Below are 68,237 nucleotides of genomic sequence, written 5' to 3' on the forward strand. Positions count from 1 at the left end.
CCTTCACTCTGCATTCATATGGGGAGAGGGGATGTTTGTGCTCTTGTTAACTGGCCGGCAGTACATCCCAACCTACTAGCAGTCTTAAATGGTGCCTGGGTATTGACCATTTTCGAGCACCGTGGCTCTGATCCTTGCTAGCGATGCCATGAAAAGGGTTGGGGGGGGGAGTACCTGGTTGTGCCCTGGAGGTGGATGGCAGGGGAAAGAGTTCAGAACAGCTACCTTTGTCCCCCTGAGAAGGTTCAACCTCCTGGCCATGGTGTCCTGCCTCCCCAAATGGGAGAACCATCCTCTGCTCACCCTAGTTTTAATACCCATGGTTTAAACTGCGGAACTCCCTCCCACAGGAAGCAGCGACGGCCACCAACCTGGGTGTCTTTAGAAGTTTTATTAGACCATTCCCTGGAGGAGAGGATGATCGGTGGCTCCAGCCAGGATCGCTTTACTCTGCCTCCACAAATGGAGCCAGGGGTGCTTCCGAATCCCAGTTGCTGAAAGCCACAGGAGGGGAGAGTTGCTCTTGTGGGCATCTGTGTAGCCGCTGGGGGAAGAGGAGGCTGAGCTAGATGGGCCACTGGCCTGATCCAGCCGATTCTTACTGTGTTCTCTGTGTGAGCTGACAGGTTCACCCTTTGCCTACGGCAGGAGCCGTATCTTGTTACAGCTGTTTGACAGTGGAACAGTCACCCTAGAGAGGTGGTGGAATCCCCTTCCTGGGAGGTTTTTAAGCTGAGGTTGGACGGTCATCTGCAATGGATGCTTTAGTTGAGATTCCTGCATTGCAGGGGGTTGGACTAGATGACCCTGGGGTTCCCTTCCAACTCTACAATACTACATTGGCTCCCAGTACGTTTCCAAGCACAATTCAAAGTGTTGGTGCTGACCTTTAGAGCCCTAAGCAGCCTCGGTCCAGTATGCCTGAAGGAGCGTCTCCACCCCCATCGTTCTACCTGGCGGTTCCTTCACTGCGAGAAGCCAAGTTACAGGGAACCAGGCAGAGGGCCTTCTCGGTGGTGGCACCCGCCCTGTGGAACGCCCTCCCACCAGATATCAAAGAAATAAACAACCACCAGACTTTTAGAAGACATCTGAAGGCAGCCCTGTTTAGCGAAGCTTTTGATGTTTGATGCATTACGGTATTTTAATATTTTGTTGGAAGCTACCCAGAGTGGCTGGGGAGGCCCAGCCAGATGGGCGGGGTATAAATAATAAATTATTATTATTATTATTATTATTATTATTATTATTATTATTGACATGTAATAGGGAGCCTCTGGACTGCAGTGGAGCTCAACTGGAAGTATTTGCCTCCCTGCTCAGAGTGGCTCTTCAGAGGTGGTTGAGAAACCCAGCAAGGTGGGAGAGTGAAGACCAGATAAGCAGGGTGGTGGGAAAAGATGGGGAAAGGCTCAGGCCCATCAGGAAGGGTCCTGGCTTGGTGGTGGGGCCAGACCCTGGGGGGTAATCCCTGCCCGAAAGCCTGGAAGGCTTTAGCCAGTCAGGGATGATGGGAGTTGAAGTCCAACAACATCTGGGGACCCACAGGTTGAGAACCGCTGGTTTAGACAATGCTGGGGTGAATGGACCCAATGATCTGACTCCATGTATGGCAGTTTATTGGATTCCCAATCAAATCACCCCTTTATTCAGACCATGAGGACTGGGAACTTCATTTTAGGTGGGGAGTGCCACAGGTGTGTAGCAGAGTATCTGCTTTGCATGCAGAAGGTCCCAGGCTCTGCCCTGATGGCATCTGCAGTTAAGGCTGGGACAGAGCCCTGCCTGAAACCCTGGAGATTCATTGCTGCCAGTTGATGCAGACAACACTGTGCTGCCAAGGAGGCTTTGGGTGCGAATCCTGCCAACTCTAGGGTTCTGAAATTCTAGATGGAACAAATCTGACTTGGTCCCTAGGGAAAGAAGGAAGGCCTGGAAGCGCAGAAACTGTAAATCAAAGGTGTAAAAATGCTGGAAATTTGAGAGCATGGGCTTTAAAGGCTGCTCCTGTTGGCAGAATCTCTTTCCTCTCTCATCTGGGAGCAGCAACCTTGATTTCCCCTTCGTGTCCGGAACACCAGTGGCCTTTAATGAAGAAGCCAGAGAATGCGAGGAGTGCTCAGCAGGCAGACCATTCCTACCCAGAGCCTCTCAAGGAAGGGATACCAGTTGGCCTCCGCCTGTGAGCAGTCAACATCTGGGGAGGCAGACCCCCTCCAAAAGTGCATATCCTTTGGTGGGCCCTTCCAACTCTTCGATTCTAAGGGTCCCACCACATCCTGAATGCACTTGGTGCTTTGTGCAGGATTCAGCAGCCCGAGAACCATCCCTGGGTTACAACACCAAAAAAACCATGTTCTGGTCCTTTAGATTTAGCTAATGAGTTCACAAAGGATGAGATTCACAAGCTGCTTTATTTTTCATCTTAACATCATGGAATAGGAAGGGACTGTCTGCATTGCAATCCCTTGCAATGCAGACATTGATGCTAAAGAACTCCCAAGTCGAAACAAAATTTTTAAAAATACATAATTTCTTCCAGAAGCACCTTAGAGACCAACTAAGTTTGTTATTGGTATGAGCTTTCGTGTGCAGGCACACTTCTTCAGATACACGAAGGCTCATGCCAATAACAAACTTAGTTGGTCTCTTAAGGTGCTACTGGAAGGATTTTATTTTTTTAATTGTGTTTCGACTATGGCAGACCAACACGGCTACCTACCTGTAACTAGAACTCCCAAGTGTTAAGGATCAAGCTGTTTCTCTCTACCTGAGGACTGTCTGTCTGTCCTGGAAGAAACAAGCATTTCTGATCACTTACTCTCTCTATTTTTCAGCAAACTGCAGCAGCGTCAGGGTTAGGGAGCCTTGGTCCAAAACACCTGGGGAGTGACATCAGGTTGGCACCAACTGGGCTTGGGGCTTGAGCCCTGAGGCCTTCTGCCTGCAGAGCAACTGCTCTGTGCCCCCTTGGGAGAACTATTGGGGTTTTGGGAGGTGGTCTTGTGTCCTGTTTTGCTTCTGCCACCTGGCAGACGAAATCCTGCAAAATGCAAGCAAACGGGCTCCAGTTTGCACGACTTGGCAGGATTTCATTCTCGAGTGCATGTATAGACTTCCTGGGGTGGGACACTTGGTGCCAGCGGACTTTGGCAGGCAAGCACCTTTTGACTGGGCAGGGTGGGTGCCAGGCACCCTCAACTCTTCCAGACCCCCCTCCACTGATGTTTCCCTGCCCTCCCCTGGAGGGGAGCACACAAGTAAAGTCAGGGTCTTTGGGCTCAGTCTGATTCTGCCTGTTTATTACACAGCCTGGACTGCAGAGACCTTGCCCCCCGAGTCTGGGTGGGGCAAATGCTGGGACCGTCCATCTCTCTCCCTTAGATGCCTCCTCCTCCCTTTCCTCTTCCTCGGAGGAGGCTGGACAGTGGGGGGCCTGGGGGTGGCCTTGGGCAGAGCAGTTGGTTCTCTGCCCCCTGGTTCGGCCAATCCCGCAGGGTCATCGCCAAGGATGGCATTGAACAGATCTTCCTCCCCCAAGTCCGGACGCCCCACGGGGTCTTGGAAGTCCACCTTGGCCGGCTCTTGCTCCACCAGCTGCTTTGGGAAGGTGGCGGGGTCCTCTCTCGCCGGATGAGGAACGGTCGCAGCCTTTGCCACCGCCGCCTTCTTCTTCAAGCCTTTTCCCCTTCTGCCTTTTCTTCCTTTGCCCTTGCCCTTCCGCTGCTTCCTGGGGGTGTCGCTGGGCCTCGCCTGGGGGGCAGGGGTGGCCCCAGCCGCAGCCACAACAGCCGGGTCCGGCTTGCGGGGAAGAGGAGATGAACCCGCCGACAGACGGAAGGAGGTGGTGGTGGTGGAAGACTTTGCCGGGGGCGGCTGACGGGTTGCCAGCCCATCTATGAGCCCCCCGCCGTATTCGTACAGCACTGGATCTTGCGCCACGGCAACTGCCACGGTTGTGTAGTTCTTGCACCTGGCAAAAATTGAGCAGACACATAACCAGGAGTTGCAGGGGTTCCCTGAGCGCACATGAGAAACTTCACAGACTGGGGGCATCACTTTGGTTCGATTCAAAGTTGGGATGCTGAGGACTAGAAACCTGACCGCTTTTTAAAGCAGGGGTGGGGAATCCTGTGGTCTTCCAGGTGTTGCTGGACTTCAGGTCCTGCTAACCCCAGGGAGGGTGATGGGAGGTGAAGCCCAACAAATTTCCCCACCTCCTCTTTAAAATGAAAGAGATCAAGTTTCTAGTCCTTGTGCTACCATTGCGTCAGAAGTCAGATGATTAGCTGGGGAGACGAGGTGTGTGTTTTAAGGCCTGGCAGTGCTTCTGGCACTCGTAGCCACACACCTGTGACTACCACCAGCAGAATAAATTACATGCATGGAAAGAAAATGTGCATTTTTTTCCATATTTGCATACAGCACATGTTTGCAGAATCTGGATTATTCTGGAGCAGGTTCCTTTTGTTTCATTTTAAGGCCAAGTCCAGCCAGCCCTAGTTGCAGGCTCCCTTCTTGATAATTGATTTGCATACATTCTGATGCTCCCAGGTGAGTTTTGCAAAAGTGCTTTTGTAACTGTAGAGCATAGAAAAGATAAAGCCCACTAAAACCAAACTGCAGCTTTTCAAGCAATGATATAAAAATCACCTTAAAGAATTTAAAACGTGCAACCTCATTGAAAACCGCGATTCCACCAGCAGAAAAGAAAACCAGGCAGCCTCTGTCTTGAATAAAAGCTAGGAATGGGGAGGGAGGCAACCAGGCCGGAATCCCCAGAGGGAGAAGAGTTGGACAGTATGGCATAGTGGTTAGAGTGTCAGACTAGAATCTGGGTTCAGATCCCCCTGCACTCAGCCATGAAGCTCCCTGGTTGTGACTTTGGGCCAGTCACTGTCTCTCAGCCTAATCTACCTTGCAGGGTTTTAAGTGCAATAAGAAAATAGCACAAAAATCATCATCAACAACATCCCCTCTGCTCATTCCTTCCCTTGTTTCCCTCTGCATTCAAAGCAGCCTCTCCCAACTCCCAGCCCCTCTGTTTGTGCTTTGATGGAAAAGCCCGCTCTGTTCTGCTGCGCCAATAATAGCAGAGCCATTCCTTGAGCACTCATCCTGCTTCTGTTGCTCAAGTTTGAAGAGGAGGTTGCTGGGGGCAGAGAAGGAACTAAAAGCCGCTTACCAGACATAGAGATAAGGCTCCACACATTGCTCTTTGTAGGCAAACTCAAAGCAAGGCACTTGGATGACGTTGAAGAAGGCCTGGCCCACCACGCGGGAGGCTGTGTCGTTCACGGCTCGCAGGCATGCCTTTAACCTATAAAAGGAAGGCGGAGGGGTTTCCATTTCACTTATTCTGCATAGAATAAACACCTAGTTTTTCCATTTGAAAAATCTCAAGGGGGCTCTGAAAACACATCCTTTTAATTTTTGTATTTAATTTTTTTAAAAGCCCACACTAACCTTGTATTGTGCATTGCAGAGGGTTGGACTGGATGACCCCTGGGTTCCCTTCCAACTCTACAGTTCTGTGCCATTGGGGATTGAACCTGGGCCCTTCTGCATGCAAAGCCAGAGCTCAAACCCTGGCAACCCCCTGACGTCTGGTCTTTTCTGTTATAACACACAATAGCTGCACAGATTTCTGTTGCCTTATCTGGGCTGGCCTTGAAGATCTGGGTGTTTGGAAGAAATATATGGAGGGGGAGGCAGGACTGAAGAGGGTCTGCTCCTCCTCACTTTTGGAAACTGCAGGGCCGGAGTTTTATGCAAGAGGCAATAGCTCAGTTGGTTAGAGCGTGGTGCTGGTAACCAGCTAAGGTTTGATCCCCGTATGAGACAGTTGCCTATTCTTGCATGGCACTACCATCACTACCGGGACGCGGGTGGCGCTGTGGGTTAAACCACTGAGCCTAGGACTTGCCAATCAGAAGGTTGGTGGTTTGAATCCCCGTGACAGGATGAGCTCCCATTGCTTGGTCCCTGCTCCTGCCAAACTAGCAGTTCGAAAGCGCGACAAAGTGCAAGTAGATAAATAGGTACCGCTCTGGCGGGAAGGTAAACAGCGTTTCCGTGCGCTGCTCTGGTTTGCCAGAAGTGGCTTAGTCATGCTGGCCACATGACCCGGAAGCTGTACGCCGGCTCCCTCAGCCAGTAAAGTGAGATGAGCACGCAACCCCAGAGTCGGCCACGACTGGACCTAATGGTCAGGGGTCACTTTACCTTTGCCATCACTGCCATTCTGTGGTTCTGTGTTTTGGGGGCCCTGCAGAAACTTCCTCCCAAACCCTGCCCCTCCCTTCCGCTCACCTGTTATCGCAGTCGCAGTGGCTGATGGTGTGCCATCGGAAATTGCGGTACCCGTACTTGTAGGTGAAAGGGTGGATGACGTGCTGGCAGTGGTCGTGTTCCCGGCAGCACCTGTCCGTCTCCTGGTGAGCTCCTGAAAGAGGGCGGGAGGGATTGGAGGGTGGCAGGTAAAATTAAGAAGACCAGCCTAGGTATGGCTTTAGAAACAATGGCTCCACAAGCTCATCCCCTGTGTCCCCTTCCCTACCCCGAAAAAGCATCCTTCAGAATAACAGTATGCATGACCCACTAAGGTAGAGGGCAACACAGTAAAATTTGCAACAGGAACAATAATAGAATTGGAAGGGACCACCAGGGTCATCTAGTGCCCAGTGTGGAGATCAAACCCACAACCCTGAGCTTAGGAGTCCCATGCTCTGCTGACTGAGCTATTCCTGCTATCGACTGAATGTGTATTCAAAACCCACTTTACTTAGTTTGGGTAATTCAACAAAACTGATAAACTTGATGAGCATTGCCAGCTTTCAAAGTCTGAGAGTTGCTTGCACCTCTAGTGCTTCTTGCTGCCCCCTGGCATCTTAGCACCCCCAGGTAATCCCACAGTCCCCCTAGGGGGCACTGCCACCCTCCCTGGTCCAAGCCAAGCAGCTGCCCTTTGGGCTCCTCCTCCGGTCAGCCCCCATCATCATCATCATCACATAGCTGTGGTCACAGGAGGACACAGGATGGCCCTCTCTCCTGGATGCTTTAGCTGAGATTTCTGCACTGCAGGGGGTTGGAGTAGATGACCCTCAGGTCCCCTTCCAACTCTACAATTCTATGACACATTTCTAAGAGGAGAAGAAAAAGATCTTAATTGATGACTCTGAGCTCTTCTTAAAAAAAATTTTCATTTTTCATTTTCATTCATTTCATAATCTCAAATTCTTAGCGTTTACTATATATTCCTCCCTCCCTCCCCTCCAAGACTTCCCCCAACTTGCGTTTCTGGTTTGTTTCTATTTTCACCCACTTTGCTATCTCTCAACAGAAAAGGTTATTAATAACATAACTTCAAACCTAAAAACATAAAAAGAAAATTAAATACACCATCTTATTTCACTATCTTCTGAACATTTTCTGATGCCAATAATGTGGATGTTTAAATAAATAAATAAATAAATAAATAAATAAATAGATGACTCCTAGCCAGAGCTGTCAACATTTCCCTTTTTTAAAGGGAAATTCCCTTATTCCGAATAGGATTCCTCACAAGAAAAAGGAAAAGTTGACAGCTATGCTCCTAGCTCTGACTTTCCCTAGAGACCTTAGATTCTAAGATCAATCATCATCATCATCATCAATAATAATAATAATTACTATTATTAACATTATTGCAATTTACTACCCGCCCTGCATCCTAAGGTCCCAGGATAGGGTGCAACTATTGATTGATTGATTGATTGATTGATTGATTGCATTTCACAGAATTGTAGAGTTGGGACCCTAAGGGCCATCTAGTCCAGCCCCCTGAAATACAGGAATTCTGACAGATGGCCACCCAACCTTTTCTTAAAAACCTTCAGGGAAGGAGAGTCCACTCTTCCTGTCGGAAAGTTCCCCCTGACGTTTAGTCGGAATTTCCTTTCTTTCTTGCAACTTGAAGCCATGGGTGCCAGTTCAAGGTGGAATAACATGGTTCTCCACCCCGCTCATTGACTCCCGACAACAACCCTGTGAGGTAGGTCAGGCTGACGGAGGCAGTGTCTGCTCCAAGGACACCCGATGAGCTCCATGGCGGAGTGGGGGATTCGAACCCTGGTCTCCCAGGTCCTAGCCCGACCCTCTAAGCACTACGGCACACTGCCTCTCTCAAACATTGCGCTGTTCCATCCTTCCAGTCTTCAGGATGGAAGAAACCCCAACTAAAAAATCATGGCAAGAAAAATTGATGGACTATGCAGAACTGGCAAAACTGACATATAAGCTACGGGACAAGGATAACTGTGACTTTAAAGATGAATGGGAACCCTTTACAAAGTATCTGAAGATGCAACAAAGTGAACTGGACTCCTTGGCTGGCTTTGAATAAACATTCACAAACCTTTCATTGATAATAATCAGCTAAATAGTTTGAGCATCTATACAACTGTGTAACATGCAGAAAACAGCATTTTTAGAGAAATCAAAAGACTGGAACTGAGGGAAGTCGGGTGTGGGTGGGTGGGTTCTGTGGGGGGAGGGAGGAAAAATGGGGGGGGGGAATAAGGATGATATGTTTCTGGATAATATGTTTTGTTTTGAATTAAAAAGTTATTTAAAAAACAAACATTGCGCCGTTCCAAGTATCCGGAGGGCGCCAAGTTGGCGAAGCAAGAGGCTCTTGGCTGAAGAAATCCCCCTCCTCCGTCCCCTCCCGCCCCGCGCCTTCTCCATCTCCCGTTAGTTACCCAGTTCTTCGTAGCTCTCCGCGATGTTGCCGGCTCCGCACCAGAGTGTCCCCGGGTAGGTGAAGCCGCGCTTGGTCCGGCGCCGGGAGGAAGCCTCTCTGCCGTCCGCGCCGTCGAGGCAGGCTGCCTTGGCTTCTTCCATCCCGGGGAAGTCGGGCTCCTCCTCCTCCTGCGCCCCTGCGGAACAGTGGCTAAGGAACGCGGCCACCTCCCGGGGCTCTGCGGAGACGCTGCAGCCGCTCAGGCCGGCGCGTCGTCGGGGCGCCCAAGTGGCGCTCAGGAGCTCCTTCCCGTCGGACGCCTCCAAGCGGAGCACGCCGGCCGCTAGCGGGCTGCGGAGGACGCAGAGGGCCGCCGGGGGCCGGACCGGGCCGGATCCAGCCCCCGCCAGCAGCAGCAGCAGCAACAGCGGCAGCGACGTGCCAGGCATCGCGGCGGGAGCCACCGACGGAGCGGGCGGCGGCGGCTCGCTTTCAGCACCAGGGCGCAGAGACAGCGCCCGGCGCGCCCAGCGCCTTTTAAGCCCCGCCGTGCGGTGGCCTGATCCGCGGGGAGGGGAGGGGCCGGAGCCCTCCCTCCCTCCCTCCCTCCCCCGCTCCAAATCTCGACGGGCTCCCAGCTCTGGGAAGCAGAAAGCTCAGGCTTTCCTTAGTCAGGGTGGCGGACGGCACCAGCGAGGAATCGTGGGGTGTTGGAGGCGGAAGAGACCGCAAAGGTCCAGTCCAATCGCCTGCAATTCAAGGAAGCACAGCCAAATGATCCTTGAATCATAGCTCATGGTTTTGGGCATACTTATAGTTTAGATTCCAATAAAACACCCCAGTCGTGTAAGAGGTAGGAGTCTTCCTTGCCAACTGTCAGCTATAGGATGGACTAGTTTGGAGCACACATTGCATGTCAGGCATCAAACGCTGTCAAAGCACCATTGCAGGTCAACGGTCAGATGCTGAGAGGTCACATTTGTCCAATGTGGAAATTGAGAACCGTCAGATGTTAAAACACTCGGTGAATTAGCATTTCAGAGGCTGTTCAGAGGATGTTTGAACTTGGGCCTTCTCAGTGGTGGCGCTTGCCCTGTGGAACACCCTCCCACCAGATGTCAAAGAGAAAAACAACTACCAGATTCTTAGAAGACATCTGAAGGCAGCCCTGTTTAGGGAAGCTTTTAATGTTTAATAGGTTATTGTATTTGAATAGTCTGTTGGAAGCAAACCAGAGTGGCTGGAGAAACCCAGCAAGATGGGCAGGGTATAAATAAATTATTATTATTATTATTATTATTATTATTATTATTATTATTATTATTATTATTATTATTATTAAATGTTGTCAAAGCACCATTGCAGGTTAGCGATCAGATGCAGAGACGTCACATTTGTCCAATGTGGAAATCGAGAACTGTCAGATGATAAAACACTGGGTGAATTAGCATTTCAGAGGCTGTTGGGAAGATGTTTGGACTTGGCACCATGGAAGTCTCCACCCCACCTTCCACAGAGTTCCTCTCTTCACACTCTGAAAGAGCCATAATAATAATAATAATAATAATATTTTATTTATATCCCACCCTCCCCAACCGAAGCCGGGCTCAGAGAGGCTAACAACAATAAAGTAACACAGCATTCGAAAACCAATACATTCGAAAATCAATTCAGAATCAAATTAATGGCAACCATTGGGCTAGAGTTCTGTGAGGATTACCAAAGGAGGGGGTTAGACTGTGCCCTAGCCAAAGGCCTGGCGGAACAGCTCTGTCTTGCAGGCCCTGCGGAAAGATGTCAAGTCCCGCAGGGCCCTAGTCTCTTGGGACAGAGCGTTCCACCAAGTCAGGGCCAGTACTGAAAAGGCCCTGGCTCTGGTTGAGGCCAACCTAACCTCCCTATGGCCCCGGACCTCCAAGATGTTTTTATCTGAAGACCGTAAGGTCCTACATGGAACATACTGGGAGAGGCAGTCCCGTAGGTATGAGGGTCCTAGGCCGTATAGGTCTTTAAAGGTCAAAACCAGCGCCTTGAACCTGATCCTGTACTCCACCGGGAGCCAGTGCAGCTGGTATAGCACCGGGTGAATGTGATCCTGTGGCAAGGACCTTGTAAGGAGTCTCACCACGGCATTCTGCACCCGCTGGAGTTTCTGGGTCAGCTTCAAGGGCATCCATGATGCATCCAGGGTAGCCTTTTGTGTTCCCTATGGGTGCACCTATGGGTGCAAGAAGATCAAACCTCTCCATTCTAAAGGAAATCAGCCTTGAGTGCTCACTGGAAGGACAGATCCTGAAGCTGAGGTTCCAATACTTTGGCCACCTCATGAGAAGAGAAGACTCCCTGGAAAAGACCCTGATGTTGGGAAAGATGGAGGGCACAAGGAGAAGGGGACGACAGAGGACGAGATGGTGGGACAGTGTTCTCGAAGCTATTAGCATGAGTTTGACCAAACTGTGGGAGGCAGCGGAAGACAGGAGGGCCTGGCGTGCTCTGGTCCAGGGGGTCAGGAAGAGTCGGACACGACTAAACGACTAAACAACAACATGGGTGCAGGTCCAGGCCGGCAGCCTTTCTCCCCCTGGAGCAGCCTGAGGACGAAAGGGTTAGCTCTTCAGCAGCTTCCTTCCCTCCTGCTGCTCCTGGGACTGACCGAGAGTTACCTCGGCAGCCCCCCCTTCTCGAATTCATGACTGGCTTCCAAGAGGGTGGGCTGAGGCCGGTCGCTGTGGCAACTGAGATGGGGTGATCTCGGAGGGCCCGTAGGACGCGGCCTCCTTTGGGATTCCTTCCTTTCAGGCCCCTTCGGGACAGAGCTCTTTGTCCAGAAAGCTGCGCCCGCCATCCCGGGTCAACGAGGTGACCCCCGCCTGCCCTGGTGGACTGGAGGGACCCCTGCAAGCCGGCTCTGGGGCTGAGCTGGTTTCTCCAGAAGTGTTCTAAGAAAGCCCTCTGTGTGTGCGGGTCTGTGTGCGGATCCTGGGGGAAGTTATGCAACCCACCTGCATCTTGGGCTGGACAAAAATCTAAGGCTGCTTTGAATCCTAGAGCTGTAGAGCTGGAAGGGACCCGTGGGTCATCCATCCCAACCTGCTGCAATGCAGGGACCACAGCTGCTCACAGCGCACATCAGGCCCCAGAAGGTGCAGTTCCCCTGCAGAGGGGAGGAGGAAGAAAGTTGCAGCATTGGGGAAGGAAAATAATAATAATAATAATAGTAAAATAAATAAATAAATTTTATTTATACCCTGCCCTCCCCAGCCAGAGGGACATGGGTGGCGCTGTGGGTTAAACCACAGAGCCTAGGGCTTGCCGATCAGAAGGTCAGCAGTTAGGATCCCTGTGACGGGGTGAGCTCCCGTTGCTCGGTCCCTGCTCCTGTCAACCTAGCAATTCAAAAGCACGTCAAAGTGCAAGTAGATAAATAGGTACCACTCTGGCGGGTAGGTAAACGGTGTTTCCACGTGCTGCTCTGGTTCGCCAGAAGCGTCTTGGTTCTGCTGCCCACATGACCCGGAAGCTGCACACCGGCTCCCTTGGCCAGTAAAGCGAGATGAGCGCAGCAACCCCAGAGTCGGCCACGACTGGACCTAATGGTCAGGGGTCCCTTTACCTTTACCCCGGCCAGAGCCGGGCTTAGGGCGACTAATACCAGTAAAATTACAATAAAGAAAATAAGGGGGGGGACCCAATTTAAAATGCAATTTAAAATGCAGTCTCATTTTAAAAGTAGCCCATAAATCAAAACCGTAAAGGGAGGGAAACAGAAGGGTCAGACTGAGTGCTAACCGAAGGCCAGGCGGAACAGCTCTGTCTTGCAGGCCCTGCAGAAAGATGTCAAGTCTTTGCTGTTCTCCCTTCTCTCATCTCACTAGAACTTGTGACCCCCCCAATGAAGCCGAATTTGGAAGGTTCAGGACAGATAAAGTCCTTCTTCACACAGCACAGAGTTAAACTACGGAACTCCCTGCCACCAACTAGGATGGCTTTTAAAAAGGATCAGACAGATTCATGGAAGAGAAGAGGGATATCGATGGTTTCTAGTCAATGAGATAAATAACTATGCAACTTTCGGAAGACATCTGAAGGCAGACTTGTATAGGGAAGTTTTTGATGTTTTATTATGCTTTTATATTTGTTGGAAGCCACCCAGAGTGGCTGGGGAACCCAGTCAGATGGGCGGAGTACAAATAATAAAATAATAAAATTATTATTATTATTATTATTATTATTATTATTATTAGCCACAATGGCTCTGCTCTGCCTCTACAGTTGGAGCCAGCAATATTTCTCAATACCAGTTGCTAGAAACCGCAGGAGAAGAGAGTTGCTCTTGTGCTTGAATCCTGCTTGGTGGCTTCTGGCAGGCATAAGGGATATGCCACCTTGAGGAACCTGGAGAAAAAGTAGGGATAAAAACGCAATGAATAATGATAAATTTGCTGCAACCCAGAATCTCTGGATCTCTACTGGAGACCCTGGTAAGATCCTGGAGGAGCTGTGGGGTGGGGTGACCCACAGCTGTGTGCAAGATGGAGAGGATCCCTTTCCCCCCAGCGGCCTTGGCTGAGCCCTGAGCTGCAAGGCTGGGCTGGCTGTGCCCCTCTGCCAGGGGAGAGGCAGCGTGATTCACCCATTCAAGAGGTGCCCATTCACTCTGCCCAGGGAACAGACCCTGCATTGAGTCTCGGTGCCTTCTCATCCTGCCTTTTTTGTCTTCCCTGGGAAGGCGCAGGCTCAGGCCTGACCCTGGCAGCACAGGGAGGCAGGCGCAGGAGTCCATGCCAGGAACCACCGGAGGGAGAGAGGTCCTAGAACTGTCGAGTTGGAAGGGACCCCAGGGGTCATCTAGTCCAACCCGCTGTAATGCAGGAATCACAGGTGAGGGAGTGGGAGGTGGGCAGTGTGTTGGGTCCTGCTTCTGGGTTTCCCATGGGGGCATCTGATCGGCCACTGGGAGGGCAGGAAGTTGAATTAGATGGACCCCCTTCGACTGGCTGTGCCCAGGCTTGTCTATTGTGATAGCAGAACCTTCACACGTGAGAGCAGTCTACCTCTGAACACCAGACAATGGGAACAACAATTGGAGAATACTTTTGCCCTCGGAACCTGCTTGTGGGCTTCCCTTTTGGGACTCTGGTTGCCCACTGTGAGAACAGGATGCTAGCCCTTTGGCCTGATCCAGCAGCCTCTTCTGATTTCCTTATATTATTCCAGCTGCTGGTGGTTCAGGAGTTCACTGACTGCATGTGTTTTTAATGAACTTCATGGCAGCTTTTGATTAGGTAAAGGGAAAGGTACCCCTGCCCGTACGGGCCAGTCTTGACAGACTCTGGGGTTGTGCGCCCATCTCACTTAAGAGGCCAGGGGCCAGCGCTGTCCGAAGACACTTCCGGGTCACGTGGCCAGCGTGACATCGCTGCACTGGCGAGCCAGAGCCGCACACGGAAACGCCGTTTACCTTCCCGCTAGTAAGCGGTCCCTATTTATCTACTTGCACCCGAGGGTGCTTTCGAACTGCTAGGTTGGCAGGCGCTGGGACCAAGCAGCGGGAGCGCACCCCGCCGCGGGGATTCGAACTGCCGACCTTTCGATCGGCAAGCCCTAGGCGCTGAGGCTTTAACCCACAGCGCCACCCGCGTCCCCAAAAATACGGTACATGTATATATTCTCTAGCAATTCTACCAGCCTCCTGTTGTCACAGTGGGATGCGGGTGGCGCTGTGGGTTAAACCACAGGGCCTAGAACTTGCCGATCAGAAGGTCGGTGGTTCGAATCCCTGCAAGGGGGTGAGCTCCCGTTGTTCGGTTCCTGCTCGTACCAACCTAGCAGTTCAAAAGCACCTCAAAGTGCAAGTAGATAAATAGGTACCGCTCTGGCGGGAAGGTAAATGGTATTTCCGTGCTCTGCTCTGGTCCGCCAGAAGCGGCTTAGTGATGCTGGCCACATGACCTGGAAGCTGTCTGTGGACAAATGCTGGCTCCCTCGGCCTATAGAGCGAGATGAGCGCCGCAACCCCAGACTCGGTCACGACTGGACCTAATGGTCAGGGCTCCCTTTCCCTTTACCTGTTCTCACAGTGGCCTTTCAGGTGCCCCAAAGGGAAGACCTCCCCACAAGCAGGACCTCAGCACATGAGCAACACTCTCCCCCTTGCAATTCCCCCAAACTAGCATTCAGAGGCATTTGCTGCCTCCAACGGGAGGGCGGGAGAAGAGGGGCATTGTGGCTGGCAGGGCCATGGTAGCCCCCTATTCGTTTAACAAAACGGTTTGTTTTAATATTTCTGCAAAGCTCAGTGAGCTCAGCCTCCTGCTCTGTTGACAAAGCCGTTTCTTGACGATCGCTCTAGCAAGGAAGTGCAAGAGGAATAAATCTGCAGTTCTGCTGCGGGAGAGGAGAGACGGTCCGCGTCCTCCTCTCTCGATCTCCCCTACAGCTTAGGAGCTTCCCTGCTTGGCTCTGACACTTCCAGACAGGACCCCCCTCTGCGCTGGCCTACTGATCTGAATTGTAAATGTGTTCCTTGAAACGCATTGTGTGCTGCAGGAGAAAAGCGAGGGGGTGTCCCTGGCAAGGCCTGCCTGGATTTCATCCCAGTAGTTCAGCGGAGCAAAGGATTGGCTGGTTCAGGGGGTGGGGGCTCCCCACCAAGTGCAAGCTCAAAAAAAAAGAGGGTGCAGGATTCAGAGACATACTAGAACTTGGTCCTGAGGGAACAGAAATCTGGTTTCCCCACCACCGCCACCCCAAGAAAAACTGGGATCTTGTGGGACCTTGAAGCTTGCTCACTTTTCAGCAAAGAGTCCTGTGTAGGTTTGAAGCTTGCTCGCTTATCGGCAAGGTGCGCTACCACAGAGCTATGACCCTTTCCCTAAAAACAAAGTCAGGTTCCAGTCCACATGGTTATGAATAAAGGGTTAATTTAAAGAGGAAGCTGTCCTAATTTTTCACAGTCAGGTCCATCTAGCTCAGTAGTGCCTACACTGACAGGCAGAAGCAGCTTGTTGATATTTCAGAGAAGGGTCTTTTCCCAGTCCTGACTAGAGAGGCTGCCAGTTAGCTTGGGTGGTTAGAGCATGGTGCTGATAACACCAAAATTGTGGGTTCAGTCTCCCTATGGGCCACTTGCATATTCCTGCATAACGGGGCTGGACTAGATGTGTTATGTACTGAAGTTCTCACCCTGGGCCAGCAGGAGGATACTATAGATAGTTCAGGTCCACATATGCAAATAAGGGATCAAAAGTGACGTTCAGTGATTGGATCGTTACAGAAAATGGTTACTGTTGCGTTCTAGTGGAGCTCTATATAAGCAGGCTGACTGAACCCTTCAGTTCAGTTCTGTTCTGGCCTGTGAATAAACAAGAGCTGTTTGAAGAATCGCTGTGTCGTCTGATATGTTCACCCAGAACTTAACAAGATGGCTCTGGGGTCCCCTCCAACTCTACAATTCTATGTTTGAACCCGGGATCTTTTGCATTCAAACCCAATGCTCTGAGCTACAGCCCTCCCTGTAGTTCCACACCATTCCTCCCAGTCTGATCTGTTTCCTGGGCAGCCCCAGCCAGTCCAGACCCCATCAAACAATCTCAGGAGTTGTCTGGGTTGCCCCACTTTAGGATTAATCCAACAGGGCCTCATCAGCTATTGCTCTATGACCCACTGGCAGGGCCGGATTTAGGTTTGATGAGGCCCTAAGCTACTGAAGGTAATGGGGCCCTTTATATGTCCAGCTGTCCTTTGTCAACAACAAATTGTCACTGTTTTTTGTGTTGAATATATGCTATATGGTAATTTATGGACCTAATTGGTATCTATTAGGGACGTGGGTGGCGCTGCGGGTTAAACCACAGAGCCTAGGACTTGCCGAACAGAAGGTCAGCAGTTCGAATCCCTGCGATGGAGTGAGCTCCTGTTGCTCAGTCCCTGCTCCTGCCCACCTAGCAGTTTGAAAGCATGTCAAAGTGCAAGTAGATAAATAGGTACCGCTCCGGCGGGAAGGTAAACGGCCTTTCCGTGCGCTGCTCTGGTTCGCCAGAAGCGGCTTCGTCATGCTGGCCACATGATCCGGAAGCTGTACGCCGGCTCCCTCTGCCAGTAAAGCGAGATGAGCTCCACAACCCCAGAGTTGGCCATGACTGGACCTAATGGTCAGGGGTCCCTTTACCTTTACCTTTACCTAGGTATCTAAAGCCATTTGCACATGTTGTTGCCATGCAACCAGTCCATGCAGAATGTCGGCACCCTATAGATAGAAATGAGCAAATCAGTGAAATTTTAGGGAGCAGGCAGGGCCCATTACTTACATCACAGGAGCCTACACAACGCAAAACAAAACAAAACACTGTTGCTGTATGTAGGTTTTATTTTAATTGTTTTTTATCTTATATTTTGGAAATGTACATCCAGGTTGTTGTTTTCTTTTATTTTTTTGGCCCCCCACCCAAAAGAGTGGGGCCCTAAGCTATAGCTTGTTTAGCTTATACGTAAATCCAGCACTGTGGTCACTGTGGGATAATTTTCAGGCACCGTTCTCGACCTTGATGTCATTTGACTGCGTATAGAGTTTGGGATTTTTGCTCAAAAGACTTGTGCATGAAGTTAGATGTAGCTGTGGTTCTGTGCTGCAGTGGGGTTGGACTAGATGAGCCCACGAGGTCCCTTCCAACTCTATCACTCAAATCTTGCCACCAGTGCTAGTCTGAGCAAGAACGAAGGTTCTTAGCTCCCTTGATTCCTTCCTTCCTGTAGCAGATCTGGACATGATGGTCACTGGTTATTCATGAAGTTCAGCCAAAGGACAAGCCAATGGCGCCCTCAGGCGTTGATCTGAGAGTCCTGCTCAGCATTTGAGACGGACGTTCCTTCCACTTCTCTGTCCACCCCAGACATTTATATCACTTCCCCCCCCAAAAAACCCCAAATAATCCTGGGAACTCATGGATCCCAGGACCACATAACTACCCAGCCACTGTTAAGAAAAGTTCGCCGAAAAGTTTCACTGTTATGAAAAGCTGGCAACCTTACCCTGAGCCTCATAGAATCATAGAATCTTAAGAGCTGGAAGGGACCCAAAGGTACTCTAGCCCAACCCGCTGAAATGCAGGAATCTCAGCGAAAGCATCCAGGACAGAGGGCCATCCAACCTCTGCTTAAAAACCTCCAAGGAAGGAGAAGTCCCCTGCCTCTCGAGGGAGTCTCTTCCATTGTTGAACAACTCTTGTCATCAGAAAGTTCTTCCTGATGCTGAGTCGGAATCTCCTTTCTTGTAACTTGGAGCCATGGGTTCGAATCCTACCCTCCAGAGCAGGAGAAAACAATCTTGTTCCCTCTTTCTTGTGACAGCCCTGGAGATAGTTGAAGATGGCTCTCCTATCTCCTCTCAGTCTCCTCTTTTCCAGTCCAAACATACCCAGCTCCATCAACTGTTCCTCATCAGGCTTGCCTTCCTCTGCCCACCTTCCAGCTTATCAACATCCTTCTTAAATTGTGGTGCCCAGAACTCGACATGGTCTTCCAGGGATGGTCTGACCAAGGCAGATTAGGGTCGGACTATCACTTCCCTTGGATGTGGGTGGCTCTGTGGGTTAAACCACAGAGCCTAGGGCTTGCCGATCAGAAGGTCAGCAGTTCGAATCCCTGTGACGGGGTGAGCTCCTGTTGCTTGGTCCCTGCTCCTGCTAACCTAGCAGTTCGAAAGCAAGTAGATAAATAGGTACTGCTCCAGCGGGAAGGTAAATGGCGTTTCCATGTGCTGCTCTGGTTCGCCAGAAGCGGCTTAGTCATGCTGGCCACAAGACCCGGAAGCTGTACGTTGGCTCCCTCGACCCGGAAGCTGTATTCTGGCTCCCTCGGCCAATAAAGCAAGATGAGCGCCGCAACCCCAGAGTCGGTCACGACTGGACCTAACGGTCAGGGGTCCCTTTCCCTTTATCACTTCCCTTAATCTAGACACAAGACTTCGGATGACTTCAGCCTTGCTGAAGCAGGATTTGCCCCACATCCTAAATGAGGAAACCAGCTGGTGGGTTTCCTCTGGGGCACGGGGCACTGCCTTCTCCTGAGCCAAAGCATTGCTCCATCTAACTCCATGCTGCCAACACTGGCTGGCAGCATTTCTCCGCTGCTTTTCCTTATCACAAAGAAGTCTGATCTTTTGAGGAAAGCGTGTTTGTTGCAAGCCTCCCAACAAACTGGATTGAGCCCTACTCCTGTTCCTCTGCTTCTCTGGACCTCCCTTGTTGTTTTCTCGCCCTCCTGGGCTCCTCGTGGTGAATGAATTGTGAATAGCTTTAACTGTCAGGCCAGAGCTGGCCCTGGAGTCTGGACCCTGGCCAGGCAAGGGCTGGGCTTCCCCAGCTGTCACTGTCCGTGGCCCAAGGCCCTCCCTCCGTCCCTCCGCTTGGATCCAGTAGCACCTTTGGCCTCCCAGGAAAAGGCACCTCCTGAGTGTTCGACTGTCTGGAAGAGGCCTGGGAAGAAGCAAAGATCAGTTCTCCTCTCCCAGGTACTGGGCACGCCACATGGGGGAATGGGAAGTAGTGTGCTGTGGGGTGTTTTCTCCCCCCAGGGAAATTCTGGGGCTGCCTCTGACGTTTGGGAAATGTCGGGTTTATTGGGGTGGGCATTTATGTATTTATTTCGGAGAGCAGAGACCCACAGGCAAGGACGGAAGAGGATCCAGCCCACATTTGATTCCTCCTTTAAGAAATCCACGCCAAACTTCCAGAATGTTGCTGTTTCCACGCAGAATTCCAGCTCATCCCAGCAAATTCAGCTGGAGGGATTCTAGGGCGGTTTGGGGGTTGGGTGGGGTTCTTGCACAACCATTTCGCTTCCCTGGAAAGATTGGACTGTTTTTGCAAGGAGGAAGGAAAGGGATCGGGCCTGACAGGCTGGGAAGGGTGTGATAACTCTGCTGGGATAGCGCTGTCGTCGGCAGAGCGGGGGACACTTCACCTCGGGTCACGGGTTTGAGCCCTATGCTGGGCCAAAAGTTCCTGCATTTTAGGGGGTTGGGCTAGAGGACCCCCCTTCCAACTCCACAATTCTATGGCAGCACCTAAACTTTGGAACTCCCTGCCTCTTGATACCTTTTCACCGTCCTCTTTTTGGCTAAGCCTGATAAACCTACTTTTCTTCAGACAAGACTACCCAGCTATTTAGGAAGTTGAGGGAAGTCTTAATCTCTTTTCAGTCTACTGTTATTTTAACTTTACGAAAGCTTTAAATTATTGTTGTTGCTGTTAATTTTTCTGATTTATAATGCTATTGGTTTTTTTCCAGTATTTTTTTTAATAATCTTTGCATTTGATTTTCAAATATATATGAATAAATGTACATACATACATGCATACATCCATCCATCAAAAAGCAGTACAAAATCCAAATATTGAGATTACTCTAAATCTCCTGACTCCCCCCTCCATCCCTTCCATCGGTCCTTTTGATTCTATTTTCAACTGCTTATCAATACTTCTCCAGTTTTTCATCTTCCTAAGTTATCTATACTTTCTGTTACATTACAAGTGTATTTAAAATCCTGCTAATGTTTTGAGCTGTTTTCAATTATTTTGTATATACATTATAAACATTTCCCATTCTTAAAAAAAAAATCTTGTCTTCTTGATTCCCGAGTTTCCCAGTTAATTTTTCCATTTCGGCACAGTCCATCAACTTAATGTTATCGATTTAGCTCTTTTGTAAACTGCTCTGAGGGCTCCCCCCCCCCATAAACTGATAGGTAACTGTTAAGAAATAAATAAGTAACTCTTGTTTTGCTGCAACGTCCCCACAAGCGAATCAGGATGAATTGCTCAATAAGCTGGTCATTAGAGCCCTGAGCCAGAATGTGGGCCTCTTGTTCTGCCATTGAGCCCCCAAAAGAAATATTCTAGTCATCATGATTCTGCATAATGGTCACTTTCCCCAAAAAAAGAAATAGGAAGCTGCCCCAGAGTGAGTCAGAGTGTTGGGTCTGTCTAGCCCCATATTGTTCGCACTGACTGGCAGAAGCTCTCCAGGGTTTCAGGCAGCTCTGCAGACTTGGAGATGTGGAGCAAAGCAGATACTCCTAGCAAGAAATATTCTAGTCCTCGTGAAGGTCAGTTCCATCCCTTTATTGTTAGACTTCCCTGTGCGGGGATCGTTTTATTCTGTTGTATTTTGTATTAATCTTGTTTTTAAAGTTGTATTTCAATCAATTGTTTTATATCTGGTGTTAGCCGCCCTGAGCCTGGTCTTGGCTGGGGAGGGCGGGGTATAAATAAATTATTATTATTATTATTATTATTATTATTATTATTATTATTATTATTATTATTGACTTACTGAGATGCTCTCAGAGATGCTTAAATGTGCATTTGCAGCTGTTAGAGGGAACTGCGAAGCCTTTTCGACACGTGGTTTAACTCTGGAAAGGCAGCTCACAAAGAAATGTGGAAGAGTCTGCTCCAATTGGTGCAAGATTTCTGATGACTCTTGAGGAACCTTGCGGTAGAAAGCATCTCTTTGCATGTATTCTTCTCCAGCCCCCGACCCACCCACCTTCCCTTACAGCTTCTCCTCCATCTGCTGACCCTAACCACGTCTCCATGGATCTGAAACACGTCCCCGACCCACGAGAGCAGGGCTGGTATTTGGGGCTGATGGCCCCCAACGTCAAAGGCCCCAGCTTCGCCTGGCTGGACCCCTCCCGCCTCTACTGCCATCCCCAGGTACCTGATGGACCGCAGGATAGCTCAGTCAGCAGAGCAGGAGACTCTTAATCTCAGTGTTGCAGGTTTGAGCCCCGCATTGTGCTGTGGGGTTGGACTAGATGACCCACAGGTCCCTTTCCAACTTTACAGATTCTGTGATAAGGAGTTGAGGTGGTGCATTACAGTGGGGGGTGGGAGTGAATGGACAGAAGTAGCTTTTTGGAACATGAGAGGCTGGTGTGGAACCGGGCTTTTCTCAGGTGGGAGATGGGAGAAGATAAGAGGCAGTGCGGTGTAGTGGTTAGAACGTTATCCTGGGATGGACCAGGGCTCAAATCCCCACTCAGCCATGAAACTCTCCCTGGGTGTGACCCTCAGCCTAACCTACCTCACCGGGCTGTAGTCAGGGCCGGATTAACCATTAAACAAAATAAGCCTGTGCTTAGGGCAGGGGTAGGCAACCTAAGGCCCTGGGGCCGGATCTGGCCCAATTGCCTTCTCAATCCGGCCTGCGGACGGTCTGGGAATCAGCGTGTTTTTACATGAGTAGAAAGTGTCCCTTTATTTAAAATGCATCTCTGGGTTATTTGTGGGGCATAGGAATCCGTTCATTTCCCCTCCCCAAAATATAATCTGGCCCCCCACAAGGTCTGAGGGACGGTGGACCGGCCCACTGCTGAAAAAGGTTGCTGTCCCTGGCTTAGGGCATCAAGGGAAAGCAGGCAGCGGAGAAATTTCCCATTGCTAGATTTACCATGGTGCTGTTGGGGGAAAAAGGCTCCCAGAATAAATGAAAAAATTACATACGCACACTAACAACAACAAAATAGTAATAATAGAGATTTCCCGCCCAATTTATTTATTTATTAAATTCATATTACATGTTAGTTACCGTACAATTTCAGCACTGAACATAACATATATTATATTAAATATACGGATTCCCCACATCTAACCCTATACCCCATTCACCTTTTATCCAAATATCCATGTGATTCCCCTCACTGACTTGCACGATGTCCTTCTCGCTACATTAAAACTGTCGTTGTGTTCATATTTGTTCATCACATTAATCAATCCTCTGTTCTAGAATCATTGCATCTTTGCTTAATGAACTCAGTCAGTACTTATCCAAAGATTTACACTACCATTCCTTTCTTAATTCTTGTTTTGATCACATTCTAACTGACGCTGTCATCTTGGCTCGTTCAATATATTCGCAGAATTTAATTTGCCACTCTGACATTGAGGGAGTCTCCTTGCTCTTCCAGTACTCTTGCGGCTGCTGTTGCATATAAAAAGACTCTGACCTTATCTTTAGGGATATAGTAATAATAGAGATTAATGATACGCATTGATATTGGGAATACACAGAATTAGAATGGCAACTGGAAGCTCCCATTAGAAGGGAAGATTTGTGAGCCCCTTGATGCTGCCCCAGTCACTCTCCCTCCCTCTCTGATCTCGCCAGGCCTTGCAGGACTGCGTGGAAGATCTCCTGCAAACCTTTCGGGGCGACCCCATCGACCTGGTTGCCGGCATTGACGCAATGGGCTTCATCCTAGGTGAGTCGGGGCTCAGCTTGGCCGGAGAGCAAAGAGCAACGCAGAAGCGATCCAAGGGATAAGAGATGCAGTGGAGAGTTCAACTGTGGAACTCCTTGCCGCAGGGATGGCCACTGATTGCTTTAAAAGTGCATTGGGCAAAGCCACGGAGGAGGAGAGGGCTATCGATGGCTCGTAGCCGCAATGGCTGCGCTCTGCCTCCAGAGTCAAAGGCAGTAATGCTTCTGAAAATCAGTTGCTGGGAACTACAGGAGGAGAGAGGACTCCTTGCAGGTTTCCCTTTGGGGCGTCTGGTTCTGAGAACAGCCTGCCAGACTAGGTGGGTCCTCTTTGGCCCGATCCAGCAGGACTCCTCTATTGTTCTTATGTTCCTAAAAATGCCTCTGAGCACATGCAGAGGGCATTCCCTCTCCAGCAAACCTTTCCTGCATTCCCAATTACAGGTAGGTAGCCGTGTTGGTCTGCCGTAGTTGAGACAAAACAAAACAAAATTAAATTATTTAGTTGGTCTCTAAGGTGCTACTGGAAGGAATTTTTAAATTTTATTTTGCATTCTCAATATGATGGCAAAGGACGCTGGAGTATTTTCCAAGCAGGGTTGAACCCTGGGGATAAGTTTGGTGAAAACAACATGAATCAGTTTGGGGCTGGGGTTAGGGAGGGCATGGCGTGGCAACTCACGATTCAGGGGGGCACCCCTTTGCCCTTCTCAACTCGCCCTCAGGCGCTGCCATCGCCCACACCCTCCAGAAGGGCTTTTTGGCCATACGCAAAGCCGGGCACCTGTGCGTGAAAACTCTCTCAAAGCCTTACAAGGACTACCAGGCTCGTGAGAAGGTGATGGAGATGCGGGCTGACGCCATCTCGCCAGGTGAGCCGAGATAATAATAATAATATTATTATTTATATCCCCACCCATCTGGCTGGGTTTCCCCAGTCACTCTGGGTGGCTTCCAGTACATATAAAAACATAATTCAATGTCAAACATTAAAAACTTCCTGAAATAATAAGAATAAGAATTTCCCCTTGTTCAGTTCTCCCTCCCCAATGGAACTGATGTCTACACACACAGAGACAGGGTCAGGGCCATTAACCATTGAGCTTGCTGACCACTGGAATTGACAGGAGCTGGGGTCCATCTACGCCCTCCTCCATCAGAGGCAGTAAATGCCTTTGCGGGCGCAGGAGGGAAATGTTTTGCTGTTGCCCTGAATTCCTGCCAGTGGGCAGGATCTTCTGCTGCACTTATAAATACAAATTAATGGAGGTGAATGCTAAAAATGGCTAATAAATAGGTTTTATCTCCCCTGTCAGAGGCGGAAACCCCTCTGGATACCAGTTGCTAGAAACTGCAGGTTGGCCCCTGTGAGAACAGGAGGCCGGACTGATCCATCCAGGTTCTTCTTATGGAGGTCTATTGTGATTGCAGAACCTCCATGTTTAGCAGCAATCTACCTGTGAATACAGGCACTGGAGAATTGTGCTCAGGACCAGCTTGTGGGCTTCCCATTGGGCAGGGTTGCCGTATTTCTAGAAGTAAAAACTCAGGATGCAAAAGATGTTTTTTCAGCAAACGCAAAGTATCAAAGCTTTTTCTGGGAAATGAAACTCAAAAGTTGTTGGCAATCAACCTCAAAATCCCGGATGTTTTGCCGGTTTCCCGAAATTTCCCCAAGATGCTCTATTTGCCATGTGGCAACCCTACGCTTGGGCCCCCTTGGGCCTGATCCAGCACTGCAGGGCTCTTCTGAGGTTTCCTAGCTATTGCTCCAGATCCACATTTTTTAAAAAAAATCTCTCAGGTGAGGAACGGGGTGGAGCGGAACTTGGCACACTAACCCCACCTTGCCCTCTGCTCCCTTTCTGACCAGGCCTTCGCGTCTTGTTGGTGGACCAGTGGGTCGAGACCGGGGGGACGATGCGGAGCGCCATCCGCCTGGTGGAGGAACAAGGCGGCCTAGTGGCAGGTGGGTCGGTAAGCTGGCGGCCGGGCTCGGCCCCCTTGGCATTCCTAGCAGTGATAGAGGTTGGTGGAGCCTCCAGCTGCAGGAGCAGTCTACCCTGGCTCTGAAGCTGTCGGTGATTGCTGCCTTTCCCCCAACCTTGCCTGCAGGTATTGCCGCCATCTGCGTGGAGGACAGCGAGGGCGGGCTCTGGCTGAAAGACCACTACAAGTGGGCGCACTGTGTGCCCCCCAAACTGATGCCCCAGTTCAACGCTCACCAGCTGGACTCCTTCCAGGCCTTCAACCCCAACCAAGGACCGCAGTAGGGAGGAAGGCGCACAGGTATATGCGCGGCCCCCAAGGCGTCCCGCAGAGGCCCGTGGCGTCCCAATAGGGGCAAACTCCGCCTGCTTCCCGGGCCATTAACCTCCGGGATCTTGCAAGCTCATAACTCCAGACCAGTTTGGGAATCTTGCCTGTGTGCCTTCCAGCTTATCTGGCACTCCATCAGAAAAAATGTTCCTTCTCCATGTTCTTCTGCCGCGTGTAGTTAATAAACCACCCGCTGAATTGGTGAAACTTAGAATCCAAGTTCGGAGGGACCCCAAGGGTCATCCATCCCAACCCACTGTAATCGCGGCTAAACTTTGATAGCGTTGATGTACAAAGTGCTCCACGTTGCATTAAAAAAACAAGAAGACTGAGGTCTTGGGTGGAGGACCTGAGGTGCAGAGAGGAGAGGGGAATGTTGTGGGGAGAGGAGGGTGTTATGGAATTGTAGCGCTGGAAGGGACACCAAGGGTCATCTAGTCCAACCCCCTGCATGGTCCTGGGGCCACACAGAGATGCCTGGAGGGCCACAGTTCCCCCTCCTAGCAGCGAAACATGAAATTAAGTATTGGACAATATGGTGGGGTTCTGCCCAACCAAGTTCTACCCAAAGACACACTAGACCTAAGTTAGTCACACCTGTTCTCATTGGAAGATTCAGGAGTGGTTCAGCCCTTTCACACAGAACAGGGTTAGACTGTGGAACTCCCTGCCACAGGAGGCAGGCATGGCCACCAAACTAGATGGCTTCAAAAGAAGATTGGACAAATTCCTGGAGGAGGAGAGGGCTTTTGATGGCCGCTGGAGGCAGCAATTCTTCTGAAACCAGGGGAGGGGCGAGTGCTGCTCTTGGGTTCGAATCTTGCTTGTTGGTTTCCCTTTGAGGCATCTGGTTGGCCACTGTGGGAACCGGATGTTGGGCTAGATGGGCCCCTGGCCTGATCCAGCAGACTCTGCTGACATCCCTAAGGAACCTCCAGGTTCAGAGGTAGTCTATCTTGATTGGTAGGTTCCTAGGGGGCATTTGTCCGCTGTGAGAAGAGGATTTTGGGCTCCATCACATTCCTTGGGGCCCAAACACTCTTTGCCTCAGGGCCTGCCCTTGGCCCCAAGAAAGTCCCCCACAAGGCAATGTGCTCCCCCAGGCTGAAATGACACCCCGCTGCTGGCCAACCCCATCAACGCACATTCAAGGCAACAGTTACAAAAAGTACATTTCAACTTTTATTATGACTGAATGTGATTTGTACCAGGAGACCAGAGGTGCTTTGGTTAATGATTGCTGTCTGCAACAGGGGTTTTTTTGGGGGGGGGGATAAGGGGGTCTTTGTGCCCAATGGGGTGGGACATGTCCCATGACACCAAAACCAGGGCACTATCTTACATGTCCTGGCACAGGAATTGATGTCACTAACAGGAAACGGTTGTGGCGAAGGAACCCATGGAATGTAGAAATGAATGTAGAAACCTCCGATTATTCTCTTCCAGGGCTGCCCCACAAGAAGCCAAGAGGGCAGAAATATTTGGGGGTGGGAGAGCTCTGGGGGCAGAAAAACAGACCAGCTTCACCCAGGGAAGAGGATCACTTGTAGAGTTGGAAGGGAGCTCCATGAGACATCTAGTCTAACCCTTTCCAATGCAGGAATGACATACTGCTCAGTGGTTAGAGCACCTGCTTTCTGCATGGAAAACGATCCCAGGCTCAGTCCGCGGCAGCAAGCCCAGGTGGGGCTGGGGGGGGGTCTTCTGCCTCAAATCCCGGAGAGCCACTGCTGCCGGTCAGTGCAGACAATACTGAGCTAGATGGAGCGATGGCTCGACTTAGTACAAAGCAGCTTGTGATGGTCCTATATATGAGGCAATCTGTTCTTTTCTTTTAAAAAAATCATTAAAAAACAGCAACACTTTTCTTTGGTATAGAAATAAGTTCAGTGCAAATGTTCAGGCCGGTGAAATTCCTTCCCCCAACTTGCGTCACTGGCAACATTTCGCTCTCCGACGCTTCTCGGTCAGGTAAAGGTCCCGCTCGTCGCTGTGGATCCCTGAAAGAGGCAGAGTGAAAAATCCTGGAAAACCTCAGCCTCTATGAGCAAAACAAGTTTCTAGTCCTTGTGAAGGTACAGGCAAAATGTGCAGGATAAAAACAAAACAAATGCACAAGCTCTAAGTTTGCAACAAACCCTGAAAACTAACCCATCTTTACCAATTATTTAATAATAATAAAAAAATACCTGTGGTGCAAATAAACTTTGCGGCAAATCACACAATTTTGCTTGGCTTGCAGAACTGTGGATCGCTGGGAAGAGGCAGCCGTAACCTTGGCGACACGGAGCCCGCCCCCATCCCATTCTCATTGGCTAAACTCTGCCTGTCACCATCCATCAGCAGAGCTGTGTGTTTATTGAAATACCACAAAACAGGGAAGCTTCCCAAGAATCCTCAGTCTCCATGAAGCAAACAGGTTTCTAGTCCTCATGAAGATGCAGTGAGAAACATGGTGGGCCGTGCCAGAGAGGGGACTTGAGAGGTATTGCTATTGTTATCTTAATGATTAGCTTATAGATCTTTTCAGTTTTTTATATCCTGTCTGTGTTGTTTTGCTTTGTGTAAGCTGCCTTGAGTTCCTGCTTGGGAAAAAGCAGGATATAAAGAAATACACTAATAGCTTTATAGCACGGAGCCCTCAAAGATTAAAAAACAGCAGCAGCAGCAGCACATAACAGCAGCTCTAAAAACAGAATAACTTCAATGAACCAAAAAAAGCACAGCAGAAGCACCTCTACAAAATATATTTGAGCACAGTAAATTTTGCAATAATAAATTATCATTAGATTTATTTGTATCCTATCTTTTCCCCTGGACTGCGGCTCAAGGCAGCTCAGACAAATTAAAGCAAGGCAGACAAAATGCAAAAACAGAACCAAAACAGAACAAACCAATCTATTAAAACGCAGGGAACGAAAACAAGATGGGCAGTGCAGGGACTTTTGCAACAGTCGGTGGAGATCTGCTCTGCTTGCAGAACTTTTGCTGGCGGAAGGATGTGGCTTTTTCCCAGGGCAGAATTTATACCGAAATTCTGCACCATGCTTTGGGGTTTTTTAAGTGTTGAATATGCACAGTTCCATTTACAAAGCTCCAGACAGCACCAAGCTGGTTCTGGGGCAGAAGTGGGGCTGCCTCTGTGGAAACTGGGGGGTGGGGGGCTGTTAGAAGTTCCCGCCCGCTATGGGGCCAGCTGGACGCATGTGACGAGGGGCACACTTACGCACAACGTCGCCAATCCTTCTTGCGCTGCTCCTCTCCAGCTCCGCCATCACGCTCCCCTCGAAGGTCAGCGCTGCAACCCGGAAAAAGAATTCCCGCACATTCTCACCTGTGGGGAGGGGGGTGCAGGGGGTGATACCATTTCCTTAAATACCATAGGCCGCCCTCTCCTCCTCCATAAATTTGCCTAATCCTCTTTTAAAGCCTGTTAAGTTGGTGGCCATCGTGGTCTCCTGTGGAAGTGAGTTCCGCAGGTTAACCAGACACTACATTCAGAAATATACTCTTTTAGCTGTCCCGAATTTGCCAGTCGGAAGACCCTCCTGCTGGATCAGGCCTGTGGCCCATCTAGTCCAGCCTCCTGTTCTCACATGGGCCAGCCAGGTGTTTTGTTTTGTTTTTAATTATTATTATTATTTATTGAATTTATATACCACCCTAAACCTGGAGGTCTCAGGGTGGTTCACAGAAAAAATCACAATATATAAAATCCAAACAAAAACACCGCCCTCAAAAGAGCCACATTTTAAAAGGGTATAGGATGTCAATCAGATCAACCAAAGGCCTGGTTAAAAAGGAACTATTTTCCTGGCAACTAAAGGTGTATAGTGGATGCTCGGGTCGCAAACGTGATCCGTGCGGGATGCATGTTCGCAACCTACAGCAGCGCGTCTGGACATGCGCCAGTTGCAAATTAGCGCTTCTGTGCATGCACAAAGCACGGTTTAGCACTTCTGCGCATGCGCGACCGCTGAAACCTGGAAGTAACCCGTTCCGGAACAGGTACTTCCAGGTTTCAGTGGTCTGCACACACAAAAAATGTAACCTGAAGCGTCTGTAATCTGAGGTATGACTATATAATGAAGGTGCCATGCGAACTTCCCTGGGGAGAGCATTCCACAGTTGGGGAGCCACTGCAGAGAAGGCCGTGTTCTCGTGTTGCCACCCTCCGGACCGCTTGAGGAGGAAGCACACGAAGGAGGAGGTTTATTATGGTTTATTCGAGCACAAGGGCAACTCTCCCCTCCTGCAGCCTCCAGCCACAGGTACTCAGAAGCATTTCGACCGAGAACAGAGTCGCTGTGCAAAAGAGAAACTTACCTGTGAGTGAGGAGACAGCCCAATATTCGGCCTCCATTTCCTTGGCCACCTTGAGAGCTTCCCTCTCGATGAGGCTGTACTGCGCCGGAGACTGTGAGAGGGAAGTGAAGGGCTCAGGAAGAAGGAAGGACAGCGGCAGGAGCTCCAGGAACCCAGCTAGAAGTGCTGCTTCCCTGCCTCCCCTTCCCTCCAGGGTGAGTTTCAGATTGGAAGCTGCTTGGGGCAGAGAGCTACCCCCTTGCGAAGCACCAATCACAAAGACGGCACTGTGGCTGAAGGAATATAAGGTTTGTGGAACTGTCCTCTTTCCTTGCCCCCTTAATGATAAATAACCGGGCTGGATTTGGCTGGATCCTGAAGTGGGCTGATCCAACGGGATCCAGCTTTCGATCAAGTTGCCAGGATCACCTTGGAAGCAAAGCGGGGGAGTGGCAAGTCGGGGGGGCTGTGCCTGTTCCCTGTAAGCCCTCGTGAAGAACCTCCATGAATCAGTAGCCTCATCCCCCAGGGCATCATGGAATTGTGGAAGGGGCCTCCAGGGGTCATCCAGCCCAACCCCGTGCCATGCAAATGATCCTGGGCTGGAGGGCCAGTCAGTGGTTGGAGGAGGGAGGGCTCTGCGCAGCTTCAATGAATGAGCCCTGAACGGAGTTCGCAGGAGATGCCTTCTGAACAAGGAGGAGGGTCCTGCAGGGAGGTGGGGCAGGCAGGATACAGCCCACCCTCTGTCTCCCTCTCTCCTTTTCTCCCCAACTTACGCTGAGATCCTTCTTGGTGCCGACGAGGAAGAGAATGGCGCTAGAAGGGTCATTCTCCTTCAGGGCATCAGCCAGCCACTGCCTGGAACAGATTGGGCAGAGAGAGAAATCCAGGAGTGGAATTTATTACTGCTACTATTATTTATTTCCTTATCTATCTATCTATCTATCTATCTATCATCATCATCATCATCAAACCTTTTATTGGCATCACATACAACATCCAAAACAAATCAATAGAGAATTACCACTTCCCCAGTGGCACAAAACATTTGCTAAAAGAAAGGAGGCAGAGCAGTCTACTGTCACATCTCTTGGTCTCCAGGGAGATCAGATGTCTGCAGTGTATTTCGACAACAAAAAAACAAATAGAGATATTTATCCACTAACTTGGTGAGCTCCTGATCATTCCCAGTAAAAGAAAATGTATGACCTCTGACTCTCGCTTCTCGGCCTTTTGGCTAAGATCAACTGTAGCATCTTTCTATCGTGTTGATATCCAAGGAGCTCCAGGGGGCGTGCAGAGTTCTGCTCCTCCCTGTTTTATCCTCACAACAACCTTGCGAGGTAGGATAGAGGCCGAGAGGGGCCCTGACCTCTCCACAAAGCGTCAAAGGTACCAAAATGAAGGGGGTTGTTTTAATCTCTTGACGGTGCACACAGAGATGTGAGGGAGCCCCAAAACGTCATCGAGTCCAGCCCCCCGCAATGCAGGAATCGCAGTAGGGTCACACAGGTGCAATTTGGTTCTGGAATCAATGTTGAGTCAGGGGCTCGATCCAGCACAACTCACAGCCACGCACACCCCCCCTGTTGACAGCACAGCTTTGACATCAGCTGGTGACGGCGAACTCGACAGGTAACTCACCTGGTGTGGCCCAGGGATGCCACGTCGTTCAGGTCAAAGACGATGATGATGGCTGCGGAGAGGCAGGGAGAGTTGCAGAGTTGAGGTCACGGAGGAGAAAAGGGGATCACTTTCTAAGTCCCCTTCCCCCCCCAAAAAAAATTAGACAGTTCAAGGTCTGGAGAAAAGGGAGGGCTTAGATGTTCTTGAGATGGTAAATTTTGGGAAATGCTGGATGGGGGACTTTCAGCCACATGCCCCAAAGTTAAGCCCCCAAGCACAGTGGCGTCACAATGGGGGGAGGGCGGTGCGCCCCAGGTGCCATGTTGGGGGGGTGATAAGAAGGCACCCCGTGGGGGTTTGCGGCGGCGTGAGCAGCCATCGCTCTGCCACAGCCGCATATGGAGGATACAATACGATAATCTACGATAATCTTTATTGTCATTGTCCCATAGGGAACAATGAAATTGAAAAAATCTACACCAGAGATTCAAAAACCAACAAGCCTGCTATCCCAGCTATCCCAGCCTGGTTAGCCCCCTTAAAACTCTGACACCCCATAATTAAATACAATATACTCCCATAGAGAGTACCTTATACTGCGCTTAAAACCAAAATCGCATTTGGATAGAAACTGTTTCTCTGCAGCTGCGAGCAGAGGATCCTGCTGCCGCCTCCAAACTCCTATGTACAGTGCATGTGCGATGTCGCTATGTACGGTGCATGCGTCGTATGTAGTGACATCGCAGGTGCGCCCTACATAGCGATGCCCCGCCCCAGGTGTCACAACGTCTTCGTTCGCCCCTGCCCAAGCACAACCAAGTAACAAGAGATATTCATTGGCACACACTGACTTCCCACATGGATGGGACCCCAGTGGTTACAAAAGAGGGTTCCTTTCTGCAGGTTTTCACCACCCACGGAGAACGCCAAGAGGAACCCAGTTTTTCCCTTTCAAATGTTGCCCACATGTCCTTGCAGGGAAGCCCCTGTTGGGATGCTGCCGGGGAGACGGGGGCATTTGGCAGGCCCCCGACTGGCTCCAGCCCCCGGCCGGCAACTCCGGTTCCCGGAACAGCATCAATCAGCGACATGAGCCTCCGAAACGTTCAGAAGCTGTGCATGCTCTTATCAGCAGAGTGAATAAATCCTCACAATGGAAGTGGTGGACAGAGACGTGTGTAAGCGTTATTTACAGGCGTTTATTCAGCATAGTTCAGGAACAAAGGAAAAACATGTCTGCTTCCCTTCGTGTCCAACAAAACAGCAATAGCAAAAGCAATATACAAACGAAGTTCCCAGCAGACTGTGCTGGAAATGTAAACAGGCGTGTGACACACAACCGTCATGCCTGTTCCTTTTAAGGTGGAACAGAACTATATCCTAACAGCCCCCATAAGGAGCTAGTCCTCAAGGTTGCTTGCCCACCTGTTAGCTGTGTTCCAGGGAGCTATCTGCTGCAAAGAGAGACACAGACAGACAGACCCTTCAATCCTGATAATCGCATTGTCTCACCTTGAGCTCCACGGTAGTAGGTGGAGGCGATGCATTTGAAGCGTTCCTGGCCGGCCGTGTCCCACCTGGCAGGGAGGCAAGGAAGGCATTAGGCTGCAGGTGCCGCAGAGCTCCAGAGCAGGGCTTCTCCGCGTAGTGGGGATGACTGAGGAAGGGGGCCGAGGGAGGGGTCCCGCCGCAGGACGGACAGGTTGGGTGGGTGGGCTGCAGGTACTCACAGCTGCAGGCTGAAGGGGACTCCCAGCACCTCAAACCGCTCCATCTCAAAGTCCACCCCAATGGTGGCTTTGTAGTTCTTGTCGAAAGTGTCTTTGCAAAAGCTGACGATAAGGAAAGAGAGAGAGAGAGAGAGAGAGGAAGAGAGGGTTGGCTTCTGCATCAGCCTCTTCCTGCTCAAGATCAATAATAATATTTTTTTATTTATACCCCGCCCTTCCCAGTTCAAAAACCAGGTTCAGGGCGGCTAACAACAAATTTAAAACAATGATAAAAGCAGCATAAAATACAGTATAAAAGCATGAATAACAATAAAATTCAAAAATCAATTTAGGGGAAATAAACCTTAGATAATCCCCAGGTCTAGCTTAGATAATCCCCAGGTTGAGCTGGCTGAATTGGTCCTACTTGGGCCAGCGAGGAGGCCAGGGGAGAATTAGCTGTGGGGTCTCAGAGCGGGTGATCGTCATAAAAGGGGAGGTGGAGGGAAGGGAAGGGAAATAAAAGATCAGGCTGAATTCAAATTAAAAGCCAGGCGGAATAGCTCTGTTTTACAGGCCCTGTGGAAGAAGGTTAAATCCTGCAGGGCCCTGGTCTCATGGGACAGAGCATTCCACCAGGTCGGAGCCATCACTGAGAAGGCCCTGGCCCTGGTGGAGGATAGTCTGACTTCCTTAGGTCCTGGGACCTCTAAACTATGGTTGTTCATGGACCTTAAGGTCCTCTGTGGGGCAGACCAGGAGAGGCGGTCCTGTAGATACAAGGGCCCTAAGCCACAAAGGGCTTTAAAGGTCCATTGGCAAATGGAGGGGGTGCTCCTCTGCTCCCCACCCCCCACGAGAAACAGCAACCCTCTAGCAGTCGTCCCTTTGCACAGTTCAGAGAGACATTTGCAGCCAGGCAAAAACACCCAAGGACGGTCGGGGTGTGGGGAGTACTGACAGCCAAAATTCACAGGTTTGTCATCCTGGCATAAAAGGACTTGGGGGTCAAATCCACTCTTTGCATTTAAAGTGCTCTAAACAGCTGTGGGGCCCCCTGGGGATTGCCGTGTGTTCAGGGTGCTGAACTCCATGAGCTACAGTTCCCTGCATCCTGAGCAAACTACAATTCCCAGGATTCTCCAAGACCTGGGCCCCGATCCGCCCGGGTATTCCCCCATAGTTACCGGTTGATCAGGCAGGTCTTCCCCACAGAGAGGTCACCGACTACGATGATCTTGGAAATTTTAAACCTGTTGAGAAGAAGGGAAAGGCTGAGTTAATGTCTAGGGAAAAGGTAGCCTGGAGAGACTCCCCTAATAGGAACTGTTCATAATGCCAGGGGGCATTTATCTCAGCTAAGATAAAGGGTGACTGAGGGGAGATAAAAGGGGTGGAGTGTGATAGAGATGGGTAAAATTACCCCTGGGGTGGCGAAAATCGGATAGAGAAGTCTTTCTCCTTCTCTCGTCATGCTATAGCAAAAGAGACTTGCACATTTAAAGACAAACTCACTTGCAGTTTCTGAAACAATACATGAAGCAAAACACAGCTGTCCTTGGAAATTCACATTTTCCATGGATTTTGCAGTTCAGTTCTCCAGACAAGTAAAGTGTGCAAGGATGCAAAGGGTGCATATGAATGCAGGCATCAGTGAAAAATAACATACAAGGCTGCATTCTATTCGGGGAAACCGCTGTGCAAAAATATTCATGTTAGACATGAATACAGAATACAGAATACATGTGTACAGAAGGAGGAATTTGCAGGAAAATGCTGGCAAATCAGCTGTGATGTTTGCATTCTAAGGGTTGGACTAGATGGGCCTTTAAGTCCCTCCTTCCAGCTCTACAATTCCAGGATTCTGTGCAGGAGATTCAGGAGAGAGAAAAGGAATAGACTTCTGTGCCCCTAACTGATCTGTGGATTGGCCTCTAGAAGGTCATGGCGATGGTCTTTAAAGGTGGAGACAAGGGTCTCCATAATAAGAGCCTGGCTGCTGGATCAGGCCCAGTGGTCCATCTAGTTCAGCCTCCTGCTCTCACAGCGGCCAACCAGATGCCCCAAAGGGAAACCCACCATCAGCATTCGAACACAAGACCCCTCTCTTTTCCAGCAGCTAGTATTCAGAAGCATTGTCTGCCTCCGACTGTGGAGGCAGAGCAAGCTCATCCTGGCAAGGAGCCCTCGATAGCCCTTGTCTCCTCTGTTGAAGCCATCCAAGTGGCAGGGAGTTCCACAGTTTAACTCCGCACGGTGTGAAAGAGGACTTCCTTTTATCCACCCCAAATCTTCCGACCTTCAGCTTTGTTCAGTGTTCTCATGTTCTGGTGTTAAATACTCACCCCACAGTCCCCGTCCTCTGCGACTGGCACATCCCAACCACTTTGGGGTGAAAGGAGGTCCTGGAATGGAGCGCGGCCCCTTTGGTGAAGCACTGGGAAGGAAAACGAGGAATGGGGGGATTTACGATACTGCCACACACACCCATTCTGTATGCTCCTTCCAATGCAAAGACTCCCCCCAGCACCACATGCACAAACCCACAAGAAACAAATATGTTTGTGTGCATTTTAAAGAAAAGCTTCCCTAACCGCTGAGTTCACAGGCCACCTGTGCAGCGCCACACACACACACACACACACACACACACACACACACCCTCTAAGTTTTTGATGCTCTTGAGTAGGCATAGGCAACCTTCGGCCCTCCAGCAGTTTTGGACTACAATTCCCATCATCCCTGACCACTGGTCCTGTTAGGGATCATGGGAGTTGTAGTCCCAAAACAGCTGGAGGGCTGAAGGTTGCCTATGCCTGCTCAAGAGCATGGGTAGGCAACCTAAGACCCGGGGGCCTGATCCGGCCCAATTGACTTCTCAATCTGGCCCCTGGACGGTCCAGGAATCAGCGTGTTTTTACATGAGTAGAATGTGTGCTTTTATTTAAAATGCATCTCTGGGTTATTTGTGGGGCATAGGAATTTGTTCGTTTTCTTTTTCAAAATATAATCCGGCCCCCCACATAGTCTGAGGGACAGTGGACTGGCCCCCTGCTTAAAAAGTTTGCTGACCCCTGCTCTTGAGGAATTAAAAGGGTTTTCCCTCCACCGTTTTCTCCCTACCAGAGCTGAAAGGGAACCCTACGGTCATCTAGTCCACCCCAAGCCAGGAGACTGATTTTTTCCCCGTTATTGTCCTCCCCCTGATTTGAGCCGGTTGGCCAGTTGAAAAAGGCTCCAGATCGTTTTCCCCAGGACATCCGGGGAATATTGCATGGGGAAGGGGCCTGGGGTTGGGCTAGATGACCCTGTGGGCTCCCTTCCGACCCTACAGCTCTATGATTCTTTAAAAGGCCTGCTCTCCAAATATAGGTCACACACCCCACTCTCTGTCCAAGCACACACACACAGCCTCCCACCAAAAATCTCCAATCTGGTGCAAGCACCCCCAAATTCCAGCACCCCCAGTTTGGCTCCATAGCTGAGCCATTCATGGCCTCAGTTCTCTTTTCCTAGCAGAAAGGGGGGCGAGAAATTTGTATGCCAGCAGGACTTGGGAACCCTTCTCAGATCAAGGGCCACACCCTCTCCTTGGCAACCTTCCGAGGACCGAAGATCAGTGGTGGGCGGGGCCAAAGGGTAAAGGGGCGGAGCCACAGGTGCAAAACTATCCTGATGCTAAAAAGTGAGATTCTGACACCATAAGTGTTGCTGCTGAGCTCTGCCCGCCACCCCCTGCCTCCAAGGACTCCTGGCCCCCTTACCGACGGCAGTTCGGCAATGACGCGGTCCCGCCTGACGGGGGCAAGGATATTCATCGTCGGGACTCGAGGTTTGACTGCAGAGCTGTCCAATATTCCCACCTGGAAGCACAGATTTTAATTTCTGAAAAGTGGGCAGGGCAGGTGTCCATGCCACACACACACCCCCTTGCCTTTCTCCTTGGGGCAGTTTCGAACTTTGGACTGTAAGCTCCTTGCCGCTGGGACCTTTCACTGCAGTCATTTCCCTGCTTTTTAAAAATCATAAATCTAGAAGTGATGACATAAGAAGAGAGCCTGCTGGACCAGGCCAATGGCCCCTCCAGGCCAGTATCCTGCTCTCACAGTGGCCGACCGGGCCCCCAAAGGGAGGTATTCAGAGGTAGACTGTCCCTGGGCATGGAGGTTCTGCTATCACAAGAGACCTCCATAAGAAGTTGCTGTCTTTGTCCATGGAGTTTTCTTGGCTGGGATACCGGTGGGCTTCCGGTGGGAGCAATAGAATCCTAGATTTGTAGGGGGGAACCCTGGAGCCCTCCAGGTTTTTGGGAAGGGCTGTGGGTCAGTGCTGCAGAGCATCTAATTTGAATGCCAACCCCCCCATCTTACGGGGTACCTCTGGCTCAGACACCATCCCTTCACCCAGCTTACCTTGCAGGGTTATCGTGAGGGTTAAAATGGAGAGGGCTATGCCAACCACCTTGAGCTCCCTGGGGGAATATAAATCGATAAAGATTAATAAATGATGGTGCTGCACCCACTTGCCTCATTCATACAGGGCACCCATAAAACAATCCAGGGTGCGCCCCCAAAACAGTGCCTTGGGTGAAGGCGTCCTGGGTGGCAGCAGGCGGGTGCAATGGAATTGCTGCAGGCCGCTAAGTTTTCCAGTCTGCATGTACAAATTTTACAAAATAAGAAAGAGGAAAAAAACTCATGTGAGAGTTTGGATCCAGGCAGGGAGATTAGGAGAGAGAGCGGGGGGAAATCATAGGATGTTCCCTATGGAGTCAGATACATTGGTCCATCTGGCTCAATACTGTCTACACTGACCGGCAGCAGCTCCTCAAGGATTTTGACAGGAATGCTACCTGGCGATGCTGGCAGAATTTGAATCCAGGACCTTCTGCATGCAAAGCAGATGCTCTCCCACTGAGCTATAGCCCCTCCTTTAAAAAATAAACCAAGATTCTAGTCTTCCTGGCTCTGGATAAAAGGCTGGTTTAAATGGGGACACAGAAGAAGTGGCTGTATGCCTTTCCATACGATGCTCCCTACTGAGTCAAGACACATTGGCCTGCCTAGCTCAGGAGTCTCTGACCAGCAGCAGCGGCTCTCCAAAGTTTCAGGACTGCATTGGGAGCCTTCTGGATGCAGAAAAGCTGCTCTGCCCAGGAGCCCTTCCCCTTCTCGCCCCCCCCCTCCGCCCCCCAAATCAAAGCCGTCTGTTGTTTTTCAACTCTTCTCCTAAGCCAGGGAGAGAGCAGACATCCCGGCAGGCCTCAGCACCTCTCCTGGATGCGGGCAAGACGTGGCGAAGACAGGGAGGAGGAGGGAGTGGGAGAGGGTGGGGGCCCCTTTTGCAGAGGGTGGGGGCGCTTGCAATGCCCCGGGCAACGAAGGCATGGCGGAGCCGGGAGCCTGGTACTCACCGCCCGCCCCGTCGCCTCTGGTCCCGCTCGCTGGAAGTCTGCAGCCGGAGAGGAGGAGGAGGAGGGTCGCGTAACCCGATCCCCGGAAATTCCAGGGGATGCGGAGGAGGAGGAGACCCGGGATGGCGAGACACCCGCTCCTTCCAGGTTCGCCTGCAGCCCAGACGGGGCGGGCGCAGGCGGAGGCTGGGCAGCCCGCCGAGGATCTGGTCCCGGGGAAGGAAGAGGTGCGGGGACTCACGGAGACTCTCCTCTTGCTCATCCCGCACCGATCCAGGCGCTCTCAGAGGCGCCCTCGTCTCAGAGGCGCCCTCGCCGTCCACAGAACAAGCGCCGCCAACCCTCTCCTCTCCTCTGCGCCCATCCTGCATTGCTCAAGGCGCTCTGCGTAACCTCAGAGGCGCCCTCGCCAACGGCAGGGCGAGCAAAATAGGTGCCGGGGCTCCCGGAGGCCACCAACATCCCCGTTGTCCCTCCTTGTCATCCATCCTATGCTGCGCTCAAGGCGCTCTGCGTAACCTCAGGGGCGCCCTCGCCGACGGCCGGGCGGGCAAATAGGTCTCGGGGCTCAGCTCGCCTACCCACCCAGCCTCGGCGGTTTGCCCAGCGCCCCCGCCTCTCTGGCTTCTCCCCACCCCCTCCGTGCGCCCCCTTACCTTCTGCAGCCAGGCGAGGCTCTGGCCGGAGGCATCTGCTCCCGATTAGTGACTCAGAGCCCGGCGGGGGCGGAGGAGGCGGCGGGGCGGGCGGAGCCCCCTGCAGGCGCCGACGGAGGGCGAAGAAGCCGCCTTCGCAGGGAGACTCCAGGGAGGCGAGGTTTGCACTCTGCACACGTTCAGATGCTCGCGCGATTTCTCACGGGGACTCCACCGGCGATCCTGTGGGATTTCGGCTCAGCTCAAAACTGTTCCCCTGGCAAGACGTTTCTCTTGTCCCTCCTTCCGATTGTAAGCCCCTCGGGGCTGAGGGCGGCTCTTCCCTTTGGTTTCCTTCTTCTTGCGCTTCACGGGCGGGAAGCGAGCGATCCAGTCGAGTCTGCCTCTTCGCCTAAGCAACGAAGAGCTTGGCCGGTCCTCGCCTGCCCTTTGGAACTCCCTGCCCCTTGATTTCGGGCAGGCGCCTGCACCGTGGCGATTCAGGCGCCTGCTGAACAACTTTCCCCCAAATTTCTAGTTACAGGTACAGTAGGTAGCCGTTTTGGTCTGTCGTAGTCGAAACAAAACAAAACAAAACAAAAATTCCTTCCAGTAGCATCTTAGAGACCAACTAAGTTAGTTATTGGTATGAGCTTTCGTCTCCGCAGGCGTGTCCTTTTTCGCCTGCAATTCCCACTCGCGATTTTACGTTAATATTTAACTAAGAAATTGGTGGATTCATAGAGAAACAGGGCTAAGTGAAAATATCCACTGTAAATAGGCGCATCTGGATACTTTGTTACCATTTAACTGAGTTACGCTGCAAAGACCATTTGCAGAAGGGCTCCTGTTGCATTACCTGCAATCACCTGCAGGAGTCTTGGTGTTTTGTGGACACGTGTATGTGCAAATGCTCCCACTCTTTCCGCCACCTTTCCTCTCCCCGCCCCATCCTTTTCCAGGATGTTCGCGTTTCCGCCTGCTTCTTGCCCTCTTTCAAGATGGTGCTGTGGCGTCACGTCGCCGGGCAGCCCGTCGCCTCTTCCCACCCTCACAGTCTCTCCTGAAATGGCGCCTGTCGAGGACAGGAAATGAAGGTGGGACGGGGGCGGGCTAAGGAACCTCCTTTTGCGTCACTTCCTGCCAGGGAAGAGGGGCTGTGGTCTCCCTCTTTTGCAGAGCTGCGTCCTTGGCGCCTTCTGGGACCGGGTGAGATTCCTCTCTCTTGTCCCTTGCGGAGCATCGGGGAGAATTAAGAGCCCCGGGCTGCAGGCGGAGGCGGCGTGGAGGGACTGTTTAGCTTGTGCATGGAGGTGGGGGGAGGACGGGGGGCCTCCAAATCTAGGAGCAGAGGCTATGGGGTCTTCTTCTTTTCTTTAGCGATCCCTCGTAGCAAAGTAAGATTGCCTTCCATGAACACATTCTTAACAGAGGACTATTCTGGATCCACACGTCCTTCCACAGTGGGGACATAGGTTTCTGGGCGGGAGTTGATTCCGGTGAGGGTTTGCCAAAAGTGCCTTCTTCTTAGCTCGTTTCACCCTTTCATCCTGAGTTGAAGAAAAACATTCTTCAAAGTCCAATACTCCTTTGGTAAAGGCTGTTCTCCAACTGGTGCGCTCACAGGCCAGTGTTTCCCAGTTGTCGGTGTTTATACTACTTTTTTTTAGATTTGCCTTGAGACAAATCTTTAAACCTCTTTTGTTGACCACCAGCATTACACTTTCCATTTTTAAGTTCGGAATAGAGTAGTTGCTTTGGAAGATGATAATTAGGCATCCGCACAACATGACCAGTCCAACGCAGATGATGTTGAAGAATCATTGCTTTGACACTGGTGATTGTTCCTTCTTCCAGTACACTGACATTAGTTCACTTGTCTTCCCAGGTGATGTGTAAAATTTTCTGAGACACCGTTGATGGAATCTTTACAGAAGTTGGAGATGGCATTTATAAGTGTTCCATGTTTCACAAGCAGACAGTAAGGTTGGTAGTACAATAGCTTTGTAAACAAGCATTTTTTTGGGGGGGGACCACACCCCCCCAAGCTAGCATTTTGATTTCTCTACGAATGTCTCTGTCCTCAAACACTCTGCACTACAGTTGGGAGAATACAGCACTTGCAGAGCTCAGACGATGCTGGATTTCGGCATCAATGTCAGCCCTTGTGGAAAGATAACTGTCCAGGTAGGAGAAGTGATTAACACTTCCCAACATAACACCTTCGAGTTGGATTTGTGGCACTGCAGAGGGGTTGTTTTACACTTGTTGGTGCAGCACTTTGGTTTTTTGGCTGTTGAGCAATAGGCCAAGCTTTTTGTAAGCTTCTGCAAATATATTTAGCATGGTTTGGAGGTCGTCCTCTGAGTGTGCACACACTATGTTGTCATGAGCATATTGAAGCTCTATGACAGAAGGTAAGGTAATCTTACTCTTTGCTTTCAGCCTGCTCAGATTAAAGAGCTTTCCATCTGTTCGATATATGATTTCTACTCCTGTAGACAAAAATGACAGTCCAAATTCCTCATTCATCAGTTGCAGTTCTGACTTCATTCATTGACTGAAAACACCGAAAGGCAGGAGCAACCAGGCTGACTCATCTCACAGAAATCCCTTAAGGTGCCTGCACATTTTGCATGGTAACTTTTCTAGTGTTGTTGTTTGTTATTTATACCTCGTCCATCTGGCTGGGTTTCCCCAGCCACTCTGGCTGGTTTACAGCATACAGTGGTGCCTCGCAAGACGAAATTAATTCGTTCCGCAAGTCTCTTCGTCTTGCGGTTTTTTCGTCTTGCGATGCACGGTTTCCCATAGGAATGCATTGAAAATCAATTAATGCGTTCCTAGGGAAACCGCCTTCAGACCAGGTCCGGGGACAGTCTGTCCCCCGACCTCTTCTGAAGGCTGGGGGGGGGGGGACAAGGGCTTTTCTTCCCACTGCCAGCCTTCAGAAGGCTGTTCTGAAGGCTGGCGGTGGGAAGAAAAGCCCTTCTTCCCACCTCCCGCCCCGCAAGCTCCGGGGACAGGAGGGCTTTGCTGCCGACCGCCAGCATTTTAAAAGCCCCTGCTGTCCCGGGGCGATTTTAAAATGCTGGCGGGCGGGAGCGAAGTCTCCGCTGCCCCGAGGAGATTTTAAAATGCTGGGGGTCGGCAGCGAACGCTTCGCTCCCGCCCGCCAGCATTTTAAGATCGCCCGGGGCAGCGGAGAAGTCTCCGCTGTCCCGGGAAGGCAGGCGGGGGGAGCAAAGACTTTTGCCCCCGCCTGCCTTCAGAAGAGGTCCAGGACCTCGTTCTGATGCCCGGCGGCAGGGTGCGAGGTTCCCGCCCCACCGCCCGGCATCGGGGCATCGTTCCGATGCCGGGCGGCGGGGGGAGAGGTTCCCGCCCCACCGCCCGGCATCGGGGCATCGTTCCGATGCCGGGCGGCGGGGGGAGAGGTTCCCGCCCCACCGCCCGGCATCGGGGCATCGTTCCGATGCCGGGCGGCGGGGGGAGAGGTTCCCGCCCCACCGCCCGGCATCGGGGCATCGTTCCGATGCCCGGCGGCGGGGGGAGAGGTTCCCGCCCCACCGCCCGGCATCGGGGCATCGTTCCGATGCCCGGCGGCGGGGGGAGAGGTTCCCGCCCCCCCCTCCCCGCTTCGGAGCACCGGGAGAAGCGATCTCCCCGCAGCCCCTTGCTTCAAAAGAGGTCTGGGGGCAGCGGGGAAGAAGCGCTGCGCTTCGCGCTGCCCCCGGACCTCTTTTGAAGCAAGGGGCTGCGGGGAGATCGCTTTTCCCCGCAAACCCTTGCTTCAAAAGAGGTCCGGGGGCAGCGGGGAAGAAGCGCTGCGCTTCCCGCTGCCCCCGGACCTCTTTTGAAGCAAGGGGCTGCGGGGAGATCGCTTTTCCCCGCAAACCCTTGCTTCAAAAGAGGTCCGGGGGCCTCGCAAAGCGCTTCCTGCTGTCCCCGGACCTCTTTTGAAGCAAGGGGCGCCCCTTGCTTCAAAAGAGGTCCGGGGGCAGCGGGGAAGAAGCGCTGCGCTTCGCGCTGCCCCCGGACCTCTTTTGAAGCAAGGGGCTGCGGGGAGATCGCTTTTCCCCGCAAACCCTTGCTTCAAAAGAGGTCCGGGGGCAGCGCGAAGCGCTTCCCGCTGTCCCCGGACCTCTTTTGAAGCAAGGGGCGGTGGGGAGAAGCGATCTCCCCGCAGCCCCTTGCTTCAAAAGAGGTCCGGGGGCAGCGGGAAGCGCTTCCCGCTGTCCCCGGACCTGGGGCTGCGGGGAGAAGATCGCTTCTCCCCGCTGCCCCTTGCTTCAAAAGAGAAGACCCGCTGTCCCCTGGGCAAGCTTCGTTTTGCGAAGCAAGCCCATAGGGAAATTCGTCTTGCGAGGCAACTCGAAAACGAAAAAACCTTTCGTTTTGCGAGTTTTTCGTCTCGCGAGGCGTTCGTCTTGCGGGGTACCACTGTATATAAAAACAAATTAAAACATCAGATATTTAAAACTTCCGGATATACGACTGCCTTCAGATGTCTTCTAAAAGTTATGTAGTTCTTTATCTCCTTGACATCTGAAGGGAGGGCATTCCACAGGGAGGGTGCCGCTACCGAGAAGGCACTAGGAGAAACAGGGGCTTCTCCTCTTCCTTCCTTTTTAACTTTGAAAAGAAAGTTCAAGTCAGTGCCGTGGTATAGTCCAGGCCTGATTCCTTGCAAGGCTCATCCACGCTTGCTGAGGAAACATTTTTTTCCTTCTCCTGACAGTGTATCCATTTTATAACAGAACAATGTGTTTGTGCTTTGTAGGACTTTTCTAGCACCTCTAATTTGGACAGACAGAACTTGGCAGAAGAAAAAACAGATTCTTTCTGATCCCTTGGAGGTTTCTTGAGAGCACAGGTGGATGAGCAAGACTCAGCTGACCCTGGAGGAGGAAGAGGCAATTTCATCCTAATGGGGAGCAGCAGGGGATTCTGGGAAAACTCTGTGCAGATCCTGGGTGAGGAGGACACCCTTCGCTCTGATGTGCAGAGCCAGCAGTTCTGCTACCAAGAGGTCAAAGGTCCCCGAGAGTTTTGCAGTCGACTCTACCACTTTGACCGTCAATGGCTAAAGCCAGAAAGGCATACGAAAGCTGAGATGCTCGACCTGGTGATCTTGGAGCAGTTCCTGGCTGTCCTTCCACCGGAGATGGAGAGCTGGGTGAGGGAATGTGGAGCGAAGACCAGTGCCCAGGCAGTGGCCCTGGCCGAAGGTTTCCTCCTCAGTCAGGCAGCGGAGAAAAAGGAGACAGAACAGCAGGTGAGACTTTCCTCAATACTCCCAAGGTGCTCTGAACATGAGGTAGGGTATTCTCAAATTCTCAACCAATGGCACATCTTTTTTTGGAAAGCATCCATGGAATGCTATCTGATACCCCTAATGTTTTTGCCTCTGCCGTTCCTTTTCTAACTCTTCTCCGAGTTCTCTGTTTGGAATACTTGTTCATGCATTGCAGAGGGTTGGACTAGATGATCCTTGGAGTCCCTTCCAACTCTGTCATTCTGTGATTTCAGGGAAATTATCTGTTTGCAAAAATGGGCATGGATTCCTCTGAAGCAGAGAGGACTCTGTTGGATACCAGAGAGAGGCCCCAGGGTAAGGAGGAATGAGTTATTTCTCTGTTGGGTCACATTCTGTAGATTTTGAAACGTAGCAGTGGGTTATTTGAATCTTTTGGGGGAAGACATTTGGGGCCAAAACCTCCAGGAGGGGAAATGTATATTTACACAACTAAAATATGAAATGGGTACAAAAGTCCAAACATACTCTGTAGGGGAGGCTTTTTCAAAGGCCCAAATGTAGTTAGAGATGCACTACTTAACCTCCAAGAGAAGCAGACTCCCTTGGCTTCCCACTTACCTTTGTCTCTCGCAGGTGACAGAAAGACATCAGTGAAACCTCATCCATATTTTCATGGCAATGGAGAGGGAGCAGCAGCTTTGGAACCAGATCAGGTAGTGGGAAGGAGCATTGTGGGGCGAGAGGCCGAGGGTGGGGCAGCCAGGTGCCTCTGTGCCCAAGCTTCTTGTCAAACCTGCCCTGAACAAAGGCTAAAAAGGCCATTTGAGAAGGTTTATTTACTAAGAATAAGGAACAGCTTCCTCACCTCAGCTTCCGAATGTCACTTATATTATTCCTGTCATTTCCATTTTCTTTATAAAGTTATAATTGAATGCTACAACAGGTTTCTAAGAAGTGGACGAACCATAAAAAAGAGTGGCCAGGATTCACCTAGCCACCCCAATCAGTTGCACAGCAGGGCTTTCCCCCTCTATCCTCTCCCTTCCCAGGTCCCCATTCACCCCCTGAAGTCCACTTTAGGGCATTAGGAGTTTCCCCTGAAGAATTTGCTGCAAATGTGCAGCAAAACAATCCCATTAAAACAACGCAGTAACCAACAGGCAGAAAACAACAGAACAATGTGTAGTAGATCATCTTTATGCTGTCTAAGTGGAGGACATTTTCCTTCTTTTAGGGTCCAGTGTGCTTTGAAGATGTCGCTGTTTGTTTCACAGACGAGGAATGGGCATTGCTGGATTCTGACCAGAGAGCTTTGCATAAGGAAGTCATGGAGGAGAATCGTGGGATCATGGACTCACTTGGTAAGGCTCCCTGCTGGTTCATAATATCTGTTTTGAAAATCAATACATACCTCTTTGTAACAAACCTCCAATATTTTGATGGAGCTCAACAGGGCTACTATAGCATCTGAGATTCTAACATCCCCACAGCTCACCTTGAATGGAAGGCTGCCTACTGGTTTGTCTGTGATTATTCTTCCTCCAGTTGTTAATATTATTATCATTCATTTCATTTCTCTATCACTCTATATTTTTCAGGGGGGGAATCAAAGCGGTTTACAACCTACATTAAACTGCAAATAAAACATTACAGAAGAAAGTTAGGCTTGTCTGAACTGCTCAATCCTTTTAAAATGTAGGCTTCAGACTTGTTAGACAAATGGAAGTAGCTTTTGTCACGTTTTATGTTTTTGCTGCTGTCCATTTTCAGTTGGTCAGAGAACTTACTGACCTTTGAGATGAAGCAGATTCCATGATCGGGTCAGATCCAACCCAGAAAGAAGCCAGGCTTTTCGAATTCCAGGTTCCTATAAATATGTCCATAAATGCTAGTCAACAAAGACAGTGAACTCTGTAGGAAGACCTCACATCTGAACTCTCGTCAGTTCTCCCTCTATCACAAGCATTCATAAGCATTGTTAAATAACTGGGGACTCAATTTCTTCCTGTGACTCTAATCTCTTTTTCTCTTCAATGTAGGTGGTGATAAATTAGAAATGATCAAGGGAGACCATGGCAGAATCCACACAATGAAGAAGCCACATAAATATTCAGAGTGTGGAGAGAGATTCCGTCAGAGCTCTCATTCCACTTCCCATCAAATAAATCCCACTGGGAAGAAATCCTATCAGTGCATAGAATGTGGAAAAAGCTTTGGTCGGAAACGAACTCTCACAGCCCATCACAGAGTCCACACTGGGGAGAAACCGTATCAGTGCTTGGAATGTGGAAAGAGCTTCAGTCACAACAGCAATCTCACTTCCCATCAAAGAATTCATACAGGGGAGAAACCCTATCAGTGCTTGGAATGTGGAAAGAGCTTCACTCAGTGCGCAACTTTCACTTCCCATCAAAGAATTCATACCGGAGAGAAACCGTATCAGTGCTTGGAATGTGGAAAGAGCTTCCGTCACAGCACCGCTCTCACTTCCCATCAAAGAATTCACACTGGGGAGAAACCCTATCAGTGCTTGGAATGTGGAAAGAGCTTAAGTAAGAGCTCTGCTCTCACTTCCCATCAAAGAATTCATACAGGGGAGAAACCCTATCAGTGCTTGGAATGTGGAAAGAGTTTCCGTCACAGCACCGCTCTCACTACACATCAAGTAATTCATACCGGGAAGAAGCCCTTTCAGTGCTTGCAATGTGGAAAGAGCTTTGGTCAGAAGGGAAAACTCACTTTACATCAAAGAATTCATACTGGGGAGAAACCCTTTGAATGCCAAGAGTGTGGAAAGAGCTTTAGTAAGAGCAACCATCTCACTTCCCATCAAAGAATTCATACAGGGGAGAAACCTTATGAGTGCTTGGAATGTGGAAAGAGCTTCACTCGGAAAGAAAGTCTCGCTTCCCATCAAAGAACACACAGCGAGGAGAAACCCTATCAGTGCTTGGAATGTGGAAAGAGTTTCGGTCGAAAGGAAACACTCACTTTCCATCAAAGAATTCATACTGGAGAGAAACCATATCAGTGCATGGAATGTGGAAAGAGTTTCAGTCACAGAGCTAATTTCATGGCCCATCAAAGAACTCACAGCGGGGAGAAACCATATCAATGCTTAGAATGTGGAAAGAGCTTCCGTTACAGCAGCAATCTCACTGTCCATCAAAGAACTCACAGCATGGAGAAACCATATCAATGCTTGCAATGTGGGAAGAGCTTCCATCAGAGCAGCGCCCTCACTTCCCATCAAACAATTCACAGTGGGGAGAAACCATATCAGTGTTTGGAATGTGGAAAGAGCTTCAATCACAGCAGCACTCTCACTTACCATCAGACAACTCACAGAAGAGAGAAACCATTTCAATGCCAAGAGTGTGGAAAGAGTTTCAGTCATAAGGAAAGTCTCACTTCCCATCAAATAATTCATACAGGGGGGAAACCCTATCAGTGCTTGGAATGTGGAAAGAGCTTCAGTCACAGAACAACTCTCACGGCCCATCAAAGAATTCATACCGGGGAGAAACCTTTTCAGTGCCAAGAGTGTGGAAAGAGCTTCCGTCAGAGATCATCTCTCACTACCCATCAAAGAACTCACAGTGGAGAGAAACCATATCTGTGCTTGGAATGTGGAAAGAGCTTTAGACACAGTCGCACTCTCACTTCCCATCAAAGAGTTCACAGTGGAGAGAGACCATATCAGTACTTCAAATATGGAATGAGCTTCACTGGCAGTGACAACCTCACTTCCCATCAAATTCCCAATGGGGAGAAACCATAGCAGTTGCTGTTCACAAATTTAAATATATGAAACTTTAATTAGTAGGTGGGTGAGTATTGCTACGGTGTTCGTATTATCTAACATTTCTTCATACTACATGCCCACATCTGTGAGGTGCAAGTCATTGGCCGAGGTGTTGGAATACCTTCTTCACATCACACCTGGGGAGAGAGTCATGCATGATTTGGCAATGCAACACTGATGAGGTTGCCTTCAATCAGTGCCATCTAGTTGTGTACTGAATTGACCCTCCCTCCTGTCAATATCAATATTGCTTTACAAAACTCAGAACCCCAGAAATGTGGGGGGAGTTGTGCAAACGTGTTTACACAATAGCAGTTTGACAAACAGTTGTGAGCCCTACATTGAAATCCCCGCGGATTTACTCTTACCTTAAAGCCTCTTGCAGCAGAGTTTAATAGACTGAACAGCAATACTGCAGGGATAAAAGGCTGTGAAGCCTATATTAGGAATCCTTTCTGGGCACTTGGGATTTGCTACCCCGCCTCTTTCCTTTTTACTAATAATAAGATCAGGCTTTCAAGTAAGCAGAAAGGTTTTACCTACAATAAATCTAGTGTTCTTCAACTCAATGTGAATATAAACAAAGGCACAGCACATCTTAGATTAAAAATTACAGAAGTTAAGATGAAGATCCTTTATGTGAGCCTGCAGAGTAGCCACACATCCTTCCAGGTTGAGAGCATGGTAAGGAAGAGAAAGAAAAATTTGTAAAAGACAAATAGACCCTTTTACTCCTGCCCTTGGAGAGAAGAGGGATCAACACCAATCTGAACCTTGTAGCCTTCTCTAAGATGTAAAGACTGCGGTTCTTAACCCCTTGCTTACTGGCAATCTATTCACAGTTGTATTTGTCTGCATTAAACTTCACACAATAAATACAGTCGAGTGAAGAAGTGTTTTTGATATACCTCTAACTCAACATATTTATAATGCGTAGTCTTCTGTTTCCAGTTGCTTCCAAGCAATGCTATTGGCCTGATAGCATTCCAAGGCCACCACAGAAACAGAGTGAACTAAATGTTCTTAAAAGAACAAGGAATAGAAGGGGATTCCACAGGATTAGTACCAAAATTCTAAGAATTTTGCAAAACCAGTCTGTTCTAATAAATTCCCCTTAAAGAGACAATGTCCCAGGCTTTGTGTGAGTGTTACATAAAGTTAAGGGCCCACAGATGCCACTGCCAATGACTTGGATAAATTGGTTTTGGCTTCAAGCTCTCAACCATACAATTCAAATTCTGGCTAAATTCTCACATGAAACAACCAAATTCAAATCCTGGTCTTAAGCCCTATACCTTTGCTTGCATGACCCTTCAAATATATATTTTAACAGTTGCCAACCAAAGGGAAGCATGTATCAGTTAAAACTCTCTGGAGCTAAAACTTATTTACCCTTTGCAAATGGTTTAGAAACTATGGCCTCACTTATCACAAAGAGCTTCATTGCCAGAGACAGCTGGATGGGAAGAGTAAAACAGGGACACCTTTTAATTGTCAAAATAAATGTTGGACTTTAACATTAAAAGTCCAACATATGTGAGGTTAAATATGCCTTAAGCCACCCTTGCCGCCCACATTCTCCACTACAACTGTTACATGTGTCTGAAATAACATGCATGTCTAGCTCTCATGTGTATTCACACACAATGAAGAGGCTTTGGGATCTTTTGCTAGTCATAACATGCATCCTTTTATGAATATGTGTTTGCCTTTAACCCTACACCAGCAAGAAGTTATTACATAGGGCTTCCGTTTCCAGTAGGGAGCACGGGATGTTGCTCTCCCAGGTTCTCTGAAGCCCCAGGGGTGTGTGTCCTTGGGTGAAGATATTGGGGGTGGGCTAGTATCCCCCTTAATCCTTCTGATGAAATTGGGGAGTGTCATAAACTTGCAGACACCTTATAATACCTGTTTTGGTCTTGGATGGAGTTGGAAAACTTCACTGAGAAAGGTTCTGTCTTTTGGTGTGACTCCGTTCTCGAGAAGGCCTCCATCAACAACCATGTTTGCTGTGAATCTCCTTTGATTTCAGACAATTGGACTAAAGTGAAGAGGTGCCCCAGCCTACATGATGTTAACCAAAGCTGCTGGAGACTATTTGACTGTTAATTGAAGGTTTTGTAAGATGCTAATTTCTGCTGTGAGGAGTATTGGAAATGGGAGGGTGGATGGTTTCTTCGTATAATTTTTTTGCAGCTAACCTCTGCCGAGCAATGGAATTGTAAGAATTTAAGAAGAGCGGACCTTAAATATAAATTAACTTTGCCAGCTAAAAATTGATGGATCCTGTATGCAAATGAATTATTGGATGGTGTGTGTGAAAATCTGCCTGGCTAAAGGGGAAGGAAAGGGTCATTTAAATACAAATTTTTAAAAGGAATTAATCCTTGTTCTGTACAGGCTCAAGGAATAAAAAGATGTAATAGAAACTAGAGTAAAGCCGGATTTAGAGACGATGGACCAAAGCATTTGGCGCGAGAGAGTATGAAGCAGCGTTTAAATCCCAAACTGTTGTAACATTATAAAATTGGATATACCTGGTAAAGAATAAATAATCTGAAATTGTGAAGTATAGAAGATGGCTGGTATGGTCCTAACTGAGCATGGGGGAAAGGATTAAGAAAATTTTAAAATATATTTTCACGGCAATAATGTTCACTCCCCCTCCCACCTGGTATTAGGCAAGGAGGGCAAGAACATGGACAGACCAGATGCTGAAGCCTGGGAATATGAAGTCACCAGTGACCCTTTTGCTATATAACAGTGAGAATCAGGAGATCGTGTGGATTGTTTGTGTGTGTGAAGATGGAATGGAATGCTGCGGCTGAAGAGGACTTCTTATTTACCATCACCAGTCAGACATCTGCACATGGAAAACGCCAGGAGAAATAAGTTGTATTTGTGGGATATTGATGCATAACCAGTGATTTTTGTAGGCTGACAAAGTGAAGAGTAACTCTATTTGACATTTTGGGAATATGTTATAGTAAAATAAAAGTCTATGCAGGAATTGAAATGTGTACAGTGGTATCTTGTTTCCCGAACGGCTTAGTTGTTGAACAAATCGGCTCCCAAACACTGCAAATCTGGGAGTAAGTGTTCTGGTTTGCGGATGTTTTTCAGAAGCCAAATGTCCAACATTGATCATCTTCAGGTGGGAGTTTCCCCAAGGATTATCGTTTACTTTCAGAGGGAGGAAGACTAAAATTAGAACGCCGGAGGACAGAGACAAGTTTTTGGCGGCATACGGAGAAGATCTTCACAAAGGACTTGGATTACCCCCAGGGCCTGAACCTCCGGGGGACCCCGCACCCTCGGATTCTCAAAAATCTGAGAATAAGATACCTCCACAGCAAGAATAACCAGATTTATCCAGGATGTCCCTGCAACTTTTGAGCTGGAACATAAATGGCTGCAACATTCCAGGAAAAAGGAAAAAAATCTTTCACATTTTAAAAAAGGAACATTTGGACATTATCTGTTTACAGGAAACACATGTGACTAGGCTCCACAGAAAAGTGTTAATAAATAAAAGACTTGGTCAGGAATTTATATCTTCGGACACAGTAAAGAAGAGAGGTGTGGTAATTTATGCAAAAGAGAGCCTTTCACCCAAATTTCTGTTTAAAGATGAGCATGGAAGAATTTTGGCGATAGAAATACAATATCAAGGAGAAAAAATTTTGATATTAGGAATTTATGCTCCAAATGAAGGAAAATCGGAATTTTACAAGAAGTTGCATGAGACTATGCTGGATTATCTGGACTACAACAACATCATTATGTTGGGAGATATGAATGGAGTTGTATCAACTAACATGGATAAGTCACAGAACCAAAACATTTCCAAGGATGGCAGACTACCAAAGACCTTTTTTGAAATGACAGACAATATGGACTGGATCGACATTTGGAGAGTAAGAAACCCCTTGGGAAGGGAAGGAACATTTTTCTCTGAAGCCCAACTGACTTGGACAAGAATCGACCAAATATGGATATCTAGAGGTCTGGCACCTAAGATTAGAAAGGTGGAAATCTGCCCAAAGACATGCTCCGACCATAACGCACTGAGAATGGATATGACATTGATTCCAACCGGTTCCTTCAGATGGAAGATGAATGATGGCCTGTTTAGAGATCAGGAGATTACCAAGAAGGCCCAAAAAGCTTTAAAGGATTATTTCGAGATCAATATGAACACCACAGTGGAAAAAAGAACTATCTGGGACGCAAGTAAGGCCGTGATGAGGGGGTTCCTGATACAACAGAACACGGTAAAGAAAAGGAAACAAAATGAAAGGAAAGATAAAATTTTGGAAAAAATTAAGGAGTTAGAGAAGAAGTTAAGATCCAACCCGAAGTCCCAGCCGATTCTGAGAGAAATTAAACTCTATCAAGTACAATATTCTAAATTGATAAATCAGGAAATAGAATGGAAAATTAAGCTAATGAAACAAAAAACTTTTGAGTCGGCTAATAAATGTGGAAAACTGCTAGCCTGGCAGTTGAAGAGGAGGCAAAAGTTAAATACAGTGACAAACTTAGAGATTGAAGGAAGATGTATCCAGAACCCCGGAGAGATTAGAAAGTGTTTCCAGAGATATTTCAAAAAATTATACACTCAAGGGCCACAAAATGAAACTGAGATTAAACAATTTTTAGAGACAAATGGACTGGCAAAATTGTCAGAAGAAAACAGATTAATCTTGAATGGCAAAATAACACGACAAGAGATTGAGCAGGCCATCCAGAACATGAAACAGGGCAAATCACCAGGACCAGACGGGCTGACCTCCAAGTACTATAAGATACTGAAAGACTACTTGATACAACCACTGATGGAGGTCAGTAATGAAATTCTAGAGGGGAAGAAGGCGCCAGAATCGTGGAAAGAAGCTTTCATCACATTGATACCAAAATCGGAAACTGAGAAGACACAGCTTAAGAACTACCGTCCCATCTCCCTTTTAAATGTGGATTACAAAATATTTGCAGACGTTTTGGCAAGTAGATTCAAGAGGGTTTTAAACAAAGTAATTCATAAAGACCAGGCAGGCTTTCTCCCAGGAAGATATATGTCTGCTAATACAAGGAACATTATAGATATATTGGAGCTTTTGCAAACAGACATAAATACTAAAGCTGTTTTAATTTTCATAGATGCGGAGAAGGCCTTTGACAACATATCCTGGAAGTTTATGAAGGGGAATTTAAAAGAAATGGGAGTGGGCCGGGGATTTGAGAATGGGATTGATGCAATATATTCAGAACAAAAGGCTAAACTGATAGTTAACAATGTGGTTACAGAAGAGTTCAAAATTGAAAAAGGAACACGACAAGGCTGTCCGATCTCCCCGTTATTATTTATTTCGGTCCTGGAAGTGCTCTTGAACATGATTAGAGGGGACAGGTTGGTGGAAGGGATACAGGTCGGAGCGAAACAATATAAACTTAAAGCGTTTGCAGATGACTTAGTTTTGACATTACAGGAGCCAGAATCTAGTACGAAAAGAGTATTACAACTAATTCAAGACTTTGGTCGGGTGGCGGGATTTAAACTAAATAAGCAAAAAACTAAGGTGTTGGGAAAGAATTTGACAGATATTGAGTCGGAACGGTTTCAGAGAGAGACAGAGTTAACTGTGGTTAAGAAAGTCAAATACCTAGGGGTAAACATAACAGCAAAAAATCTGAGTCTGTTTAAAGATAATTATGAAAAATGTTGGTCTGAAATTAAGAGAGACTTGGATAGCTGGTCAAAATTAAAACTTTCATTGTTAGGTCGAATAGCTGCTATCAAGATGAATGTATTGCCAAAAATGTTGTTTTTGTTTCAGACATTGCAGATTGTAGATAAAACGGAGTGCTTCCGGAAGTGGCAAAAAGATATCTCTAAATTTGTCTGGCAGGGCAAAAAGCCCAGAATTAAGTTTAAGATACTAACGGATGCAAAAGAAAGAGGGGGCTTTGCCCTGCCAGACTTAAAGTTGTACTATGAAGCCGCAGCTTTCTGCTGGCTAAAAGATTGGCTACTTCTTGAGGACACGGACGTGCTGGATTTGGAAGGTTTCAACAATGCATTTGGATGGCATGCATACTTATGGTATGATAAGGTTAAGATTAACAAGGTCTTTAAGAACCATACTGTCAGAAAAGCAATATTTAATGTCTGGACAAGATACAAAGACTTATTAGAGAACAAAACACCGAGGTGGCTGTCACCCTTGGAGGCCAAGGCCCGAAAAAGACCTAATATGGAGGCCAATTGGCCAAAATATTGGGAAATACTAGAAAGAGATGGAGACAATTGGAAATTGCAGAGTTTAGAGAAAATGAAAGATAAAGTGCGAGACTGGTTACACTATGCTCAGATTAAAGAAGTGTTTAAGAATGATAAAAAGTTAGGATTCCAGGTGGAGAAATCGAAATTGGAAACAGAATTGTTAGAACCCAAGACCAAGGTACTTTCAAAAATGTATAACTTGCTGCTGAAATGGAACACACAAGACGAAACGGTTAAATCGGCTATGATAAAGTGGGCCCAGGATATTGGGCACAACATTATGTTTGAGGACTGGGAAAGGTTATGGACCACTGGGCTGAACTTCACAGCATGTAATGCTCTGAAGGAAAATGTAATGAAAATGATATATAGATGGTACATGACCCCAGTGAAATTGGCTAAAATATACCATTCGTCTGATAATAAATGTTGGAAATGTAAGGAAAATGAAGGAACATTCTTTCACCTCTGGTGGACCTGTCCTAGAGTGAAGGCCTTCTGGGAAATGATATATAATGAGTTAAAAAAGGTGTTTAAGTATACCTTCACCAAGAAACCAGAGGCCTTCCTTCTGGGCATGGTCGGCCAGAACGTGTTAAAGAAGGACAGAACATTTTTTATGTATGCTACAACGGCGGCAAGGATACTTATTGCTAAGAACTGGAAAACCCAAGATCTACCCACACTGGAAGAATGGCAGATGCAGCTGATGGACTATATGCAATTAGCTGAGATGACGGGCAGAATCCGCGACCTGGGAGAGGAGAGGGTTGAAGAAGACTGGAAGAAATTTAAGATTTATCTACAAAAGTATTGTAATTTGGTTGAATCTTAACAAGGAAGTCAGAGTAGAAATAACTGTCTACCATTAAATTACAATTTGATATTTGAGTTTAACCTAAATATTGGATTTAAGATCATAAATAAGATGATAATTTGCTTGGAAAAATTTGTTTGTAATGATGAAAGTGGAAGCGGGAAACGTGAGGGAGTCCACAATAGAATGAAAGGATGTTATGAAACTTATTTTGTCTGTTAAATATGCATTTGTATGGGAAAAAAAAACTCAATAAAATATTATATAAAAAAACAAACAAACAAATGTCCAACATTGCTTCCACTTGAGTGCAGGAAGCTCCTGCAGCCAATTGGAAGCTGCGTCTTGGTTTTTGGATGGTTTCGGGAGTCAAACGGCCTCCCAGAACAGATTAAGTTTGAGAACCAATGTACCACTGAACAGCCAATGGGAAATGAAGAAAGGAAAAAAAAAGAGTGATAAAATATTTTAAGTATTGAAATGAAATTAGGAAATGTATGCTATACTGAGCAGTGAGTAAGGGAGGAAAGAGAAACATGGATCCTGGGTGGGAAGTCAACTTTTAAATCTGTATTAAATCTGTATTAATTTGATGATAACTTGATGTTAACTTGTTGAAAACTTTGAAAAGCAATAAAAATTAATTGGACCAAAAATGTTTTTACACAGAGGAAATATAAAGATTTGTTTATTATATGAAATGAAAGTGACAGAATATATATAAATGCTGCTTCAGGCAGCAAAATGACAATTTAAGCAGGCAGCAGATCCTACAAGACATACGCAGCTTGATCTAAAGAGCAGAAAAATCCCAAAAGCCTATGGAAAGGGACAATTTTGCCCGAAAAATCACATTAATATCAAGCCAAGAAATGTAGGGGGTGAGAAAGTCTATAGCTGTTGTTAGGTGAAGCAGATGTGCACTGATTCCTTAGGAGCACTAAGTTCTTCTCTGTTGCAGCTGGAAGAGCCAACTGACTTTTTGGAATATGAGGTTTTTATAGCTTTTTGGTCAATGGAGAAGTGAGGGGGGTCTTGAGACCAGCAATTCCCATAGTTCTGTTGTCTTTCTGCCAGAGTTTCCTGACCATTCCTCACCTCTCCTGTCTTGCAAATATTAAGAGCTGCCTTGGCTGCCTCCCTTGCTCACGGCTGCCAGTCTCCTTGTTCCTGCAAATACTGCAAAGCCAGTCTCCTTGTTCCTTCAAATACTAAAGATGTGAACATGCAAATGTGCTACTGAGCTAAACAGGGGAGGAGGAGGGCTTCTGAGTTCCGTGCAAAGCTGAGCCAGGGACCTGGGCAGCCCCCAGGTGCTGCGGCTTGTCATGCACTTAGGGTGGACACTGGCCTTTGAGGGCAGCCTCCCCCTGGGGCTGCACTGAATTCTTCCTGAAGGAGTGTATCTGAAGAAGTGTGCATGCACACGAAAGCTCATACCAAGAACTAACTTAGTTGGTCTTTAAGGTGCTACTGGAAGGAATTTTTTTATTTTGTTTTGACTATGGCAGACCAACACGGCTACCTATCTGTAACTTCTTCCTGAAGGGTTAGGGATTAGGGTTTTAGGGGTTAGAGGGTTAGGGTGGGGTGGGGTGAGGGTGAGGGTTAGGGGTTAAATGTTAGGGGTTGGGTTTAGGATGAGGGTGTAGGGCTAGAGGGTTGGGGGTAAGGGTTAGGGTTTAAGTTTAGGGTTAGGGTTGTGGGAGAGTGCCAGCGTCGCTCACTCCTTCAGCTTAGTGATATAAGGAGCATCTATTTCAGCAGTTTGCTCCTTACTCTGGTCCTCCGCATATCTTCAGCAGCCAGTTTGATGATGACTTTAGCCAGTTTGTAGTCTACACTATGTGCTGACCTGATTACAGTCTGCAGAATTTTATTAATGCACAATCGATGCTTTGGAGAAATCTGCAGAAAAGAAACTGCTCTCTCGTGTGTGTGTGTGTGTGTGTGTGTGTGTGTGTGTGTAGAACTCACATGGACAGATGAGCCCCAGAGATACCCTGGGATCAGGACCTGTACCATTTAAATATGAATAGTTTTGCTGCAAGGCAGTGGCGTAGCGTGGGGAGTGCAGGGGGGGCTGGCCGCACCGGGTGCAACATCTGGGGGTTAGGGTTAGGGTGCGCAAATCCACGGGTTAGGGGGAGCAAATTACTTGCTTTGCCCCGGGTGCTGACAACCCACGCTATGCCACTGCTGCAAGGTGTCCAAGTGGCCTCAACAAAGCTTTCCTCCCCCCAGGGAAGAATCCAAAATGCCTTTTCCCGCTAGTGATGGAATACTAATCAGCTCAAAGGAGCAAGAAAACAAGATCAGCTCAGTTTGCAGAAGGCGCCTGTGACTCCCCTCTGAGCCCCAGGTCTCCAATAAAGGAACAACAGGGGAAGTGTCAGTATCAAATGTGGCATTTCACTGATAAATGTATCTATGTACTGGCTCAATGGGAAAACTTTAGAAATTCATAAGAAATCATTTGCATCAATCCCATCAATTCCAAGGGCATTTAGGACCCAGGGAAGATATAAGGGGAGGGGTGAGTGAGAGTCATGACTGGTGATATTCTGCCCCGAGTGTCAGACAGGTAACCATCTCAATCACAATGCCAATAGTGAGATGACGGACAAGACAAAGGTGTTTATTTTACTTAACTCAGGGATGACGCAAGTGTCAATGCTTTCCTTTGTACTGTGATGGAGCATATAATCACTCACAGGGAAGGGAGAAGGGGTGAGTACCTTTTGCAGCCAATGTGGTTTCTGGCAAATACTGACCAGCCAGGTTGCTGTTTCCTCATCAAAGGAAATTTACTCGGGAGTAACTTTACGCAATGAAGCACAGAAATGAGAAAAAGCTTGAAGAGGCAAACAAAGGGGAGGGGGGAAGTTTTCCAAGAAAAGGGGCTAAGAAATCCTACCGGCAGAGCAGATAGACCGGGCCGCCCCTCCCCCCCTCCTTTGGTTCTCCTCCTGCCTTCCGGGACCCACCTCGAGGGTGAGTGTGTGGGTTCCCTTCCATCAGGTAGACCAGGCCCCGAGCGGTATATCTGGTTACTATGCCACCCGGTCCACCTGGTGGAAGGAAGGGAGCGACCACCTTGCCAATCTCTTTGTCAGCTGCCTAGGGGCGCTCCTAAGCAAAGGGGCTCAGCGGTTGCCCTGGTCTATCCGCTCGGCGATGCCACAGAAGATCCACGGTGGAAGGGGCGTCCCGGTCTACCCTGAGGAAGGGAACGGCCTCCCAGTTTAGCAGCTGGCTGGATGGCGGCGCCCCAGCGCTCCCAAGCAAAGGCATCGACAGCTACCCTAATCTACCCAGTTGGTGGCACACGGTCCCGGTCTACCCGGAGGAAGGGAACGGCTACCCCAGTCTAGCAGCGGCCCAGAGGGCCCTTCACATGCTTCTGACTGAGGGCATCGGCGGCCGCCCGGGGTACCCGCTGGAAGCCCCCGCCCCTCGACGGCCACCTTGTCTACCTACTCGCCGGCCGGCTGGAAAGGAACCGTTGCGCGAGTTGGCCCAGTCTACCCACAGGAAGGGAGGCCGAGCCCGCCCACCTCGCTCGCTCGCTCTGCAATTCCACCCATTCCGCTCCCGTTCTCCGTGGCCAGGCGGAGAAACTTGAGAAAGGGGGACAGGCGATCTACCCTTAGACGGGGGCAGGACGGGAGCTTCCATTACCTTCAGTTCCTTCGCCAGGAAGTTCCCAGCTAAAGACTGCTCGCCGGCCAGCTTAAGGGCAATTTATGAAGATGTTCTCTACACAGGCTCTGTATTCTCCATCTCAGCCATTGCACACAGAGACCTCTTTGTTTGGGGAACAAATCACAATTGGAGAGAGACCTGTTGGAATGTAATGTAAACTTCTTGTCTAAAATGTATAAAATATTATTGGAATGGGAGACAAAGGATGAGCAAGTAGAATCTTTAATGATACACTGGGCGATAGATATTGGTCATAATATAGTTATGGAATTTTCTCAATTTTTCTCACAGGCCCATATAAGTTCAGTACAAACAGTTGGGCCTGGTGAGCATTTAAGGTCCCCAACCCTAATCTGCGGGTTGCCATCTGATTGGATTTTATTCTGATCCTTATCTGATTTGAGGATGTATTTTAATTGATTGTCTGATTTTATGTGAATGTATTATACACTTGATGTTAGCCGCTCTGAGCCCGGCTTTGGCTGGGGAGGGCAGGATATAAATAAAATTTATTATTATTATGCGAATGATTGTGGAATTTGAATATAAAATTTATAGCATGTTATGGTCTAAGAGAAAAGTATATGAAAATGATGTATCGGTATCTAACACCAAGTAAATTGGCAAAAAAATGTATACCTGTAAATCATATTCAAACAAATGTTGGAAATATAAAGAGAAATAAGGTTCTTTTTATCATATATGGTGGTCTTATAGTAAGGTTAAAGTTTACTGGGAAATGATATCTAATGAATTGGAAAATAACTTTTATTTAAAAAACCAAAAGCTTGGTTTTTATAGGAACTGAATTCCCTAAATAGAAATGTATTTGTGTACGCTACTACAGCAGCAAAAATGTTACTTGCCCCAAAATGGAAAGAAGCAGAAGTCCAGTAAAGAAAGAATGGATACAAAAACTTATGGAATTTGCAGAAATTGCAAAACTTACCAGAAGAATAAGAAATCAAGATAACAAACTCTTTATAAAAGAATGGTAATGGTTTATTGAATATTTACAGATAAATTGTAAACAGATTAAAACATTAGCAGGATTATTGTAATAACCTGCAGTTGTATAAGAGTATATATTTACAGTAGATAATTAAAAGAGTAAATTAAATGAATTTGGATATGCAGAATATATGAAAAAATAAATTTAAGGAACTGCAGGAAGAGGGGGAAGGAAGTAAAATTTTGGAATGTTATATGGAATGTAAAATTAATGAAATGTATAGATTTGAAAAGTATAAATAAAATCTAAAGAAAGAAAGAAACCTGGCAGACTGATTTGCTGTAAATCCATAAAAGACAAAGGGACCCCTGACCGTTAAGTCCAGTCGCGGACCACTCTGGGGTTGTGGTGCTCATATCACTTCACTGGCCGAGAGAGCTGGCATTTGTCCACAGATAGCTTCTGGGTCATGTGGCCAGCATGACTAAGCCACTTCTGGCGAACCAGAGCAGCGCACGGAACACCATTTACTTTCCCGCTGGAGCAGTATCTATTTAGCTATTTGCATTTTGATGTGCTTTCGAATTGCTAGGTTGGCAGGAGCAGGGACCGAGCAATGGGAGCTCACCCCGTCACGGGGATTCGAACCGCCAAACTTCTGATCAACAAGCCCTAGGCTCTGTGGTTTAGATCACAGCACCACCTGGGTCACCACTGGAGTTTGTGACTTCCTTTTGCGGTACCCCTGCATCCAACCACTCCCACAAGCACTCCTTTGGGTCTGCGGTTCAGAACACCATAGCAGGGTTTTCTTCTCTTCTTCACCTGAGCTGATGGAGAAAGTAATAATATCATAACCTATGGCAGTGGTGGCAAACCTTTTAGAGACCAAGTGCCCAAACTGCAACCCAAAACCCACTTATTTGTTGCAAAGTGCCAATACGGCAATTTAACCTGAATACTGAGGTTTTAGTTTAGAAAATAATAACTCATACATTAACATCTTTTGTCTTAAAAGAAAAACACAACAGAGCTTTCAACGATATAAACAACTTTTTTTTTAAAGGTAAAATTTTGCATTTGGCATGCTTTTGATCAGTTAATGTGATTTTTGTTGTACGCATGCTGATAATTTGTCTAACCTTGCTGAACTCAAGGCGGCTTACTCCCGAGTAGGAACAACAAACTGGCAGAAGGTCCTGGCACATCAGAAGTTGAGGCCTGCTGAGCTGCTTGCCAGGGTTACCGTGGCTCTAAATGTGAGAGCAGAGGAGATGGAGTTGTTGGATACTAAAGGTAAAAAATTATCTAAAATGTATAAGCTATTGTTGGAGTGGCATACAAAAGATGAACAAGTTAAATCTGTGATGATAGATTGGGCAAGAGATGTAGGATATAATATAATGTTTGAGGATTGGGAAAGATTGTGGAAGAAAGTGGTCAAGATCACTGGATGTACTGTGTTAAAGGAAAATATAATGAAAATGATGCACAGATGGTATTTGACTCCTGTAAAATTAGCAAAGATATATCATAACTGTGATAATCTATGTTGGAAATGTAAAGAAAAGGAAGGAACCTTTTATCATATGTGGTAAGGTGAAAGACTTCTGGGAAAAGATTTATAATGAATTGAAAAAAATCTTGAAATATACATTTATAAAGAAACCAGAGGCCTTTCTTCTTGGAATAACAGGTTTGGAATTGCTCAAGAAAGATGTTAAATTACTTTTGTATGCCACAACTGCTGCTCGTATTTTATTAGCTAAAAAGTGGAAAACCCAAGAATTACCAACGATAGAAGAATGGCAGATGAAGATGATGGATTTTTTGGAGCTAGCTGACCTAACCGGAAGAGTCCGCGACCAGAAGGAGGAGGCGTATCAGGAAGAGTGGATTAAATTTAATGATTACGTAGTTAAATATGTTAAGTTAAATTAACTGAAAACAGCTTGCAGATACTTAATTGGCTTAGGATTTTATTTATGTTAAGTGATGAATTAATATGTTTAATTTCATAATGTGAAGATCTAAGGATGTTAATGTTTAGGTTAAATTTTATAAGAACTGTGATTTGGAAAACCATTAAAAGGACATGCAATGAAATTCAACCAAGGGGAAGCGAGGAAGTCACTTAATGTTAATAAATGTAATTTTTAATAAGGCTATGATTTATGTTTGTTTGTCTTATGTGTTTGTTTATAATGTTGTGAAAACCAAACCAATAAAAATTTTTTGGGACAAAAAACCTAAATGTGAGAGCAGAGCAGGAAGGCGGGTCTGGCACAACCGAGCTTGTGGGCGGGGAGGGAGCGCCACCCCAGAGGTGGTTGTCAGGTTTGGTTGCAGTGGCAGATGGGCTTGGTCAGAGTGACTTGAGTAGCGGTGGCGCAGGCTTTGAAGGGAGCAGCAGTTTCCCAGCATGTGCCCTCCTCTCCTTCTCCCCCCAGCGTGGCCCTGAGGGTGAAAATGGAGGCCTAGCAGCACTGGGACCATGCTGGAAGCGGCCAGGAGCCTCCTGCGCTCGTTTAGGAGCGCCAGGCAGCTGGCAGGCAGGCAGGCAGGGTGGCCGTCCCCTGCCTGCCTTCCAGGTAGACCGGGAAGGAGCCTGTAGCATGGTTTAGGAGCGCCATGAAGGCGGCAGGCGAGCAGGCAGGCCGGGGTGAGCGTGGGCTCAGTAGACCGGCCAGCGGTTCCACTCAGTACAGCAGGTAGTCCGGCAGAGCCGCGTTTTCCGGTGGGTTGACCGGGAAGCCTACCGTTCTCTGAGGAAGACCGGCAAGACCCAGGCTCCCCACCCTCCGCTGGCGAGTAGACCGTGCAGCGGCTCCAGTCCCGCCGCCGAGTGGACCGGCGCCTCTTGGGCCCAAGGAGGGGAGACCGGGAAGTTGTTTGTCCTCCAAGGGCAACCTGGAAGCCCCACAACTTCTGGCGAGCAGGCATGCAGGCAGGCCGTTCCCTTCCTGACCTAGCAGGTAGACCGGGTAGGCGCCCCTCCCTTTGAAGCCGTTTGTCCTCCGAGGTAGACCTGGAAGCCCCAGACCCTCGGGCGAGCAGGCAGGCAGGCAGGTAAGCTGGGAGGCAGGTTGCCGTGCACTCCCTTCCTTCCAGGTAGACCGGGCAGGAGCCTGTCCCTCTAGGAGCGCAAGGCAGGCGGCAGGCAGGCAGGGTGACCGTCCGTTGCCTGCCTTCCAGGTAGACCGGGCAGGAGCCTGTAGCATGGTTTAGGAGCGCCAGAAAGGCGGCAGACGGACAGGCAGGCAGGCCAGGGTGAGCGTGGGCGCAAGCAGCCCACCGGGCCTGGCACCGAGTAGACCGGCCAGCGGTTCCACTCCGTCCGCCAGGTAGTCCTGCAGAGCCGCGCTTTCCGGCTAGTAGACCGGGAAGCCCATAGATCTCTGAGGAAGACCGGCAAGACCAAGCCTCCCCCCCCGGCGAGTAGACCCGTCGGACAGCGGCTCCAGGCACACCAACGAGTGGATCGGCGCCTCGCGGGCCCAAGGATGGTAGACCGGGAAACCGTTTGTCATCCAAGGGAGACTTGGAAGCACCAGACATGGCGTGCAGGCAGGCGTGCAGGCAGGCGTGCAGGCAGGCGTGCAGGCAGGCAGGCAGGCAGGCAGGCAGGCAGGCAGGCAGGCAGGCAGGCAGGCAGGCAGGCAGGCAGGCAGGCTGCTGCCTGCCTTCCAGGTAGACCGGGCAGGAGCCTGTTCCTTTGTTTAGGAGCGCCAGGAAGGCAGCAGGCAGGCAGGCAGGCAGGCAGGCAGGGTCGCCGTTTCTTGCCTTCCAGGTAGACCGGGCAGTAGCCTGTCCCTTCGTTTAGGAGCGCCAGGCAGGCAGCAGGAAGGCAGGGTGGTATACAGGAGGGGAGCCGTGGGCCGGGGTTAGGCTACGTACGCCAGGTAGCTCGGCAGAGCCGCGCTTTCTGCTTGGTAGACCGGAAAGCCTACCGTTCTCTGAGGAAGACCGGCAAGACCAGCTTTCTGGGACGATCGACCGGAGACCACCGAGGGCTGGGAGACCCGGCAACGCCGCCAGCCCCTTCGCAGAACAGACCGGGCTCTCCGAGGTCCAGCGCCCAGTAGACCGGCCAGCGGTTCCACTCCGTCCTCCAAGGTAGTCCTGCAGAGCCGCGATTTCCGGTGGGTGGACCGGGAAGCCCCGTGATCTCTGGAGACAGGCAAGACCCAGCCTTCCCGGCCGGTAGACCGGAGGTTGAGCCGAGGGCCGGTGGACCGGGCAACACCGCAGCCCCTCTGTCCGGTAGACCGTGCTTCTGAGGTTTGGTGCCCAGTAGACTGGCCAGCTGTTCCACGCCGTACGCCAGGTAGTCCGGCACAGCCGCGCTTTCCTGCATGTAGACTGGCAAGACAGCCTCCCCCACCTCTTTGGCGATGTCGTCGGGTTCCAGCGACCGGGTAGACCTGGAGGCGCCATAGGGGGCGCGGGTCGGTAGACCGGGAAGCCCTCCGCCCTCCATAGTAGACCGGCAAGCCGCAGCCTCCGGGGCGGGTAGACCGGAGGGGCGTCAAGGGCAGGGAAACCAGGTAACGCGCGCTTTCCGGTGGGTAGACCGGGAAGCCCCACGATCTGAGGAAGACCGGCAAATCCCAGCCTTCCCGGGCGGTAGACCGGAGTGGAGCCGTGGGCAGGGAGACCGGGCAACGCCGCCAGCCTTTCCGGCGGGTACACCGGGCTCACTATTTCCTAGGCAGACGGGCGGCATGAACGGTCTACCGATGCCTGATCGCATGGGTAAACCGGCATAGCCATGGATACACAGCGTTCTGATGAAGGAAAGTGGCTACACTTTGCCAGGAGAGGCTTCCAAGTAGGCGACATGGCACTGTGATAGTGTCAGTCACCGAGCCAAAACTGAAAAAAGGCCATTGAGGAAGGTTTGCGCATGAAGATTCTGGCTCCTTCCGCCAAGAAGACCGGCCAACCGACCCCCGCTTGCCGGCCGGTAGACCAGGGCCATCGGCAACCTCCACTAGACTAGGCAGGGGCCAGACCCTTACAGTCGGAAGTCTGCCCTTTCCCGGCCTTCGCACACTCCACCAACCGCTCTCTCCTCACCTCCATCGCCGGGAAGCAGAGGGCGGGCGCCGCGAATGGTCTACCGCCGCCCAAGTGCAATGGGTAGACCGGCACGCCCGGAGATCTGCGGAGCTTCTTGCCGGAGTGAGTTTGCTGAGTTTAAGCGCCAGGGGCTTCCGAGACGCCGCGCTGCCGTCGCGCCCGCACCGGTGCTCAAGACGACGCTCGCTCTCGCCGTGCCAGGACGGCATGCTCATGGAGATTTCTGCCTACAGGGTTTTCAGGACCCTCTGGGGAATCGCAAATGACCCAACTGTGCTCCTGGTCAGTGTGGCCTGTGGGGCAGGCACAGCGCCTGACATGGTTCCCTTCGAGAAGCGGTGAGCAGCCTTGTCCTATTCTGCTCTCTCTACTGAGAGAGGAGCAGTGAGGTGGGTGAGTGGCTGGCAGCGGGCTGTGACCCTAGCTCCAGGTCTGAAGAACCCTCGAGCAGCCCCTATGCTCTTGTAGCCATGGCAGCATTTCTGAGAGACACACAGGAGTGAGAGGGTGGGGACTTCCCTGCTGTGGGGTACTGACTGTCATGTAGGGGAGGGCCCTCAAGGGGCTGGCATGCATGCTGGTGTTCAGGTGGAGCAACCTGCTCCACGCACTGTACCTGCACAAAGGTGGTGTGTCTTGCTCCATTCATGTGCAAGAAGTAACTTTGACTCTCAAGGAAAATGGCTGCTGCTGATCTGTGATCTTCTACTGATCGATCTTGGGTGGTCTTTTCCACGTGCCTATCCCTACCTCCTCGTGGTGAGAGTCGGGCAACGTCTTAAGGCGGCTAACAGGGAAGGCTTATCTGAGACTCTGGGTGCGAACCAGAGAGTCTCTGCTTAACCTCACACAGATTCGGTTCTACTGAAATGAATGAACGTGGCAACGCAAATAGAGGTGGCGGGTCCCGTGACCGTACCACCCTGGAGAGGAGCAGCTGCTGGGCCTGGGGGTGTTCCTGCGACGGAACACTCAGTTTTTGTATGTGAACGCCCAGGCACCTCAAGGTTCTCACGTTTCGAGTGGCGATTGGAGGCATTTACGCCAATTCCATCTTTAACAAAATCAAAGCCTCCCTTGGTGCTGGAATGTGAGCACCAGGAAATTAGCAAAGTATAGATGGGACTGCTAGAAAACAATCTGTATGTCTGCGAACAAACAATGTCTGAGGGGTATGGCGCCCCGATGATGATGGTGATACACCCCGGCGAGTAGACCGGGCAGTCGGCGGGTAGTTTCTGCGGCACGCCCTGCCCAGAGCACGGATAGACAGGGCCCCCATCCTCCCTCTGCTTTCCCGGCTCCTCACCGAGCGGGGGAGCGGCACCCTTCACTTCTTGCCTGCCCGCCTGCCCGCCTGCCCGCCTGCCTGCCTGCCTGCCTCCCTCCCTCCCTCCCTCCCTCCCTCCCTCCCTCCCTCCCTCCCTCCCTGGTAGACCGGACAGGCGCCCGTCCCTTGGTTTAGCAGCGCCGGGCGGCAGGCAGACAGGCAGGGTGGCCGTCCCCTGCCTGCCTGCCCGCCTGCCTCCCCCCCCGGTAGACCGGGTAGGCGTTTAGGAGCGCCGGGGAGCAGGGAGCAGGGTGGGAGTCAGGGCGGTCGTCCGCTGCCTGCCTACCTGCCTCCCGCCCCCACCCGCTAGACCGGCTAGGCACCCCTCCCTCGCTTTAGGAACGCCCCCGTGTGGCCGTCGCACGGCAGGGCGGCCGTTCCTTGCCGGCCTTCTCCCTGGTAGACCAGGTACGCGCCGGTTCCTTGCTTTAGGAGCGCCCTCGTGTGGCCTGAATGGTAAGTGCAGGGCAGACGTTTTCTTCTCCCTTTTGTTGTCATGATCGTGCGGGCCGCGGGCGAGAGGGCGTGAGTGCGTGAGGTCGAAATGGGGAATGCGTGTGTGTGTGCCTGCCTGCCTTCCTTTCTCTCTCTGTGTGTGATCTATTTTGGGTCTGTCTCTCTCCCCCACACGCAAGCACATGGGGAGGCGGGGTGGCTTCTTGGGTATCGTGTGTGCGCGTTGGAGGGATATTTTGTGTCCATCTCTCTATCCCTGTCTGTCTCCCTCGCACACAAGGACATGCTGTGTTTGAGTGTATGCTAGAGTGACAAGAGAAATTTTGTACCCTTCTGTCTCCCTCCCCCGCAAACGAGTTTTTGTGTGTGTGTCTGAGAGAGATTTTGTCCCTGCCTGCCTGGCCCCTCTCCCCTTCCCTCCCTCCCTCCCCCTCAATCAAGTGTGTGTGAGAACGCACGCACGCCAAGAGTTTTCTCCCTTGCCGTCCCTGCAAGGACGAACGAACGCACGCACGCACACCCTCACACGTCCCCTCCATCGCCTACCTGCTGCACTGCCGCCAAGCGGCGGTCTACAAAGTCACCGAGTTCTACGGCAGCTGTCGCCACGAACCCCACCCACCCTTGGCGATGTCGTCGGGTTACAGCGACCGGGTAGACCTGGAGGCGCCATAGGGGGGCACGGGCAGGTAGACCGGGAAGCCCTCCGCCCTCCGTAGTAGACCGGCAAGCCGCAGCCTCCGCGGCGGGTAGACCGGAGGGGCACCAAGGGAAGGGGGGCCGTGCAACGCTGCCAGCCCCTCCGGCGGGAAGACCGGGCTTCCCGAGGTTCGGCACCCAGTAGACCGGCCAGCGGTTCCACGCCATGCTCCAGGTAGTCCGGCAGAGCCGCACGGGCAGGTAGACCGGGGAGCCATCCTTAGTAGACCGGCAAGCCGCAGCCTCCGCGGCGGGTAGACAGGAGGGGAGCCGTGGGCCAGGGGACCGGGCAACGCCGCCAGCCCTTCCGGCAGGTAGACCGGGCTTCCCGAGGTCCGGAGCCCAGTAGACCGGCCAGCGGTTCCGCGCCTTACGCCAGGTAGTTCAGCAGAGCCACGTATTCCGGTGGGTAGACCGGGAAGCCTACCGTTCCTTTAGGAAGACCGTCCAGACAGCCTCCCCTCTTCCGTCAGCGAGTACGTCGGGGAGAGGCTCCAGGCCCCCCGCCGAGTGGACCCGCGCCTCCCGGGCACAAGGAGGGTAGACCGGGAAGCCATTTGTCCTTTGAGGTAGACCTGGAAGCCCCAGACACGGGCGGCCATGCAGGCATGCAGTTCGGTGTGAGCGCGGACGTGAGGAGCATCGGGCCTAGCACCAGGTAGATCGGCCAGCGGTTCCACGCCGTACACCATGTAGCCTGGCAGAGCCGCGCTTTCCGGTGGATAGACCGGGAACTCGCAGGATCTCGAGACCTGCAAGACCCAGCCTTCCCGGGCGGTAGACAGGAGAGCCGAGAGCCGGGAGACCGGGCAACGCCGCCAGCCCCTACGGCGAGTAGACCAGGCTCCAGG

At 49.8% G+C, this 68,237-nt stretch overlaps 4 protein-coding genes and 1 long non-coding RNA gene across 24 annotated transcripts; 2 read left to right on the forward strand and 3 right to left on the reverse strand.

Moving 5' to 3' along the window:
- Positions 1-2,395: 2,395 nt before the first annotated feature.
- PROCA1 (protein interacting with cyclin A1) lies at positions 2,396-9,208 on the reverse strand. The gene is made up of 4 exons (XM_081889615.1): positions 8,742-9,208; positions 6,313-6,445; positions 5,186-5,320; positions 2,396-3,973 (listed from the first exon to the last, which is right to left on the reverse strand). The coding sequence occupies exons 1-4, from the start codon at positions 9,169-9,171 to the stop codon at positions 3,304-3,306; spliced, it is 1,368 nt and encodes a 455-aa protein (XP_081745741.1). The 5' UTR covers positions 9,172-9,208; the 3' UTR covers positions 2,396-3,303.
- A 9,885-nt stretch (positions 9,209-19,093) lies between these two features.
- Positions 19,094-27,722, forward strand: LOC309357456 (adenine phosphoribosyltransferase-like). 3 transcript variants are annotated; one of them, XM_081889631.1, is made up of 7 exons: positions 19,094-19,232; positions 21,284-21,441; positions 22,895-22,988; positions 23,713-23,859; positions 24,861-24,956; positions 25,103-25,276; positions 27,549-27,722. In XM_081889631.1, exons 2-6 carry the CDS (start codon positions 21,319-21,321, stop codon positions 25,258-25,260), a joined length of 618 nt encoding a protein of 205 aa, XP_081745757.1. In that variant the 5' UTR covers positions 19,094-19,232; positions 21,284-21,318; the 3' UTR covers positions 25,261-25,276; positions 27,549-27,722. The 3 variants fall into 3 exon arrangements, with proteins under 3 accessions (XP_081745757.1, XP_081745755.1, XP_081745756.1); XM_081889629.1 differs by lacking the exon at positions 27,549-27,722 and having other exon boundaries at positions 25,103-25,513; XM_081889630.1 differs by lacking the exon at positions 27,549-27,722 and having other exon boundaries at positions 19,098-19,232; positions 21,256-21,441; positions 25,103-25,513.
- RAB34 (RAB34, member RAS oncogene family) lies at positions 26,477-39,131 on the reverse strand. 4 transcript variants are annotated; one of them, XM_081889623.1, is made up of 12 exons: positions 39,019-39,131; positions 37,362-37,420; positions 36,714-36,812; positions 35,295-35,386; positions 34,137-34,202; positions 32,971-33,072; positions 32,753-32,817; positions 31,259-31,310; positions 30,391-30,472; positions 29,633-29,723; positions 28,533-28,640; positions 26,477-27,306 (listed from the first exon to the last, which is right to left on the reverse strand). In XM_081889623.1, the coding sequence occupies exons 3-12, from the start codon at positions 36,765-36,767 to the stop codon at positions 27,239-27,241; spliced, it is 780 nt and encodes a 259-aa protein (XP_081745749.1). In that variant the 5' UTR covers positions 36,768-36,812; positions 37,362-37,420; positions 39,019-39,131; the 3' UTR covers positions 26,477-27,238. The 4 variants fall into 4 exon arrangements, with proteins under 4 accessions (XP_081745749.1, XP_081745748.1, XP_081745751.1 ...); XM_081889622.1 differs by lacking the exon at positions 39,019-39,131 and adding an exon at positions 38,363-38,576; XM_081889625.1 differs by lacking the exon at positions 37,362-37,420.
- A 975-nt stretch (positions 39,132-40,106) lies between these two features.
- On the forward strand, positions 40,107-51,078 carry LOC309357438 (uncharacterized protein). 15 transcript variants are annotated; one of them, XM_081889594.1, is made up of 8 exons: positions 40,186-40,280; positions 40,343-40,394; positions 41,499-41,616; positions 43,781-44,275; positions 44,530-44,611; positions 44,891-44,970; positions 45,492-45,618; positions 46,297-51,078. In XM_081889594.1, exons 4-8 carry the CDS (start codon positions 43,928-43,930, stop codon positions 48,036-48,038), a joined length of 2,379 nt encoding a protein of 792 aa, XP_081745720.1. In that variant the 5' UTR covers positions 40,186-40,280; positions 40,343-40,394; positions 41,499-41,616; positions 43,781-43,927; the 3' UTR covers positions 48,039-51,078. The 15 variants fall into 15 exon arrangements, with proteins under 15 accessions (XP_081745719.1, XP_081745715.1, XP_081745716.1 ...); XM_081889583.1 differs by having other exon boundaries at positions 41,533-41,616; XM_081889593.1 differs by lacking the exon at positions 40,343-40,394 and having other exon boundaries at positions 40,107-40,206; positions 41,499-41,636.
- On the reverse strand, positions 40,566-43,772 carry LOC309357462. The gene is made up of 2 exons (XR_014163134.1): positions 43,455-43,772; positions 40,566-41,731 (listed from the first exon to the last, which is right to left on the reverse strand). It is a non-coding gene; the product is annotated as an uncharacterized lncRNA (long non-coding RNA).
- Positions 51,079-68,237: the final 17,159 nt, after the last annotated feature.

The sequence above is a fragment of the Podarcis melisellensis genome (genome assembly GCF_964234715.1).
Source record: "Podarcis melisellensis genome assembly, chromosome: 15".
NCBI classification, from domain to species: Eukaryota; Metazoa; Chordata; class Lepidosauria; order Squamata; family Lacertidae; genus Podarcis; species Podarcis melisellensis.

What these genes read in the sequence shown, in the direction of transcription:
- LOC309357438 (XM_081889593.1), top strand. Translation starts at nt 43,928, where the DNA reads ATGGGGAGCAGCAGGGGATTCTGGGAAAACTCTGTGCAGATCCTGGGT. An exon ending in TACCAGAGAGAGGCCCCAGG is followed by an intron (nt 44,612 to 44,890) that starts GTAAGGAGGAAT and finishes TGTCTCTCGCAG; the next exon opens with GTGACAGAAAGACATCAGTG. An exon ending in CAGCTTTGGAACCAGATCAG is followed by an intron (nt 44,971 to 45,491) that starts GTAGTGGGAAGG and finishes TCCTTCTTTTAG; the next exon opens with GGTCCAGTGTGCTTTGAAGA.
- PROCA1 (XM_081889615.1), bottom strand. Translation starts at nt 9,171, where the DNA reads ATGCCTGGCACGTCGCTGCCGCTGTTGCTGCTGCTGCTGCTGGCGGGG. An exon ending in CACTGCGACTGCGATAACAG is followed by an intron (nt 5,321 to 6,312) that starts GTGAGCGGAAGG and finishes TTCCTTTTATAG; the next exon opens with GTTAAAGGCATGCCTGCGAG. An exon ending in GAGCCTTATCTCTATGTCTG is followed by an intron (nt 3,974 to 5,185) that starts GTAAGCGGCTTT and finishes AATTTTTGCCAG; the next exon opens with GTGCAAGAACTACACAACCG.
- LOC309357456 (XM_081889631.1), top strand. Translation starts at nt 21,319, where the DNA reads ATGGATCTGAAACACGTCCCCGACCCACGAGAGCAGGGCTGGTATTTG. An exon ending in GCCTCTACTGCCATCCCCAG is followed by an intron (nt 21,442 to 22,894) that starts GTACCTGATGGA and finishes TGATCTCGCCAG; the next exon opens with GCCTTGCAGGACTGCGTGGA. An exon ending in ACAAGGCGGCCTAGTGGCAG is followed by an intron (nt 24,957 to 25,102) that starts GTGGGTCGGTAA and finishes CCTTGCCTGCAG; the next exon opens with GTATTGCCGCCATCTGCGTG.
- RAB34 (XM_081889625.1), bottom strand. Translation starts at nt 36,767, where the DNA reads ATGAATATCCTTGCCCCCGTCAGGCGGGACCGCGTCATTGCCGAACTG. An exon ending in AAGACCTGCCTGATCAACCG is followed by an intron (nt 33,073 to 34,136) that starts GTAACTATGGGG and finishes CCTTATCGTCAG; the next exon opens with CTTTTGCAAAGACACTTTCG. An exon ending in GGCTGTCTCCTCACTCACAG is followed by an intron (nt 28,641 to 29,632) that starts GTAAGTTTCTCT and finishes CCCTCCCCACAG; the next exon opens with GTGAGAATGTGCGGGAATTC.